At 45.5% G+C, this 60,765-nt stretch overlaps 1 protein-coding gene across 1 annotated transcript; it reads left to right on the forward strand.

Moving 5' to 3' along the window:
* Window positions 1-463: 463 nt before the first annotated feature.
* On the forward strand, window positions 464-49,321 carry LOC149451861 (uncharacterized). Its single transcript, XM_089690042.1, has 8 exons — window positions 464-805; window positions 10,567-10,857; window positions 13,423-13,770; window positions 18,335-18,625; window positions 26,607-26,954; window positions 38,066-38,356; window positions 42,067-42,410; window positions 48,478-49,321. The coding sequence occupies exons 4-8, from the start codon at window positions 18,349-18,351 to the stop codon at window positions 48,487-48,489; spliced, it is 1,272 nt and encodes a 423-aa protein (XP_089546168.1). The 5' UTR covers window positions 464-805; window positions 10,567-10,857; window positions 13,423-13,770; window positions 18,335-18,348; the 3' UTR covers window positions 48,490-49,321.
* Window positions 49,322-60,765: the final 11,444 nt, after the last annotated feature.

Genomic DNA, 60,765 nt, shown 5'->3' on the forward strand with positions numbered 1-60,765 from the left:
CAACAATGTTACAAGTCATCTGCTAGTATGTCAGAACATAGAAGATCAGGATATGTCACCCCTTGTAAACATATCATGCCATCCATCAGTGGTCATCAATTGATACATATCAGTGGTTCCTGCCTCTGTCTATTGTGTGTAATGGACTGAAATATTCAAACCTCGTAACATTAAAGATTACAGGAGCTCAACATATTTATTAGTGTATAGAGGACAGGAGAGGAGAAACTAAAGAGATCACCTTCCCTTCTTTAAAACCTATTGCAGCATTTCTTCTGCCCTCGTTTAATGAGAGACGCGTATCATTGACCTTCCTGGTGAGAGATCGGTACGGCTTTAGAACATAAAATCATGATGGCATTATAGCAATGATACATTGTTGGAGTGGAACATGATGACGTGTCCTTGTGTCTGGAGAATATTTGGTTTATTTGGACTAATATTCATAATTACCTTCCAGATCTTCCTTGGCGCCCACAGATTGAAGAACCAAACTCTTCTGACCTAAAACTCAACACTGAGTCCAGAATACAAGTGAGGATCTCTGGATATTTCCCGGATGATCTGACTGTGGAATGGTATAAGAAGAAGGAGACAGACAATTTTGTGGCTGTTGATAACAATAAATACAAGACTGATATCAGTGGACACCAGAGGCAGTCAGATCACACATACAGCTGTACAGCCAGTCTGATGTTCACCCCAACACTGCCGGAAGACCAGAGGTCAGAGTTCATCTGCAGAGTGCAGCATCCCAGTCTACAGCAACCCATAGAGAGGAGAACAGGACCCCTACAAATCCTGGGTGAGTTCTCTGACAACCCACAACTATTGGGATGTTATATTATGGAATTACATATCTGATCTTATCTCCAAATATCACCCAAACTGTCCTCTCCGCTCCTCACAAGACCTCTTACTCTCCAGCTCCCTTATCGCCTCCTCCCGAGCTTGTCTCCAAGTTTCTCCAGGGCATCACCCATCCTCTGGAACTCCCTACCCCAATCTATCAGATTATCACCTACTCTACTTGCCTTTAGGCGATCACTGAAAACCGATCTCTTCAGGGAAGCCTATCCCGCCCTTGGCTAATAATGGAATCCTCTACTCTTCCTACCAGTCCATCCCCCACAGTGACTACCTACTGTACCACTAGCCCCTCCCTCCTAGATTGTAAGCTCCAAGGATCAGGGCCTTCAAACCCCTCTTGTATTGAACTGTATTGTCTCCCAGTATATTGTAAAGTGCTGAGCAAACTGTTGGCGCCATATAAATCCTGTATAATAATAATAATAATGGAACAGCATAATTTCACAGATCTCAGGAAGTATTTCCAGGGACAACACAAGTGATTCTTAGTCTGTAGCTGTAACATTTGTTTTACATAAAACTGTCTACCTGAATCCTGGGAAGTCCAGAACCTTTACAATGTATGTTTGGTTACACACAGGGGCGGACTGACAACTCATGGGGCCCTCGGGCAATAGGAAATCATGGGGCCCCTGTGTCCTCACCCACATGCAAAAAAAGCCTATGAAAGGTACCAGGGGCATCTCATTGGGGCCCCCTACTGACCCCGGGCCCTCGGGCAGTGCCCGAGTGCTTAAATGGTCATTCCCCCTCTGGTTACACATAACTTTGAATGGTCTTTTCAGATTTTCAGACACGTTGGGAAAGCACCATCTTCACAAGGATCTCATGTCCTCATTCACATTGCAGTTTACCTTTGTTAGATGCTCTATTCTGGATCCTCCAGCACTGTAAAATCCTACTAATTGTCTTTGTTTATTGGGGGGGCAGCTGTTTGCCAAAATGAACACTATCTGTACCTCACAGGCAGATTGTAATTATCAATTGTAACTACATTTGAACACTGTGGGGGGGATTTACTAAAAGTGGAGCACTCAGCATATGGTGCAGCTGTGCATGGCAGCCAATCGGCTTCTAGCTTCAGCTTGTCCAATTGCCATATGCCTACCAGCACTTTTACCCCCCTTCCTGCCCAGGCCAATTTCCAGCTTTCAGCGCTATCACGCTTTGAATGACAATTGCGCAGTCATGCAACACTGTACCCGTATTAAATGTTTATAAATTTTTTCACACAAATAGAGCTTTCTTTTGGTGGAATTTAACCAAATCCCGACTGCCCTACAGCAGATATACTGTTACAGGGTGGCAGGGGTGTGCAAAATCATGTATAGATACGTGATTTTGCATTTCCGGGTAGGGGGTGAGCCACACACGCCCTGTCCACGCCACGGCTGTCAATCACCGGGTCCCGGCGGTGATTACTTGCTGGCGCCCGGTGATTGCCAAGCATCTCCAACAGGGAGGAGGACTGTTTTGTTTACTAACAGTCCTCTTCCCTGTTGGCTTGGGCACAGCACAGCCATCCAGAGCAGTGTGCTTACAGTGAAGCACCAACACGCTGCCCCCTAGTAAAACACACCCAGCACACAGTTAACCCTTTGATCACCCCAGATGTTTGATCACCCCACCTTCCTGCCCAGTGCCATTAGTACAGTGTTGGTGTTTTTTTATTAGCACTGATCACTGTATTAGTGTCACTGGGATGTCAGTGTCAGTTAGTGTCAGAATGTCCGCCACAGTACCGCTATAAGTCGCTGATCACCGCCATTACTAGTTAAAAAAAAAAATCCAGTATATATGCCGCCATTTGTAGACGTTATAACTTTTGCATAAACCAATTAATTTACACGTATCGGGATTTTTTTTTAGCAAAAACACGGAGCAGAATGCATTTTGGCCAAAATTTATGACAATTTGATTTTTAAAATTCTTTTACTGGATATGTTTTAAAACAATAAGTAAAAAAAATTGTTTGTTTTCAAAATTGTCGGGTTTTTTTGTCAGATCTTGTTCTGTCACAAACTTTCTTCCCTCATTCAGTTATACTGGGACGGTACCTTACTGCTCTGCACTGATTCTCTACACGCTCGGTCCTGATACAATTACTGCAATTATTTGCATGCTGTCATAGTCCATACGTCCTGCCCCAATTATCGATCTCATTACTAAATACACACATCACATTTTTGGCCAAAATCTTTGCGAAAAAGTTGAACAATGGCATTTTATGTTTAATTGGGAAAGAGCAAGATGATTTTTAAATAACTGCCAGGCCGCGGACATTACATGTTATCCACATGATCCATCTCACCAAAATATGGAGGCCAGAAACTGTACAGCTATCCCTAGACATTTCTAAGACTTGATTTTTGCAGTATCTAACAATCCTGACAGAATGGGGTTTTGGCCGCCATATACAGATGTGGGTTACGACCCTCTACAGGGCGTCTGTGCCATATGCAGGATTCAGATCCCCCTCTTCCCTATTCCTATTGGTAGGAGACAGAGGTGCCCTTATCCTCTCTATATCATTTACTTTGCAATCGAGCCCCGGTACTTACCCTCAAGGCCAAAGTGATCGTTCGGGGTATAGAGGTCACTGTAGATCAAACCAAGGCATGTCTTTTTGCTGACCATGTTTTCTCATCTCTCACTAACCCCTTGATATCACTTGCGCATCTTCTCAAAATGGTTGATGAATTGCCGCCATCCCGGGGTTACGTATTAATCGCTCCAACCTAAAGTAGATGTGGACCCTTACCTTGTGAAACAGCCCTTCAGCTTAAAATATAAATGCAAATCACTTCTGTGTGAATATGACAAAATATAAGTACTTTTTTTTTTTATAAGTGGTCACATAACCTCTGTCCTCGTCTGCATAAGGCGCTTAGAGAACTGGGAGTGGAGACTGCAGGGGGTGTGCCAGCAGGAGGCAGAGAAAGGGCAGAACAGAGAAAGGGCAGAACACTGATCTTCTCAGTAATTTAACTGTGCAGGGGGGCATATCATCACAGGTTTTGGCTAGTGGAGGACAGGCAAGCTGTGCTCCCAGGATACTGACCACGCTGGGGTGGATGTGCTACCATGCCTAGTGTGGTCAGTTTGAAATAGGAACGTAGGGGACTGGTGGAATCACCAAGTATTTCACACAAAGAACAGGATACTCTTTAATCTAAGTACATGGTACAACAGACATCCATCAGGAATATGAAATGTCAGGAAAACATACTTTAGTGGCCTTGAACATCACACTCACAGCCATCGCAGCCCAGTCTTTTAAGGACATGTTTCCCTATTACTGGGTGGCATCCTGCCTTCCCAAACTCTTTTTCCCATTGGGGAAAATAATGAGGAGACCATAGATAGTCGCCTTCCTGAAGAAAGCCGTAGATCAAGGATAATATACCCTTAGCAAACGAGTCACGAAGGCATTTGCTTTTGAAAGAGGTGAGTCTGTATGTTCCAAAATGGGTTGCGCATGATTTGGATTTTGTAAATATCAAAAGCGCTCCAAATAAAGCATGACCGGATGAAGAGTTTGAAGAGAAGCTGAGCATACCACAAAAAGGCCACCAATTTGTACTCCCAACCGAAGCTTGCTTTGTCCCACCAAAATGTACAGGAATGTATATCAAACCCTCATACAAAACGTCATATGCAGCCAATCACACATCATTTCTGAGGCAAACGACATCCACCCTTGAATCTTGGATGAAGCATTGCATAACCCTGCTAGGAAGGATAGACTCCCTATAATGACATTGTTTCCTTAAACGCTTTCACATTTTAGGGTCTTCCCTATCCACATACCCTCTCAAATACTACGTTCAATTCAGTGGGCATTCCTGCAGTTCATTTAACAGGACTCTAGATTGAGAGTGGAATATGATCATTTGGAGGTTCTCAATCTAAAGAGGGACTGGCAATTCCACATGTCAACTACTACCAGGCATCACAAATCACCCATCTAACTTCCTGTCATGCATCCTTCAGCGCACCATTGTGGGCCAGCATTGAGGCAGAACAGGTTTCACCTCTGGTCATGGAAACGGTCTTATGGACCGCCTTTGGTTTATGGAAACAAATACCAACCCGATGTTCAAACACTCAATAAAAATATGGAAAATATTAAGGGAGACAGTATTGCCCCAAATGCTCCATGCGACTCCTACTAACAACCCCATCTTCCCCCAGGAGATTATGAAGAGCCATGCAAATTGTTTTTGGTGGGACAAAGCAAGCTTCGGTTGGGAGTACAAATTAGTGGCCTTTTTGTGGTATGCTCAGCTTCTCTTCAAACTCTTCATCCAGTCATGCTTCATTTGGAGCTGTTTTGATATTTACAAAATCCAAATCATGCGCAACCCATTTTGGAACATACAGACTCACCTCTTTCAAAAGCATTTGCCTTCATGACTCGTTTGCTAAGGGTATAGTATCCTTGATCTACGGCTTTCTTCAGGAAGGCGACTATCTATGGTCTCCTCCGTATTCTCCCCAATGGGAAAAAGCTTGGGGGCTCCCTCAAGTCGCAGCAGTGGACTCAATTTGGGACATGACTGCACACAGTTCACTGCACTCCTCATTCAATGAAGCCAAATATAAATGACTGCTTAGACACAATACATTGAATCAAATGTTTTTGGACCACAGGCTATCACTTAGTATATACTGTTCTAACGACCTGTATCCCCAAGCACCACTACAGCGCTCTTCCTAATCCCTTGGCTCTGCGTCCCCGACCCTTTAAGGGGTTTGTGGTTCTGGGAGGTGGGGCGGGGTCAACGATTATATGACCATTGTGATTGGCTGTCACAGTGGTCACATGATCGGAAGGCTTCTGATCGCATGTGGCAATTGGGAACAATTGTGTCAAGGCCCGCCGCTGAGAGGCCACAGATTTGCGTACCGTTGGTGCCAACAGGTTAATCTTAAATCACTGGCCTGCGATCTCAGCCAATTTAGGCTCTTACCTTGCATGGGTAGAACAAAAAACTTCCTGTACCTAGTTAATAAAGAGTTGGTGGCAATTATCCAACAAATTAAAAAAAAAAAAATGGGCATCTTTCAATATTTCTTGAGACAATCTAACCCTAACCTGTACTGAAGGTCAATGCAAAGTTCTGCTCGACAATGTCTGTGACGATTCCAACTACCCTCTGTTATCTCCATCCTTCCTTACTCCCTCCCCCGTACAACTTGCCCTGGTCTCTTTCTGCTCACTTTCTTCACTCTGCTTTCCTGTATTTCTTAACCACTTCCAGTCCCGACACTCCCCCCCCCCCCCCCCCCCTTCCAGTCCGGACACTTTCCCCCCCTTCCAGTCCGGACACTTTCCCCCCTTCCAGTCTAGACACTTTCCCCCCCTTCTAGTCTGGACACTTTCCCCCCCTTCTAGTCTGGACACTTCCCCCCCCTTCCAGTCTGGACACTTCCCCCCCCTTCCAGTCTGGACACTTTCCCCCCCCTTTCAGTCTGGACACTTTCCCCCCCCTTCCAGTCTGGACACTTCCCCCCCCTTCCAGTCTGGACACTTTCCCCCCCCTTCCAGTCTGGACACTTTCCCCCCCCTTCCAGTCCGGACACTTTCCCCCCCCTTCCAGTCCGGACACTTTCCCCCCCCTTCCAGTCCGGACACTTTCCCCCCCCTTCCAGTCCGGACACTTTCCCCCCCTTCCAGTCTGGACACTTCCCCCCCCTTCCAGTCTGGACACTTCCCCCCCCCCCTTCCAGTCTGGACACTTCCCCCCCCCCTTCCAGTCCGGACACTTTCCCCCCTTCCAGTCCGGGCACTTTCCCCCCCTTCCAGTCTGGACACTTCCCCCCCTTCCAGTCCGGACACTTTCCCCCCCTTCCAGTCTGGACACTTTCCCCCCCTTCCAGTCTGGACACTTCCCCCCCTTCCAGTCCGGACACTTTCCCCCCCCTTCCAGTCCGGACACTTTCCCCCCCCTTCCAGTCCGGACACTTTCCCCCCCCTTCCAGTCCGGACACTTTCCCCCCCTTCCAGTCCGGACACTTTCCCCCCCCTTCCAGTCTGGACACTTTCCCCCCCCTTCCAGTCTGGACACTTTCCCCCCCCTTCCAGTCTGGACACTTTCCCCCCCCTTCCAGTCTGGACACTTTCCCCCCCCTTCCAGTCTGGACACTTTCCCCCCCCTTCCAGTCTGGACACTTTCCCCCCCTTCCAGTCTGGACACTTTCCCCCCCCTTCCAGTCTGGACACTTTCCCCCCCCTTCCAGTCTGGACACTTTCCCCCCCTTCCAGTCCGGACACTTTCCCCCCCCTTCCAGTCCGGACACTTTCCCCCCCCCCTTCCAGTCTGGACACTTCCCCCCCCCCTTCCAGTCTGGACACTTTCCCCCCCCCTTCCAGTCTAGACACTTTCCCCCCCTTCCAGTCTAGACACTTTCCCCCCCTTCCAGTCTAGACACTTTCCCCCCCTTCCAGTCTGGACACTTCCCCCCCCTTCCAGTCTGGACACTTTCCCCCCCCTTCCAGTCTAGACACTTTCCCCCCCTTCCAGTCTGGACACTTCCCCCCCCTTCCAGTCTGGACACTTTCCCCCCCCTTCCAGTCCGGACACTTTCCCCCCCTTCCAGTCCGGGCAATTTTCAGCTTTCAGCGCTATCACGCTTTGACTGACAATTGCGCGGTCATCCAACAGTAACCATATTAATTTTTCACCATTTTTTTGAGACAGATAAAGCTTTATTTTGGTGGTATTTATTCACCGCTGGGATTTTAATTTTTTTTGCTATGTAAATGAAAAAGTCCAAAAATTTTGAAAGTGTTTTTCTTATAAAATTTTGCAAAGAAATAATCTTTCTTCATAAATCTTGGCCAAAATTTATTCCGTTATCTTTTTAGTAAAAAATAAATGATAAGCCAAATTAGTTTATAACCAGAAATTATAATTTTTAAACCTTTTTATATTATTTGGTTTTTTTTTATACATACTGTCACCCTAGCATTTTTTTTTTTTTTTAAAGTGATTGCTTTTACACCCATATAGGATGTAAAATCAATCATTTCTCCTTCTCTCTGTCTGCATTCTTGCAGTCATTGAGAACTACTGAGTGAGCTGTGATTGGTCACAGCTTGTCACATGGTACAAGGCTGTTGTGAATAGCCCTGTACCATGTGACCTCTGTGATCATTCACACATTTCACACATAGTAAGCAATGATGTCACAAATGACATCTTCCTTACTACTCTGCATGTGATCACTGATTGGCCAATCCGTGATCACATGATCGGGACCTTGTACAGAGGTCCCGTCTGACGATCGGTGTTCCACTGTGTCCGGAGGGGAGCGCGCCCAGCTAGAAATGGCGGGTGCCGTTCATAAACAGCAGGCGGACGGCAAGTGGTTTAGTTTTGTCTTCCTCTAAGTTACACGTCATTCGCTCAAAAACAGGGCTACAAGGTCATTCCCAGATCTGGGATTCCCCCCTTTTCCCCCCACGCAGCTCAGTGTGCTGATGGTGCATAAATCTAGCTGTTAGTGGAACTCACATATGGTCTGGGGTGCAATACAATATTTCCCTGACCACTGTACTTACCTTCAATGTATCATTGGGGGGCTTGCATACCATTACCATACAACTCAAAGTACCGTATTTTTCGCTCCATAAGACTCACCTGACCATAAGACGCACCTAGGTTTTAGAGGCAGAAAACAGGAAAAAAAAAATTCTGAACTAATGGACTGCAGACAGTACAGGAGATGACCAGAGACTGCGGACAGCACATGGATGACCAGAGACTGCGGACAGCACAGGAGATGACCAGAGACTGCGGACAGCACAGGGATGACCAGAGACTGCGGACAGCACAGGGATGACCAGAGACTGCGGACAGCACATGGATGACCAGAGACTGCGGACAGCACATGGATGACCAGAGACTGCGGACAGCACAGGGATGACCAGAGACTGCGGACATAGTACAGGAGATGACCAGAGACTGCGGACACAGTACAGGAGATGACCAGAGACTGCGGACAGCACATGGATGACCAGAGACTGCGGACAGCAGAGGGATGACCAGAGACTGCGGACAGCACAGGGATGACCAGAGACTGTGGACAGCACAGGGATGACCAGAGACTGCGGACAGCACAGGGATGACCAGAGACTGCGGACACAGTACAGGAGATGACCAGAGACTGCGGACAGCACATGGATGACCAGAGACTGCGGACAGCAGAGGGATGACCAGAGACTGCGGACAGCACAGGGATGACCAGAGACTGCGGACAGCACAGGGATGACCAGAGACTGCGGACAGCACAGGGATGACCAGAGACTGCGGACAGCACAGGGATGACCAGAGACTGCGGACAGCACAGGGATGACCAGAGACTGCGGACAGCACAGGGATGACCAGAGACTGCGGACAGCACAGGGATGACCAGAGACTGCGGACAGCACAGGGATGACCAGAGACTGCGGACAGCACAGGGATGACCAGAGACTGCGGACAGCACAGGGATGACCAAAGACTGCGGACAGCACAGGGATGACCAGAGACTGCGGACAGCACAGGGATGACCAGAGACTGCAGACACAGCACAGGGATGACCAGAGACTGCGGACAGCGTACAGGAGATGGTCAGAGACTGCGGACAGCGTACAGGAGATGACCAGAGACTGCGGACACAGTACAGGAGATGACCAGAGACTGCGGACACAGTACAGGAGATGACCAGAGACTGCAGACACAGTACAGGAGATGACCAGAGACTGCAGAAACAGTACAGGAGATGACCAGAGACTGCGGACAGCACAGGGATGACCAGAGACTGCAGACAGTACAGGGATGACCAGAGACTGCGGACATAGTACAGGAGATGACCAGAGACTGCGGACATAGTACAGGGGATGACCAGAGACTGCGGACACAGCACAGGGATGACCAGAGACTGCGGACAGTACAGATGACTGCTGACCTTTGGGGAGGGGGGGGAGCGGGTACCTGAATTTGACAGGTACCCGCTCTTACTTCCGCAGTTTGTTTGATCTTACCTGTTCCTCGATCCAGCCGCGCGCTGTCTTCCCGGCTTCTGTAACGGCGCTCGGCATGACAGCCGGGTGCCCAGTGCGCATGAGTGAGAAGCACTTGCGCTTTGTGATTGGTCCGGCGGCTTCTGGGATCTGTCATGTGTCCCAGGTACCGCCTTACCATTCACAAAAAGCACCGCTTCTTGCGCATGCGCACTTGGCACCCGGCTGTCATGCCCACACTACAGAAGCTGGAAGACAGCGCGCCGCTGGATAGAGGAACAGGAGAGGTCCCGCTGCAGAGCTGAGCGGCCGGCCCGGTATTCTGACACGACCGCGGTGGAAATACCGGACCGGCCGCTCCATATTCGCCTTATAAGACGCACTGACCTTTCCCCCCCAGTTTTGGGGAAGAAAAAGTGCTTCTTATACGTCGAAAAATACGGTATATGCACCTGCCTTTTGTCATGTATACTGTGCAATGCTATGTACGTGCAAATCTTTTAAGTTTTACATTGTCTATGAAAGTTTTCAATAAAAATATTGCAATGCAAAAACCTGCCAGAGATTCTAACCCTTTACAGCTTCATCCAAAACAAAAAAGAGTTTGGGCTTTAACTACATTTTATTATATACTACAGTTGTCTGTGATGCTGGAAACTGGTAATCTTTCTTGTATTTATGTCTAGTGGCTCCGCAGGAGATGGAGCCGGTGAGATTCTCCCTCAGTAAGTCAGGAGAGGCGCAGTGTTCCGTGACTCTGAAGAGTTTCTACCCTCCGGAGATTAACATTACATGGAGCACAGGAGAACCACGAGCCAAGCTCAGGGCTAATGGCCAACCAGTGAAGTCTGAGGATGGTGAAACATTTGATGTCACAAGTGTGTGCACATTGCCCCGACCTCTCTGCTTTCCCGTCTATGTGACCTGGGAGCATCAATCAGTGAGACAACCTCAGAGGATCGTATTGATGAAATCAGGTAATACATAAATACAGCAGATTAGATCACTTGTTACTAATTACATTCTAGTAATGAAAATGGCATTCACATGTAAGAAGTATTCTACTGTTCCTGCACATTTATACGGTGCAATCCCCACTGAAACATGAACTGGAAAATGTTATGTTTGTATTAGAAACAGACTACATCTTCAGGTTAGAGAAATGGAATGCTGGACTGGAATGCTGGACTGTAATGCTGGACTGTAATGCTGGACTGTAATGCTGGACTGGAATGCTGGACTGGAATGCTGGACTGGAATGCTGGACTGGAATGCTGGACTGTAATGCTGGACTGGACTACATGCAGATCCAGAGAAATATACGAACAGAAGAATAAAACAAGTTCCTAGAATTTGTGTTGTTTCAGTAAACCGCATACTAGATTGCTATGTAAAGTTTTATTTACCTAATTAATTTATATCATTATGACAGTTTTCACTCCGCAGAGTATGTACACCATCACATCAGTCCTTCTGCCAATGGCGTTTCTATTATAATGATCTTGCCATACACATTTGGGCCATTTTGGGCAGGAGACCATGAACCTTTCCATGTGCTTTGAATTGGATGGAAAACACGATCTCACCAAGGAAATCCACACAAGTATCAGAAAAAAACAAAACTAAAAACATGTACATAGTGTCCTATTGGTGACCGAGTTCAGGATTCGGGCTTTTACTGGTCCAGTAGAGCACTGAAGCTACTTCCAGGGGACCCGGATAAGATACTCTCTTCTCTTAATTAGGACACAAGCTCTATACTGGAAAGATCTATCTGCCTATAAAAGCAGAACTTCCCTCTCTCAATCAACATGGACTCTCTTAGTCCTTATGCTGCTAGTATTGATAAAACTGTTTTAATCATAAATCTTGGCCAAAATTTATTCCGTTATTTTTAGTAAAGAAAAAATCCAAATTAGTTTATAACCAAAAAGTATAATTTTTAAACATTTTTTTTTTACATTTTTATTTTTTATTATTTTTTATTTATTTATTTTTTTTTACATACTGTCACCCTAGCAGTAGTGTTACCATGGTGACACTGTACTACTTGTGGGGGGTGATGAAGATTTTTTTTTTTTTTACGCTGATTGCTTTTATACCCATAAAGGATGTAAAAGCAATCATTTCTCTTTCTGTCTGCATTCTTGCAGTCATTGAGAAGTACTGAGTGAGCTGTGAGTGGTCACAGCTTGTCACATGGTACAAGGCTGCTGTGAATAGCCCTGTACCATGTGATCTCTGTGATCATTCACAAATTTCACACGCAGTAAGCAATGATGTCACAAATGACATCTTGCTTACTACTTTGCATGTGATCACTGATTGGCCAATCAGTGATCACATGACCGGGACCTCATACAGAGGTCCCGTCCGACAATCAGTGTTCCATTGTGTCTGGAGGACACAGCGGACACCGGATCGCGGTGCTGCGCGCTCCAATGGGGTGCACACAAGCAGGGAGCGGGGAGGCCATTTATAAACACCCACCCGACCTGCACTGCCACCGTCCGGCCGTTTATATAGAACGGCTGGTCTGGAAGTGGTTAAAAATTGTTTTAAACTTTTTTTTTTTTTTCATTTTTTCAGTTCCTGGTTTTCAGGCCTAAGCAAAGGATGTCATACATCCCAGGAGTCTTCAGGAGGGAAAAAGGAAGGCTGAGCTTCTCAGCTTACACACCCTCCTGTATGCATGCCTGAGCTAGGGCTAGGTGGATTCCAGGAAATGCTACATGAATCATCTGCCCTGACTTACGATGGTCACAACCAGGAAAGCTAGGAGATGTTTTTCACGGTGATTTCTCAGCAAAGTAAAGCATTAAGACATGTATGGATGGACACGTTTGCTTTCAATATAACACATAAATCCCATTTGTGGTTTGTGGTGCTCAGACACCAAGTAGATTTACTTACACAGAATACTGAAAAAGATCCTAAAAATACAAAGCTCATCACGTGTCCAAAAACAGCATTAGCACAGCTTGTCACTGTGTCAGGGGGCAGCATGGTCACATTATGTCTGTGTAGGATCATGGAAGATGTCACTTGTCTCCATGCCAAAGAAGAATGTTACAAGTTACAACAATGTTACAACAAGTCATCTGCTAGTATGTCAGAACATAGAAGATCAGGATATGTCACCCCTTGTAAACATATCATACCATCCATCAGTGGTCATCAGTTGATACATATCAGTGGTTCCTGCCTCTGTCTATTGTGTGTAATGGACTGAAATATTCAAACCTCGTAACATTAAAGATTACAGGAGCTCAACATATTTATTAGTGTATAGAGGACAGGAGAGGAGAAACTAAAGAGATCACCTTCCCTTCTTTAAAACCGATTGCAGCATTTCTTCTGCCCTCGTTTAATAAGAGACGCGTATCATTGACCTTCCTGGGGAGAGATCGGTACGGCTTTAGAACATAAAATCATGATGGCATTATAGCAATGATACATTGTTGGAGTGGAACATGATTACGTGTCCTTGTGTCTGTAGAATACTTGGTTTATTTGGACTAATAATCATAATTACCTTCCAGATCTTCCTTGGCGCCCACAGATTGAAGAACCAAACTCTTCTGACCTAAAACTCAACACTGAGTCCAGAATACAAGTGAGGATCTCTGGATATTTCCCGGATGATCTGACTGTGGAATGGTATAAGAAGAAGAAGGAGACAGACAATTTTCTTGCTGTTGATAACAATAAATACAAGACTGATATCAGTGGACACCAGAGGCAGTCAGATAACACATACAGCTGTACAGCCAGTCTGATGTTCACCCCAACACTGCCGGAAGACCAGAGGTCAGAGTTCATCTGCAGAGTGCAACATTCATGACTACAGCAACCCATAGAGAGGAGAACAGGACCCCTACAAATCCTGGGTGAGTTCTCTGACAACCCACAACTATTGGGATGTTATATTATGGAATTACATATCTGATCTTATCTCCAAATATCACCCAAACTGTCCTCTCCGCTCCTCACAAGACCTCCTACTCTCCAGCTCCCTTATCGCCTCCTCCCAAGCTTGTCTCCAAGACTTCTCCAGGGCGTCACCCATCCTCTGGAACTCCCTACCCCAATCTATCAGACTATCGCCTACTCTACTTGCCTTTAGGCGATCACTGAAAACCTATATCTTCAGGGAAGCCTATCCCGCCCTCGGCTAATAATGGAATCCTCTACTCTTTATACCAGTCCATCCCCCACAGTGACTACCTACTGTACCACTCACCCCACCCTCCTAGATTGTAAGCTCCAAGGATCAGGGCCTTCAAATCCCTCTTGTATTGAACTGTATTGTCTCCCAGTATAATGTACAGCGCTGAGCAAACCGTTGGCGCCATATAAATCCTGTATAATAATAATAATAATGAACAGCATAATTTCACAGATCTCAGGAAGTATTTCCAGGGACAACACAAGTGATTCTTAGTCTGTAGCTGTAACATTTGTTTTACATAAAACTGTCTACCTGAATCCTGGGAAGTCCAGAACCTTTACAATGTATGTTTGGTTACACACAGGGGCGGACTGACAACTCATGGGGCCCTCGGGCAATAGGAAATCATGGGGCCCCTGTGTCCTCACCCACATGCAAAAAAAGCCTATGAAAGGTACCAGGGGCATCTCATTGGGGCCCCCTACTGACCCCGGGCCCTCGGGCAGTGCCCGAGTGCTTAAATGGTCATTCCCCCTCTGGTTACACATAACTTTGAATGGTCTTTTCAGATTTTCAGACACGTTGGGAAAGCACCATCTTCACAAGGATCTCATGTCCTCATTCACATTGCAGTTTACCTTTGTTAGATGCTCTATTCTGGATCCTCCAGCACTGTAAAATCCTACTAATTGTCTTTGTTTATTGGGGGGGCAGCTGTTTGCCAAAATGAACACTATCTGTACCTCACAGGCAGATTGTAATTATCAATTGTAACTACATTTGAACACTGTGGGGGGGATTTACTAAAAGTGGAGCACTCAGCATATGGTGCAGCTGTGCATGGCAGCCAATCGGCTTCTAGCTTCAGCTTGTCCAATTGCCATATGCCTACCAGCACTTTTACCCCCCTTCCTGCCCAGGCCAATTTCCAGCTTTCAGCGCTATCACGCTTTGAATGACAATTGCGCAGTCATGCAACACTGTACCCGTATTAAATGTTTATAAATTTTTTCACACAAATAGAGCTTTCTTTTGGTGGAATTTAACCAAATCCCGACTGCCCTACAGCAGATATACTGTTACAGGGTGGCAGGGGTGTGCAAAATCATGTATAGATACGTGATTTTGCATTTCCGGGTAGGGGGTGAGCCACACACGCCCTGTCCACGCCACGGCTGTCAATCACCGGGTCCCGGCGGTGATTACTTGCTGGCGCCCGGTGATTGCCAAGCATCTCCAACAGGGAGGAGGACTGTTTTGTTTACTAACAGTCCTCTTCCCTGTTGGCTTGGGCACAGCACAGCCATCCAGAGCAGTGTGCTTACAGTGAAGCACCAACACGCTGCCCCCTAGTAAAACACACCCAGCACACAGTTAACCCTTTGATCACCCCAGATGTTTGATCACCCCACCTTCCTGCCCAGTGCCATTAGTACAGTGTTGGTGTTTTTTTATTAGCACTGATCACTGTATTAGTGTCACTGGGATGTCAGTGTCAGTTAGTGTCAGAATGTCCGCCACAGTACCGCTATAAGTCGCTGATCACCGCCATTACTAGTTAAAAAAAAAAATCCAGTATATATGCCGCCATTTGTAGACGTTATAACTTTTGCATAAACCAATTAATTTACACGTATCGGGATTTTTTTTTAGCAAAAACACGGAGCAGAATGCATTTTGGCCAAAATTTATGACAATTTGATTTTTAAAATTCTTTTACTGGATATGTTTTAAAACAATAAGTAAAAAAAATTGTTTGTTTTCAAAATTGTCGGGTTTTTTTGTCAGATCTTGTTCTGTCACAAACTTTCTTCCCTCATTCAGTTATACTGGGACGGTACCTTACTGCTCTGCACTGATTCTCTACACGCTCGGTCCTGATACAATTACTGCAATTATTTGCATGCTGTCATAGTCCATACGTCCTGCCCCAATTATCGATCTCATTACTAAATACACACATCACATTTTTGGCCAAAATCTTTGCGAAAAAGTTGAACAATGGCATTTTATGTTTAATTGGGAAAGAGCAAGATGATTTTTAAATAACTGCCAGGCCACGGACAATACATGTTATCCACATGATCCATCTCACCAAAATATGGAGGCCAGAAACTGTACAGCTATCCCTAGACATTTCTAAGACTTGCTTTTTGCAGTATCTAACAATCCTGACAGAATGGGGTTTTGGCCGCCATATACAGATGTGGGTTACGACCCTCTACAGGGCGTCTGTGCCATATGCAGGATTCAGATCCCCCTCTTCCCTATTCCTATTGGTAGGAGACAGAGGTGCCCTTTTCCTCTCTATATAATTTACTTTGCAATCGAGCCCCGGTACTTACCCTCAAGGCCAAAGTGATCGTTCGGGGTATAGAGGTCACTGTAGATCAAACCAAGGCATGTCTTTTTGCTGACAATGTTTTCTCATCTCTCACTAACCCCTTGATATCACTTGCGCATCTTCTCAAAATGGTTGATGAATTGCCGCCATCCCGGGGTTACGTATTAATCGCTCCAACTTAAAGTAGATGTGGACCCTTACCTTGTGGAACAGCCCTTCAGCTTAAAATATAAATGCAAATCACTTCTGTGTGAATATGACAAAAAATAAGTACTTTTTTTTTTATAAGTGGTCACATAACCTCTGTCCTCCTCTGCATAAGGCGCTTAGAGAACTGGGAGTGGAGACTGCAGGGGGTGTGCCAGCAGGAGGCAGAGAAAGGGCAGAGCACTGATCTTCCCAGTAATTTAACTGTGCAGGGGGGCATATCATCACAGGTTTTGGCTAGTGGAGGACAGGCAGGCTGTGCTCCCAGGATACTGACCACGCTGGGGTGGATGTGCTACCATGCCTAGTGTGGTCAGTTTGAAATAGGAACGTAGGGGACTGGTGGAGTCACCAAGTATTTCACACAAAGGACAGGATACTCTTTAATCTAAGTACATGGTACAACAGACATCCATCAGGAATATGAAATGTCAGGAAAACATATACTTTAGTGGCCTTGAACATCACACTCACAGCCATCACAGCTCAGTCTTTTAAGGACATGTTTCCCTATTACTGGGTGGCATCCTGCCTTCCCAAGCTCTTTTTCCCATTGGGGAGAATACGGAGGAGACCATAAATAGTCGCCTTCCTGAAGAAAGCCGTAGATCAAGGATAATATACCCTTAGCAAACGAGTCATGAAGACATATTCTTTTGAAAGAGGTGAGTCTGTATGTTCCAATATGGGTTGCGCATGATTTGGATTTTGTAAATATCAAAACAGCTCCAAATGAAGCATGACTGGATGAAGAGTTTGAAGAGAAGCTGAGCATACCACAAAAAGGCCACCAATTTGTACTCCCAACCGAAGCTTTTTAAGCTTTTTTATTTAATTTTTTTAAAATATTATTGTTTGTTTTTTTTTGTTTTGTTTTTACATACCCATATAGGATGTAAAAGCAATCATTTCTCCTTCTCTCTGGCTGCATTCTTGCAGTCATTGAGAAATACTGAGTGAGCTGTGATTGGTCACAGCTTGTCACATGGTACAAGGCTGTTGTGAATGGCCCTGTACCATGTGACCTCTGTGATCATTCACACATATCACACATAGTAAGCAATGATGTCACACATGACATCTTCCTTACTACTTTGCATGTGTTCACTGATTGGCCAATTCGTGATCACATGATCGGGACCTCGTACAGAGGTCCCATCCGATGATCGGTGTTCCACTGTGTCCGGAGGGGAGCGCACACAGCTAGAAATGGCGGGTGCCATTTATAAACAGCAGGCGGACAGCAAGTGGTTACATTTTGTCTTCCTCTAAGTTATGTCATTCGCTCAAAAACAGGGCTACAAGGTCATTCCCAGATCTGGGATTCCCCCCTTTTCCCCCAATGCAGCTCAGTGTGCTGATGGTGCATAAAGCTAGCTGTTAGTGGAACTCACATATGGTCTGGGGTGCAATACAATATTTCCCTGACCACTGTACTTACCTTCAATGTATCATTGGGGGGCTTGCATACCATTACCATACAACTCAATGTATATGCACCTGCCTTTTGTCATGTATACTGTGCAATGCTATGTACGTACAAATCTTACGTTTTACATTGTCTATGAAAGTTTTCAATAAAAATATTGTAATGCAAAAACCTGCCAGAGATTCTAACCCTTTACGGCTTCATCCAAAACAAAAAAGAGTTTGGGCTTTAAATACGTTTTATTATATACTACAGTTGTCTGTGATACTGGAAACTGGTAATCTTTCTTGTATTTATGTCTAGTGGCTCCGCAGGTGATGGAGCCGGTGAGATTCTTCTTCAGTAAGTCAGGAGAGGCGCAGTGTTCCGTGACTCTGAAGAGATTCTACCCTCAGGAGATGAACATTACATGGAGCAGAGGAGAACCACAAGCCAAGTTCAGGGCTAATGGCCAACCAGTGAAGTCTGAGGATGGTGAAACATTTGATGCCACAAGTGTGTGCACATTGCCCCGACCTCTCTGCTTTCCCGTCTATGTGACCTGGGAGCATCAATCAGTGAGACAACCTCAGAGGATCGTATTGATGAAATCAGGTAATACATAAATACAGCAGATTAGATCACTTGTTACTAATTACATTCTAGTAATGAAAATGGCATTCACATGTAAGAAGTATTCTACTGTAGCCCTGTTTTGGGGGGGGTTATGTGAAATGGCGCACACCAAACAAGCTATGGCGCTAACCTGTATATGAGTAGGCAATCCTGAGCCTTCGCTATATGGAAGAGGGGGTTGTGATAATACAAATGGCAGTGCCTCCACCTAGAATAGGGATCCTGCAATTGAGGAGACTCCCCCCTTTCTAGGAATGTAACAGGTAGACAACTTAAAGTAACTATACATAGCAGTATTAATGCCCCCAGCTTATATCTCTAACATGGAAACATGTCACCCACCTGTATGAGATTAATGCAAAGTTTATATAAAGCAGCCACATAAAACAGGAGGCATAAGAATAACATTCAGGAATTACAATTTACCATAAATTGGGAGGTTGCAGTTATACCCGGGTATATGTGCATGTAGTATACAGAATACCTCCAACCATGGGTTATAGCGCAGTCCGGTTGCAGGGGCCCCTGGAGAGGTGAGAGTCCATAAGATGCACGCTTCCACTTTAGATGCTGCGATGGCGTCCAAGTAACATGTTCTATGCGGATGATTGCACGGCTTGTCTGAAGATCAGCGATGCATCACCTAAAAGGATAAAATGCCCTATCTGTCCTCACTCTTAGTCCCTATCCCTGAACTGGGCTGTCACTGCAACCGGGCCTCTATCTGTGTAAGTGGCCGTCGGATGCCTAACCTACCTCTAGCCTAATCTATCCAACGCTCCCTCTGCTAATCCCAGCTAAAGAGAGATCCAGACCAATAAGGGTGCTATGGCTTTAAGCAAAGAGGCTGCAAAGATACACTGCAATTAACAGAAAGTTCACCTGACAGTCTTATGCAGCTGAAAACACGGATATATATATATATAGACAACTATAAGGATTCTGCAGTGTAAATAGAATAATGATAATCAACCACAAATCTCTCTCTTATAGAGATATTAGGGTTCCAATACAGAAGTTGAAATATAACAGAGGCAGACCTAATCTGCTTCAGTAACAACTAGATAGATAGCAGCCTTGTTAATCTGGATCATTACTCACAGAATCCCCATACAGTTCTCCCCAGATACATAGCACATGGCAGGCTGGCACCCTCTGCCTGATACTTCCTGGAAAACCAACTATATAACATCCTGGGGTTTCTTGACCTCCTTGCAGGGGCAGGAAGCACACCTAGGGACTTGTCTGTAATGGGACCTCTATGGTAGTGGCTGTATATGAATGTAAACAAACCACAACTAGTGTATAAAATAACAGTTCCCTACAGTACTATACCTGCACATTTATACGGTACAATCCCCAATGAAACATCAACTGGAAAATGTTATGTTTGTATTAGAAATAGACTACATCTTCAGGTTAGAGAAATGGAATGCTGGACTGGACTATTGCACACATGCAGATCCAGAAAAATATACGAACAGAAGAATAAAACAAGTTCCTAGAAACAGCATACGAGATTGCTATGTAAAGTTTTATTTACCTAAATAATTTATATCATTATGACAGTTCACTCCGCAGAGTATGTACACCATCACATCAGTCCTTCTGCCAATGGCAAAGTGCTCAAAATCCTAGTGAGAAAACAAATATCTGGTCTGCCAATAAATGCTCACCAAAGTGACATACAAACCACAATAAAATTATTAAAATGTGATAAGTGTTTAAATAGTCGGTTTAAAACAATTTATTATGTGCAATAGATAGTGATCAGTCCAATCCAACAGTGTTTCAATGATCCGTGTACACTTGCTTGTGCTCTCAGTGACACTTATCCCTCAGTGGGTAACATGCCTCCTCACCTCCCAACATCGACCCCACAGGGCCACAGTATTCCCACACAAGCAGGGGCGGACTGACAACTCATGGGGCCCCCGGGCAAGTGTACACGGATCATTGAAACACTGTTGGATTGGACTGATCACTATCTATTGCACATAATATATTGTTTTAAAATGACTATTTAAACACTTATCACATTTTAATAATTTTATTGTGGTTTGTATGTCACTTCGTCTGGTGAGCATTTATTGGCAGACCAGATATTGGTTTTCTCACTAGGATTTTGAGCACTTTGTCACTTTAAAAAATTTGTTTAGGTGTGTCAGTGTCACGAGTTTGAATTGTATTAATTTTTGAGTTCAGCACGTGTCACTATTTCAGAATTTTAGGTTTATATTTCAGCACGTGTCACTTTATGGTTGGAGTTTTTTCATTCACAAATTTGATATTTATATTTTATTTATTTGCTTAGCGCTTCACCAATTTTTGTATTCATATTTGTTTTATCCTGGGGTTACGTGATAGCAGCTTACTTATCATAATAAGTGATCACATAGTTGAGCGCAGGAGGATATTGCCAATCTTCTGCCAATGGCCTTTATATTATAATGATCTTGCCAAAGCCATACACATTTGGGCCATTTTGGGCAGGAGACAATGAACCTTTCCATGTGCTTTGAATTGGATGGAAAACACGATCCCACCAAGGAAATCCACACAAGTATCAGAAAAAAACAAAACTAAAAACATTCACATACAGGTGAACCTCAAAAAATTAGAATATTGTGCAAAAGTTGATTTATTTCAGTGCAGCAACTTAAAAGGTGAAACTAATATATGAGACTCATTCCATGCAAAGCAAGATAGTTCCAGCCGTGATTTGTCATCATTGTGATGATTATGGCTTACAGCTCATGAAAACCCCAAATCCACAATCTCAGAAAATGAGAATCTTGTGAAAAGGTGGAATAATCTCGGCTCAAAGTGTCCCACTCTAATCAGCTCATTCAGCCATAACACCTGCAAAGGGTTCCTGAGCCTTTAAATGGTCTCTCAGTCTGGTTCAGTAGGAATCACAATCATGGGAAAGACTGCTGACCTGACACCATCACTGACACCCTCCATAAGGAGGGAAAGCCTCAAAAGGTAATTGCAGAAGAAGTTGGATGTTCCCAAAGTGCTGCATCAAAGCACATTAATAGAAAGTTATGTGGAAGGGAAAAGTGTGGAAGAAAAAGGTGCACAAGCAGCAGGGATGACCGCAGACTGGAGAGGATGGCCAGGAAAAGGTCATTCAAAAGTGTTGGGGACTTTCACAAGGAGTGGACTGAGGCTGGAGTCAGTGCATCAAGAGCCACCACACACAGACGGATCCTGGACATGGGCTTCAAATGTCGTATTCCTCTTGTCAAGCCGTTCCTGAACAACAAACAACGTCAGAAGCGTCTTACCTGGGCTAAAGAAAAACAGACCCGGTCTGCTGCTCAGTGGTCCAAAGTCCTCTTTTCTGATGAGAGCAACTTTTGCATCTCATTTGGAAACCAAGGGCCCCGAGTATGGAGGAAGAATGGAGAGGCCCAAGGACCCCGAGTATGGAGGAAGAATGGAGAGGCCCAAGGACCCCGAGTATGGAGGAAGAATGGAGAGGCCCAAGGACCCCGAGTATGGAGGAAGAATGGAGAGGCACAAGGACCCCGAGTATGGGGGAAGAATGGAGAGGCCCAAGGACCCCGAGTATGGAGGAAGAATGGAGAGGCCCAAGGACCCCGAGTATGGAGGAAGAATGGAGAGGCCCAAGGACCCCGAGTATGGAGGAAGAATGGAGAGGCCCAAGGACCCCGAGTATGGAGGAAGAATGGAGAGGCACAAGGACCCCGAGTATGGGGGAAGAATGGAGAGGCCCAAGGACCCCGAGTATGGAGGAAGAATGGAGAGGCACAAGGACCCCGAGTATGGAGGAAGAATGGAGAGGCACAAGGACCCCGAGTATGGAGGAAGAATGGAGAGGCACAAGGACCCCGAGTATGGAGGAAGAATGGAGAGGCACAAGGACCCCGAGTATGGAGGAAGAATGGAGAGGCCCAAGGACCCCGAGTATGGAGGAAGAATGGAGAGGCCCAAGGACCCCGAGTATGGAGGAAGAATGGAGAGGCACACACTGCAAGATGATTGAAGTCCAGTGTGAAGTTTCCACAGTCTGTGGTGATTTGGGGAGCCATGTCATCTGCTGGTGTTGGTCCACTGTGCTTCATTAAGTCCAGGGTCCCCGCAGCCATCTACCAGGAGATTTTGGAGCACTTCATGCTTCCTTCCGCAGACCAGCTTTATGGGGACGCTGACTTCATTTTCCAGCAGGACTTGGCTCCGCCCACACTGCCAAAAGCACCAAAACCTGGTTCAATGACCGTGGGATTACTGTGCTTGATTGGTCAGCAAACTTGCCTGACCTGAACCCCATAGAGAATCTATAGGGCATTGCCAAGAGAAAGATGAGAGACATGAGACCGAACAATGCAGAAGAGCTGAAGGCCGCTATTGAAGCATCCTGGTCTTCCATAACACCTCAGCAGTGCCACAGGCTGATAGCTTCCATGCCACGCCGCATTGAGGCAGTAATTGCTGCAAAAGGGGCCCCAACCAAGTACTGAGTACATATGCAGCTTCTACTTGTCAGAGGTGCAATATTGTTCTATGAACAATCCGTGTTTTATTGATTGCATGGAATATTCTCATTTTCTGAGATTGTGGATTTGGGGTTTTCATGAGCTGTAAGCCATAATCATCACAATGATGACAAATCACGGCTGGAACTATCTTGCTTTGCATGGAATGAGTCTCATATATTAGTGTCACCTTTTAAGTTGCTGCACTGAAATAAATGAACTTTTGCACCATATTCTCATTTTTCGAGTTTCACCTGTAGTGTCCTGTTGGCGACCGAGTTCAGGATTTGGGCTTTTACTGGTCCAGTAGAGCACTGAAGCTACTTCCAGGGGACCCGGATAAGATACTTTCTCTTCTCTGAATTAGGACACAAGCTGTATACTGGAAAGATCTATCTGCCTATAAAAGCAGAACTTCCCTCTCTCAATCAACATGGACTCTCTTAGTCCTTCTGCTGCTAGTATTGGTAAAAACTGTTTTAACCCCTTCCAGTCCGGACACCTCCCCCCTTCCAGTCCGGACACTTTCCCCCCCTTCCAGTCCGGACACTTTCCCCCCCTTCCAGTCCGGACACTTTCCCCCCCTTCCAGTCCGGACACTTTCACCCCCTTCCAGTCCGGACACTTTCCCCCCCTTCCAGTCCGGACACTTTCCCCCCCTTCCAGTCCCGACCATTTCACCCCCTTCCAGTCCGGACACTTTCCCTCCCTTCCAGTCCCGACCATTTCACCCCCTTCCAGTCCGGACACTTTCCCACCTTCCAGTCCGGACACTTTCATCCCCTTCCAGTCCGGACACTTTCCCCCCCTTCCAGTCCGGACACTTTCATCCCCTTCCAGTCCGGACACTTTCCCCCCCTTCCAGTCCGGACACTTTCCCCCCCTTCCAGTCCGGACACTTTCACCCCCTTCCAGTCCAGACACTTTCACCCCCTTCCAGTCCGGACACTTTTCCCCCCTTCCAGTCCGGACACTTTTCCCCCCTTCCAGTCCGGACACTTTCCCCCCCTTTCAGTCCGGACACTTTCCCCCCCTTCCAGTCCACACACTTTCCCCCCCTTCCAGTCCACACACTTTCCCCCCCTTCCAGTCCACACACTTTCCCCCCCTTCCAGTCCGGACACTTTCCCCCCCCCTTCCAGTCCGGACACTTTCCCCCCCCCTCCCAGTCCGGACACTTTCCCCCCCCCTCCCAGTCCGGACACTTTCCCCCCCTTCCAGTCCGGACACTTTCCCCCCCTTCCAGTCCGGACACTTTCCCCCCCTTCCAGTCCAGACACTTTCCCCCCCTTCCAGTCCAGACACTTTCCCCCCCTTCCAGTCCACACACTTTCCCCCCCTTCCAGTCCACACACTTTCCCCCCCTTCCAGTCCACACACTTTCCCCCCCCCCTTCCAGTCCGGACACTTTCCCCCCCCTCCCAGTCCGGACACTTTCCCCCCCCCTCCCAGTCCGGACACTTTCCCCCCCCCTCCCAGTCCGGACACTTTCCCCCCCTTCCAGTCCGGACACTTTCCCCCCCTTCCAGTCCAGACACTTTCCCCCCCTTCCAGTCCGGACACCTCCCCCCCTTCCAGTCCGGACACCTCCCCCCCTTCCTGAGCAGGGCAATTTTCAGCTTTCAGCGCTATCACACTTTGAATGACAATTGCGCGGTCATGCAACACTGTACCCATATGAATTTTTTACCATTTTTTTGAGACAGATAAAACTTTATTTTGGTGGTATTTATTCACCGCTGGGATTTATTTTTTTTGCAATGTAAATGAAAATGTCCAAACATTTTGAAAAGTGTTTTTTTTTTAAATAAAATTTTGCAAATATTTCATCATAAATCATAAAATTGATTCCGTTATTTTTAGTAAAAAAAAAATCCAAATTAGTTTATAACCAAAAAGTATAATTTTTTGGTTTTTTTTACATTTTTATTTTTTATATTTTTTATTTTTATTTTTTTTATATACTGTCACCCTAGCAGTACAGTGTCACCATGGTGACACTGTACTACTTGTGGGGGGTGATGAAGATTTTTTTTTTTTTTTTTACACTTATAGGATGTAAAAGCAATCATTTCTCTTTCTGTCTGCATTCTTGCAGTCATTGAGAAGTACTGTGTGAGCTGTGATTGGTCACAGCTTGTCAAATGGTACAAGGCTGTTGTGAATAGCCCTGTACCATGTGATCTCTGTGATCATTCACAAATTTCACACGCAGTAAGCAATGATGTCACAAGTGAACTACTTTGGCCAATCAGTGATCACATGATCGGGACCTTGTACAGAGGTCCCGTCCGACCATCAGTGTTCCATTGTGTCTGGAGGACACAGCAGGCACCAGATCGTGGTGCTGCGCGCTTCCAGGGAGCGTGCACAAGCAGGGAGCGGGGAGGCCGTTTATAAACACCCACCCGACCTGCACTGCCACCGTCTGGCCGTTTATATAGAATGGCTGGTCTGGAAGTGGTTAAAAATTGTTTTAAACTTTTTTTTTACATTTTTTCAGTTCCTGGTTTTCAGGCCTAAGCAAATGATGTCATACATCCCAGGAGTCTTCAGGAGGGAAAAAGGAAGGATGAGCTTCTCAGCTTACACACCCTCCTGTATGCATGCCTGAGCTAGGGCCAGGTGGATTCCAGGAAATGCTACATGAATCATCTGCCCTGACTTACGATGGTCACAACCAGGAAAGCTAGGAGATGTTTTTCACGGTGATTTCTCAGCAAAATAAAGCATTGAGACATGTATGGATGGACACGTTTGCTTTCAATATAACAAATAAATCCCATTTGTGGTTTGTGGTGCTCAGACACCAAGTAGATTTACTTTCACAGAATACTGAAAAAGATCTTAAAAATACAAAGCTCATCACGTGTCCAAAAACAGCATTAGCACAGCTTGTCACTGTGTCAGGGGGCAGCATGGTCACATTATGTCATTATGTAGGATCATGGAAGATGTCACTTGTCTCCATGCCAAAGAAGAATGTTACAAGTTACAACAATGTTACAAGTCATCTGCTAGTATGTCAGAACATAGAAGATCAGGATATGTCACCCCTTGTAAACATATCATACCATCCATCAGTGGTCATCAGCTGATACATATCAGTGGTTCCTGCCTCTGTCTATTGTGTGTAATGGACTGAAATATTCAAACCCCATAACATTAAAGATTACATGAGCTCAACATATTTATTAGTGTATAGAGGACAGGAGAGGAGAAACTAAAGAGGTCACCTTCCCTTCTTTAAAACCTATTGCAGCATTTCTTCTGCCCTCGTTTAATGAGAGACGCGTATCATTGACCTTCCTGGTGAGAGATCGGTACGGCTTTAGTACATAAAATCATGATGGCATTATAGCAATGATACATTGTTGGAATGGAACATGATTACATGTCCTTGTGTCTGTAGAATATTTGGTTTATTTGGACTAATAATCATAATTACCTTCCAGATCTTCCTTGGCGCCCACAGATTGAAGAACCAAACTCTTCTGACCTAAAACTCAACACTGAGTCCAGAATACAAGTGAGGATCTCTGGATATTTCCCGGATGATCTGACTGTAGAATGGTATAAGAAGAAGAAGGAGACAGACAAATTTGTGGCTGTTGATAACAATAAATACAAGACTGTAATCAGTGGACACCAGAGGTGGTCAGATAACACATACAGCTGTACAGCCAGTCTGATGTTCACCCCAACACTGCCGGAAGACCAGAGGTCAGAGTTCATCTGCAGAGTGCAACATTCATGTCTACAGCAACCCATAGAGAGGAGAATAGGACCCCTACAAATCCTGGGTGAGTTCTCTGACAACCCACAACTATTGGGATGTTATATTATGGAATTACATATCTGATCTTATCTCCAAATATCACCCAAACTGTCCTCTCCGCTCCTCGCAAGACCTCCTACTCTCTAGCTCCCTTATCGCCTCCTCCCGAGCTTGTCTCCAAGTTTCTCCAGGGCATCACCCATCCTCTGGAACTCCCTACCCCAATCTATCAGACTATCACCTACTCTACTTGCCTTTAGGCGATCACTGAAAACCGATCTCTTCAGGGAAGCCTATCCCGCCCTTGGCTAATAATGGAATCCTCTACTCTTCCTACCAGTCCATCCCCCACAGTGACTACCTACTGTACCACTAGCCCCTCCCTCCTAGATTGTAAGCTCCAAGGATCAGGGCCTTCAAACCCCTCTTGTATTGAACTGTATTGTCTCCCAGTATATTGTAAAGTGCTGAGCAAACCGTTGGCGCCATATAAATCCTGTATAATAATAATAATAATGGAACAGCATAATTTCACAGATCTCAGGAAGTATTTCCAGGGACAACACAAGTGATTCTTAGTCTGTAGCTGTAACATTTGTTTTACATAAAACTGTCTACCTGAATCCTGGGAAGTCCAGAACCTTTACAATGTATGTTTGGTTACACACAGGGGCGGACTGACAACTCATGGGGCCCCCGGGCAATAGGAAATCATGGGGCCCCTGTGTCCTCACCCACATGCAAAAAAAGCCTATGAAAGGTACCAGGGGCATCTCATTGGGGCCCCCTACTGACCCCGGGCCCTCGGGCAGTGCCCGAGTGCTTAAATGGTCATTCCCCCTCTGGTTACACATAACTTTGAATGGTCTTTTCAGATTTTCAGACACATTGGGAAAGCACCATCTTCACAAGGATCTCATGTCCTCATTCACATTGCAGTTTACCTTTGTTAGATGCTCTATTCTGGATCCTCCAGCACTGTAAAATCCTACTAATTGTCTCTGTTTATTGGGGGGGCAGCTGTTTGCCAAAATGAACACTATCTGTACCTCACAGGCAGATTGTAATTATCAATTGTAACTACATTTGAACACTGTGGGGGGGATTTACTAAAAGTGGAGCACTCAGCATATGGTGCAGCTGTGCATGGCAGCCAATCAGCTTCTAGCTTCAGCTTGTCCAATTGCCATATGCCTGTTGGTACTTCTACCCCCTTTCCCCCAGGCCAATTTCCAGCTTTCAGCGCTATCACGCTTTGAATGACAATTGTGCGGTCATGCAACACTGTACCCGTATTAAATGTTTATACATTTTTTCACACAAATAGAGCTTTCTTTTGGTGGAATTTAACCAAATCCCGACTGCCCTACAGCAGATATACTGTTACAGGGTGGCAGGGGTGTGCAAAGTCATGTATAGATATGTGATTTTGCATTTCCGGGTAGGGGGTGAGCCACACACGCCCTGTCCACGCCACGGCTGTCAATCACCGGGTCCCGGCGGTGATTACTTGCTGGCGCCCGGTGATTGCCAAGCATCTCCAACAGGGAGGAGGACTGTTTTGTTTACTAACAGTCCTCTTCCCTGTTGGCTTGGGCACAGCACAGCCATCCAGAGCAGTGTGCTTACAGTGAAGCACCAACACGCTGCCCCCTAGTAAAACACACCCAGCACACAGTTAACCCTTTGATCACCCCAGATGTTTGATCACCCCACCTTCCTGCCCAGTGCCATTAGTACAGTGTTGGTGCTTTTTTATTAGCACTGATCACTGTATTAGTGTCACTGGGATGTTAGTGTCAGAATGTCCTCCGCAGTCCCGCTATAAGTCGCTGATCACCGCCATTACTAGTTAAAAGAAAAAAAAAATCCAGTATATATGCCGCCATTTGTAGACGTTATAACTTTTGCATAAACCAATTAATTTACACGTATCGGGATTTTTTTTAGCAAAGACACGGAGCAGAATGCATTTTGGCCAAAATTTATGACAATTTGATTTTTAAAATTCTTTTACTGGATATGTTTTAAAACAATAAGTAAAAAAAATTGTTTGTTTTCAAAATTGTCGGTTTTTTTTGTCAGATCTTGTTCTGTCACAAACTTTCTTCCCTCATTCAGTTATACTGGGACGGTACCTTACTGCTCTGCACTGATTCTCTACACGCTCGGTCCTGATACAATTACTGCAATTATTTGCATGCTGTCATAGTCCATACGTCCTGCCCCAATTATCAATCTCATTACTAAATACACACATCACATTTTTGGCCAAAATCAAAATTTGGCGAAAAAGTTGAACAATGGCATTTTATGTTTAATTGGGAAAGAGCAAGATGATTTTTAACCATTTCCATACCGGGCACTCCCCCCCCTTCCATACCGGGCACTCTCCCCCCTTCCTGCTCCGGCCATTTTTCAGGTGGTATTTAATCACCGCTAGGGTTTTTATTTTTTGCTAAATTATCAAAAAAAGACCAAAAAGTTTGAAAAAAAAAAACACGTTTTTCTTTGTTTCTGTTATAAACGTTTGCAAATAAATAATTGTTCTTCATAAATTTAGGCCGAGATGTATTCTGCTCCATGTCTTTGGTGAAAATAACCCAAATTAGGATGTATTTTTTAGTTTGTAGGAAAGTTATAGAGTTCACAAACTATGGTATAGATCTGAATATTGATCAATCCTGAAGTACTGACAGCCAATCTAATTTCTTGAGGTCCAAGAATGTCAGAATAGTACAGATATCCCCCCAAATGTCAGGACAGTACAGATATCCCCCAAATGTCAGGACAGGACAGATATCCCCCAAATGTCAGGACAGGACAGATATCCCCCAAATATCAGGACAGGACAGATATCCCCCAAATGTCAGGACGGTACAGATATCCCCCCAAACGTCAGGACGGTACAGATACCCCTTAAATGTCAGGACAGGACAGATATCCCCCAAATGTCAGGACGGGACAGGTATCCCCCAAATGTCAGGACGGGACAGATATCCCCCAAATGTCAGGACGGTACAGATATCCCCCAAATGTCAGGACGATACAGATATCCCCCAAATGTCAGGACGATACAGACATCCCCCAAATGTCAGGACAGGACAGACATCCCCCAAATGTCAGGACAGGACAGACATCCCCCAAATGTCAGGACAGGACAGACATCCCCCAAATGTCAGGACAGGACAGACATCCCCCAAATGTCAGGACAGGACAGACATCCCCCAAATGTCAGGACAGGACAGACATCCCCCAAATGTCAGGACAGGACAGACATCCCCCAAATGTCAGGACAGGACAGACATCCCCCAAATGTCAGGACAGGACAGACATCCCCCAAATGTCAGGACAGGACAGACATCCCCCAAATGTCAGGACAGGACAGACATCCCCCAAATGTCAGGACAGGACAGACATCCCCCAAATGTCAGGACAGGACAGACATCCCCCCAAATGTCAGGACAGGACAGATATCCCCCAAATGTCAGGACAGTACAGATATCCCCCAAATGTCAGGACAGGACAGGTATCCCCCAAATGTCAGGACACAACAGATATCCCCCAAATGACCCCTTTTTGCAGAGTAGACAGTCCGACGTACTTCATAAGAGGAATGGCGAGTTTTTTGAAGTTGTATTTTTTTTGTCATAATTTTTCAGAAAATGAAAAAATGCAAAAAATTTTTTTCACAATTTTTTTTTTTTTACATCCTGTCACCAGTGCAGTACAGAGTCATCATATAACTGGCATGGCGGTGATCAGGGACACTGACTGGTGACAGTATGAAAATTTTTTTTTTTTTTTTATTATTTTTAATTTTTTATTACATTTCTTTTTTTTAAGATTTTTTTTTCATATTTCACTATGTCCAAAGTAGTACAATGTTACTATGGTAACATTGTACTACTTTGGGGAAGTGATCAGTATTTTTTTTTTTTTACACAATTTGCTACAAGAATTACTTTGCTATAAACGAGCATTTACCTGAATGACATCGATTCATTCAGGTTTTTTTTTTTTTTTTGTGCTTAGCTGTGATTTGGCCACAGATAATCACATGACATGTGCATGTGATCGCTGTGACCATTCACAGCTAGGCACTAGTATACAATGGATGGCATGAATGAAGCCATCCATTGTATACAACTGTTATGTTACTTGCTGTGATTGGTCACAGCAGGTCACATGGTACCGGCAACGGGGCCGATACTCAGATCTGTCATCGGCCGTGTCCGAGGTACACGGCCGGTGACCGATCGCGCCACTGCGCGGCTCTGCTAGCGCGAAAAGTGCACATGTGCGGGAGGACGCCATTGGGCGTCCAACCCAGAAATCCAATACATTTTGCTGGCCGCCTTTTGGCTATTGGCCGGGCGTGTATTGGTTAAATAACTGCCAGGCCACGGACATTACATGTTATCCACATGATCCATCTCACCAAAATATGGAGGCCAGAAACTGTACAGCTATCCCTAGACATTTCTAAGACTTGCTTTTTGCAGTATCTAACAATCCTGACAGAATGGGGTTTTGGCCGCCATATACAGATGTGGGTTACGACCCTCTACAGGGCGTCTGTGCCATATGCAGGATTCAGATCCCCCTCTTCCCTATTCCTATTGGTAGGAGACAGAGGTGCCCTTATCCTCTCTATATAATTTACTTTGCAATCGAGCCCCGGTACTTACCCTCAAGGCCAAAGTGATCGTTCGGGGTATAGAGGTCGCTGTAGATCAAACCAAGGCATGTCTTTTTGCTGACCATGTTTTCTCATCTCTCACTAACCCCTTGATATCACTTGCGCATCTTCTCAAAATGGTTGATGAATTGCCGCCATCCCGGGGTTACGTATTAATCGCTCCAACTTAAAGTAGATGTGGACCCTTACCTTGTGGAACAGCCCTTCAGCTTAAAATATAAATGCAAATCACTTCTGTGTGAATATGACAAAATATAAGTACTTTTTTTTTTTATAAGTGGTCACATAACCTCTGTCCTCGTCTGCATAAGGCGCTTAGAGAACTGGGAGTGGAGACTGCAGGGGGTGTGCCAGCAGGAGGCAGAGAAAGGGCAGAGCACTGATCTTCCCAGTAATTTAACTGTACAGGGGGGCATATCATCACAGGTTTTGGCTAGTGGAGGACAGGCAGGCTGTGCTCCCAGGATACTGACCACGCTGGGGTGGATGTGCTACCATGCCTAGTGTGGTCAGTTTGAAATAGGAACGTAGGGGACTGGTGGAATCACCAAGTATTTCACACAAAGGACAGGATACTTTTTAATCTAAGTACATGGTACAACAGACATCCATCAGGAATATGAAATGTCAGGAAAACATACTTTAGTGGCCTTGAACATCACACTCACAGCCATCGCAGCCCAGTCTTTTAAGGACATGTTTCCCTATTACTGGGTGGCATCCTGCCTTCCCAAGCTCTTTTTCCCATTGGGGAAAATAATGAGGAGACCATAGATAGTCGCCTTCCTGAAGAAAGCCGTAGATCAAGGATACTATACCCTTAGCAAACGAGTCATGAAGGCATTTGCTTTTGAAAGAGGTGAGTCTGTATGTTCCAAAATGGGTTGCGCATGATTTGGATTTTGTAAATATCAAAACAGCTCCAAATGAAGCATGACCGGATGAAGAGTTTGAAGAGAAGCTGAGCATACCACAAAAAGGCCACCAATTTGTACTCCCAACCGAAGCTTGCTTTGTCCCACCAAAATGTACAGGAATGTATATCAAACCCTCATACAAAACGTCATATGCAGCCAATTACACGTCATTTCTGAGGCAAACGACATCCACCCTTGAATCTTGGATGAAGCATTGCATAACCCTGCTAGGAAGGATAGACTCCCTATAATGACATTGTTTCCTTAAACGCTTTCACATTTTAGGGTCTTCCCTATCCACATACCCTCTCAAATACTACGTTCAATTCAGTGGGCATTCCTGCAGTTCATTTAACAGGACTCTAGATTGAGAGTGGAATATGATCATTTGGAGGTTCTCAACCTAAAGAGGGACTGGCAATTCCGCATGTCAACTACTACCAGGCATCACAAATCACCCATCTAACTTCCTGTCATGCATCCTTCAGCGCACCATTGTGGGCCAGCATTGAGGCAGAACAGGTTTCACCTCTGGTCATGGAAACGGTCTTATGGACCGCCTTTGGTTTATGGAAACAAATACCAACCCGATGTTCAAACACTCAATAAAAATATGGAAAATATTAAGGGAGACAGTATTGCCCCAAATGCTCCATGTGACTCCTACTAACAACCCCATCTTCCCCCAGGAGATTATGAAGAACCATGCAAATTGTATTTGGTGGGACAAAGCAAGCTTCGGTTGGGAGTACAAATTAGTGGCCTTTTTGTGATATGCTCAGCTTCTCTTCAAACTCTTCATCCGGTCATGCTTCATTTGGAGCTGTTTTGATATTTACAAAATCCAATTCATGCGCAACCCATTTTGGAACATACAGACTCACCTCTTTCAAAAGCATTTGCCTTCATGACTCGTTTGCTAAGGGTATAGTATCCTTGATCTACGGCTTTCTTCAGGAAGGCGACTATCTATGGTCTCCTCCGTATTCTCCCCAATGGGAAAAAGAGCTTGGGGGCTCCCTCAAGTCGCAGCAGTGGGCTGAATTTGGGACATGACTGCACACAGTTCACTGCACTCCTCATTCAATGAAGCCAAATATAAATGACTGCTTAGACACATTAATATATAGAATCAAATGTTTTTGGACCACAGGCTATCACTTAGTATATACTGTTCTAACGACCTGTATCCCCAAGCACCACTACAGCGCTCTTCCTAATCCCTTGGCTCTGCGTCCCCGACCCTTTAAGGGGTTTGTGGTTCTGGGAGGTGGGGCGGGGTCAACGATTATATGACCATTGTGATTGGCTGTCACAGTGGTCACATGATCGGAAGGCTTCTGATCGCATGTGGCAATTGGGAACAATTGTGTCAAGGCCCGCCGCTGAGAGGCCACAGATTTGCGTACCGTTGGTGCCAACAGGTTAATCTTAAATCACTGGCCTGCGATCTCAGCCAATTTAGGCTCTTACCTTGCATGGGTAGAACAAAAAACTTCCTGTACCTAGTTAATAAAGAGTTGGTGGCAATTATCCAACAAATTAAAAAAAAAAAAATGGGCATCTTTCAATATTTCTTGAGACAATCTAACCCTAACCTGTACTGAAGGTCAATGCAAAGTTCTGCTCGACAATGTCTGTGACGATTCCAACTACCCTCTGTTATCTCCATCCTTCCTTACTCCCTCCCCCGTACAACTTGCCCTGGTCTCTTTCTGCTCACTTTCTTCACTCTGCTTTCCTGTATTTCTTAACCACTTCCAGTCCGGACACTCCCCCCCCCCCCCCTTCCAGTCCGGACACTTTCCCCCCCTTCCAGTCCGGACACTTTCCCCCCCTTCCAGTCTGGACACTTTCCCCCCCTTCCAGTCTGGACACTTTCCCCCCCTTCCAGTCTGGACACTTTCCCCCCCTTCCAGTCTGGACACTTTTCCCCCCTTCCAGTCCAGACACTTTCCCCCCTTCCAGTCCAGACACTTTCCCCCCCCCCCTTTCAGTCTAGACACTTTCCCCCCCTTCCAGTCTGGACACTTTCCCCCCCTTCCAGTCTGGACACTTTCCCCCCCTTCCAGTCTGGACACTTTCCCCCCCTTCCAGTCTGGACACTTTCCCCCCCTTCCAGTCTGGACACTTTCCCCCCCTTCCAGTCTGGACACTTTCCCCCCCTTCCAGTCTGGATACTTTCCCCCCCTTCCAGTCTAGACACTTTCCCCCCCTTCCAGTCTAGACACTTTCCCCCCCTTCCAGTCTGGACACTTTCCCCCCCTTCCAGTCTAGACACTTTCCCCCCCTTCCAGTCTGGATACTTTCCCCCCCTTCCAGTCTGGATACTTTCCCCCCCTTCCAGTCTGGATACTTTCCCCCCCTTCCAGTCTGGATACTTTCCCCCCCTTCCAGTCTGGATACTTTCCCCCCCTTCCAGTCTAGACACTTTCCCCCCTTCCAGTCTAGACACTTTCCCCCCCTTCCAGTCTGGACACTTTCCCCCCCTTCCAGTCTGGACACTTTCCCCCCCTTCCAGTCTGGACACTTTCCCCCCCTTCCAGTCTGGACACTTTCCCCCCCTTCCAGTCTGGACACTTTCCCCCCCTTCCAGTCTGGACACTTTCCCCCCCTTCCAGTCTGGACACTTTCCCCCCCTTCCAGTCTGGACACTTTCCCCCCCTTCCAGTCTGGACACTTTCCCCCCCTTCCAGTCTGGATACTTTCCCCCCCTTCCAGTCTAGACACTTTCCCCCCCTTCCAGTCTAGACACTTTCCCCCCCTTCCAGTCCAGACACTTCCCCCCCTTCCAGTCCGGACACTTTCCCCCCTTCCAGTCCGGGCAATTTTCAGCTTTCAGCGCTATCACACTTTGACTGACAATTGCGCGGTCATCCAACAGTAACCATATTAATTTTTCACCATTTTTTTGAGACAGATAAAGCTTTATTTTGGTGGTATTTATTCACCGCTGGGATTTTAATTTTTTTTGCTATGTAAATGAAAGTCCAAAAATTTTGAAAGTGTTTTTCTTATAAAATTTTGCAAAGAAATAATCTTTCTTCATAAATCTTGGCCAAAATTTATTCCGTTATCTTTTTAGTAAAAAATAAATGATAAGCCAAATTAGTTTATAACCAGAAATTATAATTTTTAAACATTTTTATATTATTTGGTTTTTTTTTATACATACTGTCACCCTAGCATTTTTTTTTTTTTTTTTAAAGTGATTGCTTTTACACCCATATAGGATGTAAAATCAATCATTTCTCCTTCTCTCTGTCTGCATTCTTGCAGTCATTGAGAACTACTGAGTGAGCTGTGATTGGTCACAGCTTGTCACATGGTACAAGGCTGTTGTGAATAGCCCTGTACCATGTGACCTCTGTGATCATTCACACATTTCACACATAGTAAGCAATGATGTCACAAATGACATCTTCCTTACTACTCTGCATGTGATCACTGATTGGCCAATCCGTGATCACATGATCGGGACCTCGTACAGAGGTCCCGTCTGACGATCGGTGTTTCACTGTGTCCGGAGGGGAGCGCGCCCAGCTAGAAATGGCGGGTGCCGTTCATAAACAGCAGGCGGACGGCAAGTGGTTTAGTTTTGTCTTCCTCTAAGTTACACGTCATTCGCTCAAAAACAGGGCTACAAGGTCATTCCCAGATCTGGGATTCCCCCCTTTTCCCCCCACGCAGCTCAGTGTGCTGATGGTGCATAAAGCTAGCTGTTAGTGGAACTCACATATGGTCTGGGGTGCAATACAATATTTCCCTGACCACTGTACTTACCTTCAATGTATCATTGGGGGGCTTGCATACCATTACCATACAACTCAAAGTACCGTATTTTTCGCCGTATAAGACTCACCTGACCATAAGACGCACCTAGGTTTTAGAGGCAGAAAACAGGAAAAAAAAATTCTGAACTAATGGACTGCAGACAGTACAGGAGATGACCAGAGACTGCGGACAGCACAGGGATGACCAGAGACTGCGGACAGCACAGGGATGACCAGAGACTGCGGACAGCACAGGGATGACCAGAGACTGCGGACAGCACAGGGATGACCAGAGACTGCGGACAGCACAGGGATGACCAGAGACTGCGGACAGCACAGGGATGACCAGAGACTGCGGACAGCACAGGGATGACCAGAGACTGCGGACAGCACAGGGATGACCAGAGACTGCGGACAGCACAGGGATGACCAGAGACTGCGGACAGCACAGGGATGACCAGAGACTGCGGACAGCACAGGGATGACCAGAGACTGCGGACAGCACAGGGATGACCAGAGACTGCGGACAGCACATGGATGACCAGAGACTGCGGACAGCAGAGGGATGACCAGAGACTGCGGACAGCACAGGGATGACCAGAGACTGCGGACACAGCACAGGGATGACCAGAGACTGCGGACAGCGTACAGGAGATGACCAGAGACTGCGGACACAGTACAGGAGATGACCAGAGACTGCAGACACAGTACAGGAGATGACCAGAGACTGCGGACACAGTACAGGAGATGACCAGAGACTGCAGACACAGTACAGGAGATGACCAGAGACTGCGGACAGCACAGGGATGACCAGAGACTGCAGACAGTACAGGGATGACCAGAGACTGCGGACATAGTACAGGAGATGACCAGAGACTGCGGACATAGTACAGGAGATGACCAGAGACTGCGGACAGCACAGGGATGACCAGAGACTGCGGACAGTACAGGGATGACCAGAGACTGCGGACAGTACAGATGACTGCTGACCTTTGGGGAGGGGGGGGGGAGCGGGTACCTGAATTTGACAGGTACCCGCTCTTACTTCCGCAGAGTTTTTGTTTGATCTTACCTGTTCCTCGATCCAGCCGCGCGCTGTCTTCCCGGCTTCTGTAATGGCGCTCGGCATGACAGCCGGGTGCCCGGTGCGCATGAGCGAGAAGCACTTGCGCTTTGTGATTGGTCCGGCGGCTTCTGGGATCTGTCATGTGTCCCAGGTACCGCCTTACCATTCACAAAAAGCACCGCTTCTTGCGCATGCGCACTTGGCACCCGGCTGTCATGCCCAGTGCCCACACTACAGAAGCTGGAAGACAGCGCGCCGCTGGATAGAGGAACAGGTAAGGTCCCGCTGCAGAGCTGAGCGGCCGGCCCGGTATTCTGACACGGCCGCGGTGGAAATACCGGACCGGCTGCTCCATATTCGCCTTATAAGACGCACTGACCTTTCCCCCCCAGTTTTGGGGAAGAAAAAGTGCGTCTTATACGTCGAAAAATACGGTATATGCACCTGCCTTTTGTCATGTATACTGTGCAATGCTATGTACGTACAAATCTTTTAAGTTTTACATTGTCTATGAAAGTTTTCAATAAAAATATTGCAATGCAAAAACCTGCCAGAGATTCTAACCCTTTACAGCTTCATCCAAAACAAAAAAGAGTTTGGGCTTTAACTACGTTTTATTATATACTACAGTTGTCTGTGATACTGGAAACTGGTAATCTTTCTTGTATTTATGTCTAGTGGCTCCGCAGGAGATGGAGCCGGTGAGATTCTCCCTCAGTAGGTCAGGAGAGGCGCAGTGTTCCCTGACTCTGAAGAGTTTCTACCCTCCGGAGATGAACATTACATGGAGCACAGGAGAATCACAAACCAAGCTCAGGACTATTGGCCAAACAGTGAAGTCTGAGGATGGTGAAACATTTGATGCCACAAGTGTGTGCACATTGCCCCGACCTCTCTGCTTTCCCGTCTATGTGACCTGGGAGCATCAATCAGTGAGACAACCTCCGAGGATCGTATTGATGAAATCAGGTAATACATGAATACAGCAGATTAGATCACTTGTTACTAATTACATTCTAGTAATGAAAATGGCATTCACATGTAAGACGTATTCTACTGTTCCTGCACATGACTAGAGCACCAGAGATAGGTCATCCAAATTCCCCCCTTACTATACTTAAATAAAAACCATGACACCAATTTTGGAGTAAATGGCCAACATGGCCTTTTATTAACAAACATTTTTTTAACACCAACCATTCCTTATAACAGAAACATAAAGAGTTGTCGTTGGTCTTCGAAGGCACCCCACCAAAATGATATGAAATGCACCTGCGGACAACCATATTACACAAAGGCCTCCAGCCGCAACCAACCAGCTCGGAGACAACCATACCGTCCGCAGTGCAGCACCACCACCTTCCAGTTAAACCTTGGTTAACTGGAATGTCCCCGGGCCCCCCATACCACCGATGGGTCCCACACCATTATCTGTACCTCCAAGATAAGAACCGCCTCCAAGACCAACAACCGCCCAAGACCGAAACAACCCCCTGACCCCCGAGAGGAACACAAAAACTCCCTATAACAGGGGAGGGCGGGAGGGAATCTCACTCACCAACGTCCAGGTCCGAAATGATGCCTCCCCCCCCTGGGACACCCCACCCTAAGGTGCGGCAGAGCCCACCCACGCTCTCTCTCCACCAACCAGCACACCCATCTATCCTTTTCCACACCCCCCTGGCACATCATTAACCCTTTCTTACTCTCCTTCCCACTCTAGGCCTAGTCATGCCTGCCCTGCGCTAATTTTCCTTTCCTTTTTTCGCTACGGGCATTACTTTTATACGGTGCAATCCCCACTGAAACATGAACTGGAAAATGTTATGTTTGTATTAGAAATAGACTACATCTTCAGGTTAGAGAAATGGAATGCTGGACTGTAATGCTGGACTGGAATGCTGGACTGGAATGCTGGACTGGAATGCTGGACTGGACTATTACACACATGCAGATCCGGAGAAATATACGAACAGAAGAATAAAACCAGTTCCTAGAATTTGTGTTGTTTCAGTAAACCGCATACTAGATTGCTATTTAAAGTTTTATTTACCTAATTAATTTATATCATTATGACAGTTCACTCCGCAGAGTATGTACACCATCACATCAGTCCTTCTGCCAATGGCGTTTATATTATAATGATCTTGCCATACACATTTGGGCCAAATTGGGCAGGAGACAATGAACCTTTCCATGTGCTTTGAATTGGATGGAAAACACGATCCAGGATTCGAGCTTTTACTGGTCCAGTAGAGCACTGAAGCTACTTCCAGGGGACCCGGATAAGATACTCTCTTCTCTTAATTAGGACACAAGCTGTATACCGGAAAGATCCCACTATCTGCCTATAAAAGCAGAACTTTGCTCTCTCAATCAACACGGACTCTTAGTCCTTATGCTGCTAGTATTGGTAAATCTGTTTTAAAAAATTGTTTTAACCCCTCGCCTACCGGGCACTTCTACCCCCTTCCTTACCAGGCCAATTTTCAGCTTTCAGCGCTGCCGCACTTTGATTGACAATTGCGCGGTCATGCAACATTGTACCCATATGAAATTTTGATCATTTTTTTCTCACAAATAGAGCTTTCTTTTGGTGGTATTTAATAGCCACTGGGCACTTTACTTTTTGCGCTATAAATAAAAAAAGTGCAAAAAATTTGAAAAAAAAAAAAGTTTCTTTGTTTCTTTTATAAAATTTTTCAAACAGGTATTTTTTCTCCTTCACTGATTTGCATTGATGAGGCGGCACTGATGGGCACTGATAGGCGGCACTGATGGGCACTGATAGGCAGCACTAAAGAGCACTGATAGGCAGTACTAATGAGGTGGCACAGATAGGCGGCACTGATAGACAGCACTAATTAGGGGTCACGGATAGGCGGCACTGATATGCAGCACTGATAGGCTGCACTGACAGGTGACACTGATGATGGGTACTGATAGACGGCACTGACTGGCATCACTTCTGGGCACTGACTGGCACAACCCCTGGGCACTGGCTGGTGGCACTGACTGGCAGCACTAATGGGCTGCACTGGTGGGTGGCACTGGTGGGCAGCACTGGTGGGTGGGCACAGGTGGGTGGCACTGGTGGGCACAGGTGGGTGGCACTGGTGGGCACAGGTGGGTGGGCACAGGTGGGTGGCACTGCTGGGCACATGTAGGTGGCACTTCTGGGCACAGGCAGGTGGCACTGCAGAGTGGCACAGGTGGGGGCACTGCTGGGCACAGGTGGGGGCACTGCTGGGAACGGGTGGGCGGAGCTAGTGGGCGCACTGCTGGGCGGAACTTGCGGGTGTCACTGCTGGGCACCGATCATCAGGGCACTGATCATCAGTGCCCTGATGATCGGTGCCGATCCCCGCTCTGACAACTGCCGGTTCTCGGCAGTACTTTCCTCACGATCTGACAGTGTGAGGAAAGTGCAGCCGAGAACCGGCACTTGCATTTCCCTGTGATCAGCGTGTCATTGGACACCGCTGATCACGTGGTAAAAGGCCGGTGGGATCGGCCTTTCACCACATCACGTGATCAGCTGTGTCCGTAGGACACAGCGATCACGGAGATCGCCGGGTGCGCGCCCCCTGGGGCGCGCAGGAGAGCACGTTCTGGGAGGACGTCATATGACGTCCACTCAGAACTGGCCGGCCGCGGTGAAGCCGTCATTCGGCTATGCGCGGTCGGCAAGAGGTTAAACTTTTTTTTTTTTACATTTTTTCAGTTCCTGGTTTTCAGGCCTAAGCAAATGATGTCATACATCCCAGGAGTCTTCAGGAGGGAAAAAGGAAGGATGAGCTTCTCAGCTTACACACCCTCTTGCATGCATGCCTGAGCTAGGGCCAGGTGGATTCCAGGAAATGCTACATGAATCATCTGCCCTGACTTACGATGGTCACAACCAGGAAAGCTAGGAGATGTTTTTCACGGTGATTTCTCAGCAAAGTAAAGCATTGAGACATGTATGGATGGACACGTTTGCTTTCAATATAAAAAATAAATCCCATTTGTGGTTTGTGGTGCTCAGACACCAAGTAGATTTACTTTCACAGAATACTGAAAAAGATCCTAAAAATACAAAGCTCATCACGTGTCCAAAAACAACAGTAGCACAGCTTGTCACTGTGTCAGGGGGCAGCATGGTCACATTATGTCTGTGTAGGATCATGGAAGATGTCACTTGTCTCCATGCCAAAGAAGAATGCTACAAGTTACAACAATGTTACAACAAGTCATCTGCTAGAATGTCAGAACATAGAAGATCAGGATATGTCACCCCTTGTAAACATATCATACCATCCATCAGTGGTCATCAGCTGATACATATCAGTGGTTCCTGCCTCTGTCTATTGTGTGTAATGGACTGAAATATTCAAACCTCGTAACATTAAAGATTACATGAGCTCAACATATTTATTAGTGTATAGAGGACAGGAGAGGAGAAACTAAAGAGGTCACCTTCCCTTCTTTAAAACCGATTGCAGCATTTCTTCTGCCCTCATTTAATGAGAGAGACGCGTATCATTGACGTTCCTGGTGAGAGATCGGTACGGCTTTAGAACATCAAATCATGATGGCATTATAGCAATGATACATTGTTGGAATGGAACATGATTACATGTCCTTGTGTCTGGAGAATACTTGGTTTATTTGGACTAATAATCATAATTACCTTCCAGATCTTCCTTGGCGCCCACAGATTGAAGAACTAAATTCTTCTGACCTAAAATTCAACACTGAGTCCAGAATACAAGTGAGGATCTCTGGATATTTCCCAGATGAACTGACTGTGGGATGGTATAAAAAGAAGGGGGCAGACAATTTTGCGGCTGTTGATAACAATAAATACAAGACTGTAATCAGTGGACACCAGAGGCAGTCAGATAACACATACAGCTGTACAGCCAGCCTGGTGTTCACCCCAACACTGGCAGAAGACCAGAGGTCAGAGTTCATCTGCAGAGTGCAACATCCCAGTGTACAGCAACCCATAGAGAGGCGAATAGGACCCCTACAAATATGGGTAAGTTCTCTACACTGACAACCCACAACTATTAGAATGTTCTATTTGTTGGGAATGCAACAGCATGTACTATAATATACTATATAGTATTTGTGTGTTAATATCACTTGACCAGTAGATGGCACTGTACACTAAGGTTATCAGCTGTGCATATGTGTAAAACTTGTTGGTTCTCTCTCTTCCTGTTCTCTATTCCTCTCCTCTCCTAAGATGTCTGCTGAAATGTGTTCTGTATGTTTGCAATTTAAGCCACACAAGTAAAGTCATAGTTCTGCCTCATCACAAGCTACCAGTGTCTTCTCTAACACATAACCAACAGGTTATGGGCCCAGCTCCAGACACTGGAAAAAGGAAAACTACAAGCAAGTAAGTGCTGCATTTCCAATCCTGCCAGGTCCTGTGTGAGGAAACAAGAGCTGTATCCAATTCACTGAAAGATGGCCAGTGCTTCAGATATGAAGTTTACAATAGCAAAGCTCAACAATACCAACTACCAGCTATGGAAGTTTAAGCTTGAAATGCTGTTATCCAAAGATGACTTGTGGCCGGTACTAGATACACACAGACCCAATGACAACCCGGAAGAATGGGACAGACCCAATGACAACCCGGAAGAATGGGACAGACCCAATGACAACCCGGAAGAATGGGACAGACCCAATGACAACCCGGAAGAATGGGACAGACCCAATGACAACCCGGAAGAATGGGACAGGAGAAACAGGAAAGCAAAAGCAGTCACAAGCCTGTTAGTGGAGGATCATCAGCTCATTCATATAAGGAAAGAACACACAGCTAAAGGTATGTGGACTGCATTACAAACACTGCACGAACATGCAAACCTAAACAGTAAACTATATCTGCTGCACAAACTGTATAAGATGAGGCTAGAAAAAGGGCCGGAAATGGGTGAACATGTAAATGCTATGCTAGAAATTGTGGACCAGCTGGGTGCAATAGGTGAAGAAATAAAAGACAACCATGTTGTGGCACTACTTCTATGCAGCCTTCCAGAATCATACAGTGCCCTTATAAATGCTCTAGAAACTAGACCGGAAACTGAACTGACGCTAGAATATGTTAAGGGAGAATTAATTGATGAATTCAGCAGAAGAAAGGAAAATTTGCATAGTGAAGAGAACGAGAGACCAGAGGCAGCTCTGAAGGTGCATGAAGGCAGAAGACAAAGCAAAGAAACCAGGGTATGTATTCGATGCAAAAAGGCCGGTCACCTGAAAAAGAACTGTTCAATCTGGAAAGCTGAGCAGCAAAAGCGGGAGCTACCCACAAGAGAAAGAGCTAAAGCGGTCATGAAAGAAAATGAAAGTGCATCATGGAGTGGTACTTTTAAAGTGACTCAGAATAGTACCTCACATGGATGGTACATTGATTCAGGGGCAACAAGTCACATGACAAGCGACGAGACATTCTTCACAGAAATTTATTTTAGTGTAAAAGATAAAGTCTTCCTAGCAAATGGGAAAAGTATTACAGCGGAAGGTAAAGGTCAGGGATTTCTGAACTGCAAAACGCCATCAGGGGGCAAGCAGAGCATCCTTGTAAAGAATGTTCTATATGTTCCAAGTCTAGAAGGAAGCCTCCTATCAGTTAAAACCCTTGCAAGCAATGGACTTGCTGTCCAGTTCAGAGGTAATGAATGCACAATTCAAAATGGAAAGCAAATCCTAGCAAGAGGAAGATTAAATGAACATCTGTACAAAATCGTCACTGAAAGTGAGAAGGCTAATGCGGCAACTCATAGCCCACATGACAAGTGCATCCACCTGTGGCATAGAAGATTGGGGCATTGAAACCCAGAAGCTATAAAGGACTTTGCAAAGAGAGGTCTATCAGAAGACATGAAAATATTGCCTCGCCACACACTCAGCAAGTGCACGTGTTGCATCAAAGCAAAGGCCACCCGAACCTCTCTTCCACAGACCAGTCAGAGTAAAACCATTAAACCCATGGAACTGATACACAGTGATGTGTGCGGACCAATGAAAAACATCACACCTGGCGGGAACAGATATTTACTGACTTTCATCGACGATTATTCCAGGTACACAATAACGTATCTAATGAAGCACAAAAGTGAGACATTAGAAAAACTTCAAGATTTTGTAGCCATGACAAGCAACAAGTTTCAAAGGAAACCTGGAATAATACGCACTGACAATGGAGGGGAATATATGAATAAAGAGATGGAATCATACCTAAAGAAACAAGGTATTATACACCAAACAACTGTACCATACACTCCTGAGCAAAACGGTGTAGCGGAAAGAAAGAATCACACTCTTGTAGAAATGACCAGATGTATGATTTCGGACGCTGCCTTGCCTAACAAATACTGGGGAGAAGCAATAATGACTGCAACATACCTACAAAACAGGCTCCCATCAAAAGCTATTGAGAGTACACCATATGAAATGTGGAATGGATCAAAACTCAACGTAGGACACATCAGAGTGTTCAGCTGTAAAGCATATGTCCACATTCCAAGTCAGAAACGCTCCAAGTTGGAGAACAAAGCCATAGAAGGCATTCTGGTGGGCTACAGTGAGCAGAGTAAGGGATATAGAATCCTTTGTCCAAAGACCAACAAGGTCACAGTAAGCCGTAGTGTTTATTTTGATGAAAGTGAAGCACCAGATAATACAATTCTTGAAAAATGTGGAGAGGATTTACGCGCTGAATCATCAAGAGACACTGACCCATGCGAAGCAGGACAAGAGCCAGAACAAGAAGTGGAACTTACAATCAACGAGCCAATAGAACCCACTGAACAACAAGAAATCAGAAGATCCTCTCGAATGACAAAAGGGATCCCACCCCGCAGGTTATCATACGCTGCTAAAACACATCAAACACAGGAGCCAACATCCTGGGAAGACATAGAAACTTTGCCGAGAAGGGAAGCCGATCAGTGGAGAAAAGCAGCTGAAGAAGAAATAAAATCACTTCAGGAAAATAAAACTTGGTCACTAACAGAACTCCCTCCCGGTCGCAAAACTATCGGAAACAAGTGACTGTTGCACTCTCTTCAACTGAAGCGGAATACATAGCAGCAGCACATGCATGTCAAGAAGCCATTTGGATTCGTCAACTTCTACTAGACATGGGACTGAATATGTCACAACCCACACCCATCATGGAAGACAATCAGGGATGCATAAAGCTTACACACTCTGAGAAGATTAACCCAAGAACCAATCACATTGATGTAAGATATCATCTGCTCAGAGACATGCAAGAACAAGGGGTTATCGACATCCAGTACTGCCCATCAGAGGAGATGACTGCAGACGCACTCACCAAACCTTTGCCAAGAGAACGTCATTGTTTTCTACAATATAATTCTACAAGAGACTAAATGTCATATAATTATGCACATGCCGTTGAGAAGGGGTGTTGGGAATGCAACAGCATGTACTATAATGTACTGTATATAGTATTGTGTTATTATTGTGTTAATATCACTTGACCAGTAGATGGCACTGTACACTAAGGTCACTAGTTGTGCATATGTGTAAGACTTGTTGGTTCTCTCTCTTCCTCTCTTCTCTATCCCTCTCCTCTCCTAAGATGTCTGCTAAAATGTGTTCTGTATGTTTGCAACTTAAGCCACATAAGTAAAGTAACAGTATTCTGCCTCATCACAAGCTACCAGTGTCTTCTCTAACACATAACCAACAATACTGATGGAATAGACAAACATTTCACAAGTCATTTCCAGTGACAGTAATAGAAAGTATCCTAATAATGTAGGGTGCAGCTGGTATATTTTAGGTGAAATGGTAACAGGAATCCTAACAATTGGCAAGAACTGTTATATATTTGGATTATTGAAACAAAAAGGAATGGGATTTTCTAGGTGCATGAGTTACACGCCAACACTAAGCATCAATCACAATATTACAGTGTATATTGAACAATGCATAAAAGAATTCTAAAAGACAACTAGTTCAATTCCATAATACACAGCTCAAAAAAATTAAAAGGTACATTTTTCAATCAGAGTCTAGCATCAAGTCGATGACACTCCTGGGATATGGATCTGGTCAGGTAAGTAGCAGAGGATCTGGTCAGGTAAGTAGTAGAGGGGGGTTGTTCATCAGTTTCAGCTGCTTTGGTGTTCATGAAATTAACAACAGGTGCACTAGATGGGCAACAATGAGACAACCCCCAAAACAGGAATGGTTTTACAGGTGAAGGCCACTGACATTTCTTTCCCTCCTCATCTTTTATGATTGTTTTTCACTAGTTTTGCATTTGGCTCGGGTCAGTGTCACTACTGGTAGCAAGAGGCCATACATGGGCCCTACAGAGCTTGCACAGGCAGTCCATCTCCTCCAGGATGGCACATCAATACGTGTCATTGCTCTCATCTGTGAAAAGCACAGGGTGCCAGTGGTGGACCTGTCAATTCTGGTGTTCAATGGCAAATGCCGATCCAGCTCTATGGTGCCGGGCAGTGAGCACAGGGCCCACTAGAGGACGTCGGGCCCTCAGGCCACCCTCATGAAGTCTCTTTCTGATTGTTTGGTCAGAGACATTCCCACCAGTGGCCTGCTGGAGGTCATTTTGTAGGGCTCTGGCAGGGCTCATCCTGGTACTCCTTGCATTATCAGTAGAGATGAGCGAATTATTCAAAAATTTGATTCGGCTGATTCGCCGAATTTGCGGGAGAAATTTGATTCAATGCGAATTTATTCGCTGCAAATTTAACTTATTAAAAGGGTTTCTAGGCTTCAGAGAGCCTTTATATTAGTGCAGAACACTGTACCTTTAATTTAAATGCCCTTGGAGTCTGCTGGGGAAGAGAAATAATACTGTCAGTCAGTATGACATGCAGATGAGTGCCGTTGATCTTAGAATCACCGCACACTTCACTCATTTGGGCAGTCACGGGGCACGACGAAGAAGAAGAATGAAAAGAAGAATGAAAAGAAGAAGAATGAAAAGAAGAATGAAAAGAAGAAGAATGAAAAGAAGAATGAAAAGAAGAAGAAGAATGAAATGAAGAAGAAGAAGAATGAAAAGAAGAATGAAAAGAAGAAGAAGAAGAATGAAAAGAAGAAGTAGTATTCCAGTACAGCAAAAAGTGTATCTGCAGAGAGCTCCGCTATTTCTGACAGTTCTCTGACAGTTCCTTCACATTTACAACGGTTGAAACATTGTATCTATTTGTTTCCGAATAAAAACATCTGTATCCTAAATGGAAACAAATAGATACAATGTTTCAACCGCTGTAAATGTGAAGGAACTGTCAGAGAACTGTCAGAAATAGCAGAGCTCTCTGCGGTGACACTTTTTGCCGGCTGATCGGGGAAAATTAGATTCGTGCATCCGAAGTTTGCTAAAATTCGGATTCGGTGCGAATCGAATTTTTCCTAATATTCGAAACGAATTCCACTTCGCCAAGTTCAATTCGCTCATCTCTAATTATCAGTATAGATATCCAGCACGATATTTTCCCCAACTGAGAGCTAATGTGTTTTCAAAGTGTTCCATTAATATTTTTGAGCAGTGTATATATCCAGTAGGTGCCATATTGATGGTTTTGAATTTAGAAATGCACCTAGAAAATCCCATTCTTATTTCTTCCAATGATCCTTATATGCTACAAGGGATGAGTTGCAGTTAACTCGCATCTCCTGGTTATTGTATGTTATATATCTGGTTAAACATTATTATTACACGGGATTTGCTGTATATAACACCAACAGTTTGCACAGCACTTTACACGTAACTTTAACTTAGTGTCTGTAGACCTTTCCATATACCCAGTGAAGTGACTGGCCTCAGGTGATACACAGAGATGAAACAAATTCTCCTACATGAGTTGTACCTGTTTACCTGCAGTTCTTTTTTCTACATTTTTTCAAAGTGCAGAATTTACACATAAATTTGTTAGTTGGAGAAGGGGACTTGGGGATCTGATGTCATACAATGCACAGCAAAGAGCTGAGTGTTATCTGAGATCTATCTGAATCCAGCTGACACCAAGCAGGTCTCAGCATTTGTTTTCATTGTTCTCTACAACTATTTTTGTCCATCTCAGAACCCCAAATGATGAACCTGGAAGGAATGTCAGATAATGAAGACTGGATAACAAGTGACCAACAAGAACAAGGCACTGGGGTGTAACAAGAACCACATTCCATACTTATTCCTTCCCATTCTTCTATGAGAAAGTTCCAGTCAGAGGGTAACACTCCGGACTGCAGTTATCTTAAGGCACACACCTCTGGAGATATCTGCTTTTAGACAGCACCCCACATTTGACAGTCTGAGGATATCAGGATTGATGTCATACCTCTTACTGGAGTTCTACGAGACACTACAGCTTTCCTTAGACGTAACAAGACAAGGAATGACATACTTGTATTACTATGTAAGCAATATGTATCCTAGAATGTGTTTACAAGGTGCAAACGTAGATTAAAAAGTGACATTTAAGGGTTTAGTGAGACATTTCTGTGTTTTGATGCATGCCCCAGGCACAGGTAATCCAAAAGATCGTTCTAAAATCATTGACATCAATGGAGGTGATAGATTTTACTACTTGTGGTGAAGCTCTACAGGTATGTAAGCTGCTGACACATTTCAATTCAATTTCATCCAACAGATGCTGAATTTTCATTTCTAAGTACACCTTGCAACTGGTAACTCCACCTGAAGTGGAAGTCTACCAAGATTTTATAAAAAAAAAATGTACTTTTATATTTTGTTATGTAAATTTTATATAGGAAGAATTCCAATTATTACATTGCGCAAATAAATATTACAATTCTACAACTGAGACATGATAAAGTAGCCATAGAACACACAATAGATCATTATGTACATTTTATTATTATACGTATTAAAAAGATCAATGAGTTTATTTGCCAAAAAACACATTACTTCTAACATTAGGAGTGATTTTTTTTGCACTTTGTGATTTGTTTATCTTCTGGACAATGAATGTGTGTACTGCATGCCATGCCTGTGGGAAATGCAACCAAATCCTTAAAAGAGATTACTGTATTTTTTTCTCCATAAGATGCACTTTTTGTCCCCCCCCCAAAAAAGGGGGGGAAATGTCAGTACAACTTATGGAGCGAATATGGAGCGGCTGGTCCAGTATTTCCGCCGCTGCCACCATGTAAGAATACCGGGCCGGCTGCTCAGCTGTTCTTTCCTGCAGGACCTTACCTGTTCCTCGGTCCAGTGCTGTACAGTTTTCCCACACCGGCTTCTTCCCGCGCCGGCTTCTGTGACAGCCGGGTGCCCACTGCGCATGCGCGAGAAGCGCTGCGCTTTGTCAATGGTTCGGCGTCTTCTGGGACACATGACAGGTCCCAGAAGACGCTGGGCCATTCACACAGCACAGCACTTCTTGCGCATGCGCTGTGGGCACCCGGCTGTCACAGAAGCCGGCGGAGTAAGAAGCTGGTGAGCCCACACTAAAAGGAGGACAGCTCCGCAGAAGTGGGAGCGGGAACCTGTCACATTCAGGTACCCACTTCCCCTCCCTCCCAAAAGGTCTGCAGTCTCTGGTCATCTCCTGTACTGTGTCCGCAGTCTCTGGTCGTCCCCTGTACTGTGTCCGCAGTCTCTGGTCGTCGCCTGTACTGTGTCCGCAGTCTCTGGTCGTCGCCTGTACTGTGTCCGCAGTCTCTGGTCGTCTCCTGTACTGTGTCTGCAGTCTCTGGTCATCCCCTGTACTGTCCGCAGTCTCTGGTCATCTCCTGTACTGTGTCTGCAGTCTCTGGTCGTCCCCTGTACTGTGTCTGCAGTCTCTGGTCGTCCCCTGTACTGTGTCTGCAGTCTCTGGTCGTCTCCTGTACTGTGTCCGCAGTCTCTGGTCGTCTCCTGTACTGTGTCCGCAGTCTCTGGTCGTCTCCTGTACCGTGTCCGCAGTCTCTGGTCGTCTCCTGTACCGTGTCCGCAGTCTCTGGTCGTCTCCTGTACCGTGTCCGCAGTCTCTGGTCGTCCCCTGTACTGTGTCCGCAGTCTCTGGTCGTCCCCTGGACCGCGCCCGCAGTCTCTGTTCGTCCCCTGGACCGCGCCCGCAGTCTCTGGTCGTCCCCTGGACCGCGCCCGCAGTCTCTGGTCGTCCCCTGGACCGCGCCCGCAGTCTCTGGTCGTCCCCTGGACCGCGCCCGCAGTCTCTGGTCGTCTCCTGGACCGTGTCTGCAGTCCATTGGTTCAGAATATTTTTTTTCTTGTTTTTCTCCTCTAAAACCTAGGCACGTGTTATGGAGCAAAAATACGGTAAATGTCTTAGGAAAGTAATTCAAGCATAGCTACAGTAAGACGTTTAACAACTCCTGAAGAGAATACGGTCCCTGGATTGTCTCTCCACATTCTAAGTCAGGGGGTTTATTTGCTAAAGCTGGAGGGTGCAAAATCCGGCTCACTTCTGCATGGAAACCAATCAGCTTCCAGGTTTTGTTGCCAAAGCTCAATTAAACAAGATGAAGTTAGAAGCTGATTGGCTTCTATGCAGAAGTGAGAGGATTTTGCACTTCCCAGCTTTAGTAAATGAACCCCAATGTGTCTTGATAGACAATTCTGCACGCTTACTTTCTGGCTATATAAACGATTGTTAGAACCGATACAATTAGGATCTCTTCTTATATTACAGAGAGAATGAATGAGGTTGTAGTCTGCCTGACAGTACAATAGATAAAATGACTGCCTTAAAGCGGAGTTCCACTCAAAAGTAGAGGCTCCACTTCTTTGCCTCCTCCCCCCTCCTCTGCCATATTTGGCACCTTTTGGGGGGGAGCGGATACCTGTTTTTGGACAGGTACCCGCCCCCACTTCTGGCTCACTTCACCATGGCGAAGTGAGTCGGAAGTTTGGCCCCCTCCTTCCTCCCGCAGTCTCCTGGGAACTTTCACAGGTCGGACCAATTAGGAGGTGCAGCGGGCTTCAGGCTGTAAAGTCGCAAGCTGGCACAGCCTGGTGCCCATAGTTGTGATGCCAGCAAAGGGGAGAAGGGGCGGTGTGGGTGAGAACATTGCTGGACCCTGGGCCCCTGCTGACTTTTAATAAACACAAAAATGGCTGCTTTAAGACCCAGAAGTCTTGTTTTAAATTGTTATCAAGATAGTATAGAGTCCCCGACAATCTCTGCACACTGTTGGAGAAGTTCTGAGCAGAAAGGAACATTCCTACATCTCTGGTGGTAATGCCCCCTCATCAAACTATTCTGGGCAGAAGTCTATGACCTGATTACCAGGATTACTCCGTGTTAGCGGATAATCCTCTTCCCATGTTATATCATGACACTCACATGGCAGGGGGCACTTACAAATGATTGCTGATACCTCACCTCCGTAATGCTGGCAAGTGCCTCATTCTGATCTACTGAAAGTCTTCGGTCATTCAGACTGTTAGAGATTTGCTACTGAAGATGCAAGAAAGAAACGAACATTTCTTATAATATTTCGGCCTTTGGATAGACTTCACCTTCTCTGACTCGTAAAAACAATGAAAGTGTTAATAAACTCAGGACCCCGCATTCACTGTATCCGCTCTCCCCGGACCCCGCATTCACTGTATCCGCTCTCCCCGGACCCCGCATTCACTGTATCCGCTCTCCCCGGACCCCGCATTCCCTATATCCACTCTCCCCGGACCCCGCATTCACTGTATCCGCTCTCCCCGGACCCCGCATTCACTATATCCGCTCTCCCCGGACCCCGCATTCCCTATATCCGCTCTCCCCGGACCCCGCATTCCCTATATCCGCTCTCCCCGGACCCCGCATTCACTGTATCTGCTCTCCCCGGACCCCGCATTCACTATATCCGCTCTCCCCGGACCCCGCATTCACTATATCCCCTCTCCCAGGACCCCGCATTCACTGTATCCGCTGTACCCGGACCCCACATTCACTGTATCCGCTCTCCCCGGACCCCGCATTCACTGTATCCGCTCTCCCCGGACCCCGCATTCACCGTATCCGCTCTCCCCGGACCCCGCATTCACCGTATCCACTCTCCCCGGACCCCGCATTCACCGTATCCGCTCTCCCCGGACCCCGCATTCACCGTATCCGCTCTCCCCGGACCCCGCATTCACTGTATCCGCTCTCCCCGGACCCCGCATTCACTGTATCCGCTCTCCCCGGACCCCGCATTCACTGTATCCGCTCTCCCCGGACCCCGCATTCACTGTATCCGCTCTCCCCGGACCCCGCATTCACTGTATCCCCGGACCCCGCATTCACTGTATCCGCTCTCCCCGGACCCCGCATTCACTGTATCCGCTCTCCCCGGACCCCACATTCACTATATCCGCTCTCCCCGGACCCCGCATTCACTGTATCCGCTCTCCCCGGACCCCGCATTCACTGTATCCGCTCTCCCCGGACCCCGCATTCACTGTATCCGCTCTCCCCGGACCCCGCATTCACTATATCCGCTCTCCCCGGACCCCGCATTCACTATATCCGCTCTCCCCGGACCCCGCATTCACTGTATCCGCTCTCCCCGGACCCCGAATTCACTATATCCGCTCTCCCCGGACCCCGCATTCACTGTATCCGCTCTCCCCGGACCCCGCATTCACTATATCCGCTCTCCCCGGACCCCGCATTCACTATATCCGCTCTCCCCGGACCCCGCATTCACTATTTTACCTCTCCCCGGACCCCGCATTCACTATATCCGCTCTCCCCGGACCCCGCATTCACTATATCCGCTCTCCCCGGACCCCGCATTCACTATATCCGCTCTCCCCGGACCCCGCATTCACTATATCCGCTCTCCCCGGACCCCGCATTCACTATATCCGCTCTCCCCGGACCCCGCATTCACTATATCTGGTCTCCCTCACAGTACACAGAACATGCAAATGCTATTGTAGTAAATATAAACTGCTAAATAACTTCTCATCAGCAATATATAGCAGTCTTGTAATTTCTATCAGTGTTCAGCTGAGCGCTGGATAAAGCTTGTAAGAGGAGTTTTTACTGTCCTATGAGGCTGCATGACCCCTGCCCTCTGTCTGGACAGTGCTGATTGGCCTTGTACTAATCACATGCACCCTCCCCCCAAAAAAAATAAAAAATCTTTGGCAATACACACCAAACAGAGCATATGCAGAGTGTCTCATAGTGCTCTGTACTATCAGCAGACAAATTGGGGACAGTAGAAGAAGGGGAGGATCAGAGAAGACGGGATCAAACATCCCTTTTACACAATGCGGAGGATTAACCCCTTCGTTTCCACAGTGAGTATTACCAGCACGCTTTCCTGCATCTACACACTGATTGTACTGTTGGGGGTTTAGTGACTCCAACACAATGACTACACGAGCCGTTCTAGCTGAGACCTAACCTTCTAGGTTGTATCATGTGACCATTCAAGGGAATAGCGAAGGTGTGAATTGTTCTCATTTGTGTCTTTACATGGGAGATGGGAAGGGCTATTTTGACCCCCTCCCCCGGTTTCATTTTTTCTCCCCCTTACCTTCCTTTCCCCCACCCTTTTGTGAGTTTTTACTTCATACATTTTGTATTCTCCACTTTCATGATCACCACTTCCTCTCCTCAGGGAGACAACAGGGAGGCCTGAGTTTGGGCTCCTCCGGTGAGCCTTGTAGAACACCTGAGTAACAAACGAATTGTCTCTACCACTAGAAGTATACATCTTGCATCATCCTCCATGTTTGTTGATGGTGGAAACCCCTTTTCTTAGACTGTATGTGTTTGAGAGCGCAGGCTGAATATTCTGAAGATCCATGTTGGCAAATGTCTGTAATCTGTTATCTTGAAAATAAAGATAAAAAGACTGCTTGTGTAAAACACCTGAAACAGACATCATTTTTAGGAATATGTTACCCACTTGCCATCCTGAGGATGTACCCCCCTTAATGACCAGGACTCTTTTCTAATCAGCTCTACACTATTTCAGCAGATAATTGCGCGGTCATGCAACGCTGCACCCAAACACATTTATGTCCTTTTTTCACACAAATAGAGCTTTCTTTCGGTGGTATTTGATCACCTGTGCGCCATTTTGAAAATTTTGAAGAAAAATTATTGTTTTTACATTCGGCTATAAAAACAATATTTAGTAAGCTCAAAGTTAGTCATAAATTTAGGCCAAAATGTATTCTGCTCCATGTTTCTGGTAAAAAAAAATCCCAAATACATGTATATTGATTGCTTTGTGTGAAAGTTATAGCGTCTACAAACTATGGGAGAGATAATGGAATTTACACCATTTTTTTGCTATACAGCGCTGCGCTAACTAACGATTGCGCAGTCATGTGATACGGTACATAAATGAAATTCATGTCCTTTTTTTCACATAAATAGCGCTTTCTTTTGTGGTATTTGATCACCTGTGCGCTTTTTATTTTTGGCGCTATAAACAAAAAATGTATTTGAGAAATTTTATATATTTTCTCATTTCTGTCATAAAAAAATATCCAAAAAACTCAAATGTCATCATAAATTTAGACCAAAATGTATTCTGCTACATCCCAGTAAATGTATATTTATTGCTTTGTGTGACAGTTATAGCGTCTACAGACTATGGGAGAGATACTGGAATTTACACAGCTTTTACTTTCTGACTGCCCATCACATTTCTTGAGGTGCTAAAATACCAGGACAGTACAAACGCCCCCAAATACCAGGACAGAACAAACACCCCCAAATACCAGGACAGAACAAACACCCCCAAATACCAGGACAGTACAAACCCCCCCCAAATACCAGGACAGAACAAACACCCCCAAATACCAGGACAGAACAAACACCCCCAAATACCAGGACAGAACAAACGCCCCCAAATACCAGGACAGAACAAACGCCCCCAAATACCAGGACAGTACAAACGCCCCCAAATACCAGGACAGAACAAACACCCCCAAATACCAGGACAGTACAAACACCCCCAAATACCAGGACAGAACAAACACCCCCAAATACCAGGACAGTACAAACACCCCCAAAAGACCCCTTTTTAGAAAGTAGACAGCCTAAGCTATCTGCTGAGAGGCATATTGAGTCCATGGAAGATTTATTTTGTTTCCACAAGTTTTTGGAAAATGACAAACATTTTTTTTGTTTATTCACAAAGTTGTCATTTAAATGATATATTTCTTACAAAAGCCATGGGTATATGTGGAATTACACCCCAAAATACATTCTGCTACTTGTATTGAGTATGGGGATACCACATGTGTGAGACTTTTTGGGAGCCTAGCCACATACAGGAGGCTGAAATCCAATGACCACTTTGAAAGCCTGAAGGTGCGTAACTTCCTCATTTCACGTCCTCACTACCTATCACAGTTTCGGAGGCCCTGAAATGCCAGGATAGCCCCAACCCCCCCCCCCAAATGACCCCTTTCTGGAAAGTAGACACCCCAAGAAATTTAAAAAGAGGCATGGTGAGTATTTTGCAGATCTCATTTTTTCTCACAAGGTTTTGAAATATAAAAAAAAAAGAAAAAGAAAAAATATATTTTTGTTTTCTTTCTTCATTTTCCAAAAACGTGTGGCAACAAATGAGATCTACAAAATACTCACCATTCTTCTTATCAAATTCCTTGGGGTGTCTAATTTAAAAAAAAAGGGGTCATCTGGGGGGGTTAGGTGCTATCCTGGCATTTCAGGGCCTCCAAAACTGTGATAGGTCAGGAAGTGTAATGAGGAAATAAAGCCCTTTAAAAGCCTGATGGTGCTTATTGGATTTTGGGGTCCTGTACTTGGCTAGACTGCCAAAACGTCTCTCACATGTGGTACCCCCATACTCGGGAGAAGTAGCAGAATGTATTTTGGGGAGTAATTACACATATACCCATGGCATGTGTGAGCAATAAATCATTTAAGTGACAATTTTGTGTAAAAAAAAAAAAAAAATTTTTTATAAATGTCTAAAAAATTAGTGGTAAAAACAAATTTGTCTATTGACTCAACATGCCTCTCAACAAATAGTTTGGGGTGACTACTTTCCAGAAGGGATTTTGGGGGGTGGGGGCATTTTATGCCCAGCATTAGAAGTTTATGTCACACATCATTCACTCTTCAAACCACCTGAAGACCAAGCCTTTTCTGACACTTTGTTCACATAAAAAAAAAATCAGTATTTTTTGCTAGGAAATTACTTTGAACCCCCAAACATTATATATATTTTTAAAGCAGATATGTCACATAGTACTCACGCAGCGATTTTTCAAATGCAAAAAAAAAAAAAATTATATTGGCCAATCATTTGGTAAAATATAAAAGATGATGGTATGCCGAGCAACTAGATACCAAACGTGACATGCTCTAAAATTGTGCATGCGTCGTGCAATGTCAACAAACTGCATACATTTTTAATATCCATAGGCAACGCTTTAAAAGCCTTTACAAGCTACCATTTTATATTTACAGAGGAGGTCTAGTGTTAGAATTACTGCCCTGAATCTGACGTTCACAGCGATACCTCACATGCATGGTGCAACCTCTGTGTACATACCGGCACAGGGTCAACGCTCACGCATGCATGTGCGGGGGGGGGGGGGGGGGGGGGTTGAGGATGTTTTTAAGTTATTTTGGATTTTTTATTATTTTCACACTGTCCCCTTCATTTTTTTTGATCACTTTTAATGCTATCACAGGGAATGGAAATATCCCCTATAACTTCAATGGGCATTGTCATATATTCTTCTCTGAGAAATCTGGGGTCTCTCAGACTCTGGATCTCTCCTCTGCCCTTACATTATCTAATCTCACCAAGATCGGTGATCAGATGCTTTCCCAATTTACAAATGGCGCTGTTTATATCCTGCAAAACTGAAGTGATGAAATTATTATACAGGATTTATGGCACTAACAGTTTGCTCAGCGCTGTACATTATGGAGGGAGACAATACAGCAACAATACAGTTCAATTCAAAAGGCTGTGGAAGGCAGTGGGGAGGGGGGGGCATTGTCTCCCGCTGCTTTCAAAAGCAATCCTGCAGCTAATTAGCCACTAGGATTGCTTTTACATGAAATCCAATCTCCGGCTGAAAAAAACGACACCAGGATGATGCCTACAGCTGTAGGCATCATCCTGGTATAACCACTCAAATCCAGTGATGTACCAGTACGCTGGTCCTTGTTGGGTATATATGATATGTTCTTTTTTTTTTATATGCAGCCTGTGGACTGAATGAAAAAAAGAGAAGAAATCTCTGCCAGAAAAAGTGTGTGGTATGCCCACCATTAGAATATACCGCCCTGCATCCACCCACTTCTAATGGTGGGCACACATTAGGTCACATGATGCCACATGTGCCAGTTCCAAGATTGTACAAATGTCTAAATAGTGGCACGCTTGAATAAAAATTGTCCACGTATAAGTGGTACCCCATATGGAGAAGGATGACACCAAGTCCCAAACTATCTTGTCACTGCTCCCCATGTAGTCTGGGCATCTGGGGGGCTCCACGTGACTATCATGTCACTGCTCCCCATGTAGTCTGGGCATCCGGGGGGCTCCACGTGACTATCATGTCACTGCTCCCCATGTAGTCTGGGCATCCGGGGGGCTCCACGTGACTATCATGTCACTGCTCCCCATGTAGTCTGGGCATCCGGGGGGCTCCACGTGACTATCATGTCACTGCTCCCCATGTAGTCTGGGCATCCGGGGGGCTCCATGTGACTATCATGTCACTGCTCCCCATGTAGTCTGGGCATCCGGGGGGCTCCACGTGATTATCTTTTCCCTCGTAAATCCAAAAATTATATGTATAGCCTGTTGTCCTCTCACAGGTCTTCTACATCTTGGCCCCATATCTGGCACGCTTGCTGGGGAGAAATTGTTTGAATGCAAGGCGGCCAGAAAAATGAATCAGGAACTCATCAACGCAGATGTTTTGCTGGGGAGTATAGACATCTGCAAATTTTTGGTGAAGGTGATTTACGAGGGGCTGAATTTTGTGGAGCCGGTCAAATTCAGGGTCACCCCGAGGATGACAGAGTGTATCGTCACTGAAATTCAGGGTCACCCCGAGGATGACAGAGTGTATCGTCACTGAAATTCAGGGTCACCCCGAGGATGACAGAGTGTATTGTCACTGAAATTCAGGGTCCCCCCCGAAGATGACAGAGTGTATTGTCACTGAAATTCAGGGTCACCCCGAAGATGACAGAGTGTATTGTCACTGAAATTCAGGGTCACCCCGAAGATGACAGAGTGTATTGTCACTGAAATTCAGGGTCACCCCGAGGAGGACAGAGTGTATCGTCACTGAAATTCAGGGTCCCCCCGAGGAGGACAGAGTGTATCGTCACTGAAATTCAGGGTCCCCCCGAGGAGGACAGAGTGTATCGTCACTGAAATTCAGGGTCCCCCCGAGGAGGACAGAGTGTATCGTCACTGAAATTCAGGGTCCCCCCGAGGAGGACAGAGTGTATCGTCACTGAAATTCAGGAAGCATTTAAAGAAGCGATTTGCATTAGAGCGCTGCATTACTTTAACTGACAATTGCACGGTCATGCAACGCTGCACCCAAATTAAATTTACATCCTTTTTTCCCACAATTTGAGCTTTCTTTCAGTGGTATTTCATCGCCTGTGCAGTTTTTATTTTTTGTACTATAAAAAAAAGACCGACAATTTTGAGAAAAAAAAAGCAGTATTTTGGACTTTTTGCTATAAAACATGTCCAGTAAAAAAATTGTAAAAATCAAAATTTGTCATAAATTTAGGCCAAAATGTATTCAGCTCCGTGTCTTTGCTAAAAAAAAAAAAACCCAATACATGTAAATTATTTGGTTTATGTGAAAGTTATAGCGTCTACAAATGGCGGTATAGATACTGGAAGTTTTTATTATATACTAATAATGGTGGCGACCATCAACTTATGGCGGCGATCAGCGACTTATAGCAAGACTGTGGCGGGCATTCTGACACTGGAGGGGAACTGACTTGGTGTCACTGACATCCCCAGTGACACCAATAGTGATCTGTGCTAAAAAACAGCACTGACACTGTACTAATGACACTGGGCAGGAATGGGTTAAGATGAGGGGCAATCAAAGTGAGAGTGTTTTGCTAGGGGGTGGGGGGGGGGCTGCTTCACTGTAAGCACACTGCTCTGGATGGCTCTGCTCAGCCATCCAGAGCAGTGTGCCCAAACTGACGGGGAGGAGGGCTGTTGGTAAACAATGCAGTCCTCCTTCCTGTTGGTGATCACTGGTAATCACCGGGGGCCAGTGGGTAATGAACAGGATTGACACCCGGGGCCACGATCGGCGGTGCGGGTAGGATTCGCGCATGCCCTCTACCCAGAAATGCAGAATCACGTATATTCTATATACAGTTGTGTTGAAAATAATATCAGTGTGTTGAAAAGTGACTAAAGCTGCAAATCCTTCTAATCCTTTTCTTTCCATCCACACAAATGCATTGGGAACACGACACATTCTATTCCAAATCAAAACATGAAGAAAAATACATCAAATTTGTGTTGTTCCTCTGAAAAAAATGGAAGAAAAGTGAATATTAGAAGGTTCAAAAAAATGGCCGTGTTTGTATTCTTCTTTACAAACTCAAACATTCACTATATAAACTGAGAAATGTTTGAAGATTTTGCTTTCCTTTGAATGACTTCATGAATATTTGGTTGTAGTCGCACTGTTTCTGAGAACTGCTGTACATCTGTGTTGCATGGAGTCCCCCAACTTCTGGCCCCTGTGATCAGGTATTCCAGCCCAGGATGATTGGACCACATTCTACAGTTCTTCTCCATTTCTTGGTTTGGCCTCAGAAACGGCATTTTTGATGTCACCCCACAAGTTTTCTATTGGATGAAGATCCGGGGATTGGGCTGGCCACTCCATAACGTCCATCTTGTTGGTCTGGAACCAAGATGTTGCACGTTTACTGGTGTGTTTGGGGTCGTTGTCTTGTTGGAACACCCATTTCAAGGGCATTTCCTCTTCAGCATAAGGCAGCATGACCTCTTCAAGTATTCTGATGTCTTCAAACTGATCCATGATCCCTGGTATGCGATAAATAGGCCCAACACCGTAGTATTATTATTATTATTATTATTATTCAGTATTTATAAAGCGCCAATAGTTCGCTCAGCGCTGTAGTATGAGAAACATCCCCATATCATGATGCTTGCACCACCATGCTTCACGGTCTTCACAGTGTACTGTGGCTTGAATTCAGTGTTTGGGGGTCGTCTGACAAACTGTCTCCGCCCACTAGACCCAAAAAGAACAATCTTACTTCCATCAGTCTACAAAATGTTGCTCCATTTCTCTTTAGGCCAGTCAATGTGCTCTTTGGCAGATTGTAACCTCTTCAGCACACGTCTTTTTCCCAACAGTGGGACTTTGTGGGGACTTCTTG

Source organism: Staurois parvus, unplaced genomic scaffold, assembly GCF_062004578.1.
Source record: "Staurois parvus isolate SC_StPar_1 unplaced genomic scaffold, SC_StPar_1.0 ptg000512l, whole genome shotgun sequence".
NCBI classification, from domain to species: Eukaryota; Metazoa; Chordata; class Amphibia; order Anura; family Ranidae; genus Staurois; species Staurois parvus.

Bases quoted from the DNA above. Each gene is read 5' to 3' on its own strand.
- LOC149451861 (XM_089690042.1), top strand. From the start codon at position 18,349: ATGGAGCCGGTGAGATTCTTCTTCAGTAAGTCAGGAGAGGCGCAGTGT. The intron at 18,626-26,606 runs GTAATACATAAA...ATTACCTTCCAG, and splicing joins GATCGTATTGATGAAATCAG to ATCTTCCTTGGCGCCCACAG. The intron at 26,955-38,065 runs GTGAGTTCTCTG...ATTTATGTCTAG, and splicing joins AGGACCCCTACAAATCCTGG to TGGCTCCGCAGGAGATGGAG.